This window comes from Malus domestica, chromosome 03 (genome assembly GCF_042453785.1).
Source record: "Malus domestica chromosome 03, GDT2T_hap1".
In the NCBI taxonomy this organism is placed as follows: domain Eukaryota; kingdom Viridiplantae; phylum Streptophyta; class Magnoliopsida; order Rosales; family Rosaceae; genus Malus; species Malus domestica.
In genome coordinates, this window is record NC_091663.1 from 10442892 (window position 1) to 10507407 (window position 64516).

At 37.6% G+C, this 64516-nt stretch overlaps 3 protein-coding genes and 1 long non-coding RNA gene across 5 annotated transcripts in view; 2 read left to right on the top strand and 2 right to left on the bottom strand.

Moving 5' to 3' along the window:
- The window catches only part of LOC139194062 (uncharacterized), a 1588-nt gene extending 1444 nt beyond the window's left edge, over positions 1-144 (bottom strand). Inside the window, exon 1 of the long non-coding RNA XR_011578778.1 lies at positions 1-144. This exon is cut by the window's left edge and continues 31 nt beyond it. This is a non-coding gene — a long non-coding RNA (uncharacterized lncRNA).
- A 25731-nt stretch (positions 145-25875) lies between these two features.
- Positions 25876-26665, bottom strand: LOC103418850 (large ribosomal subunit protein uL11). Its single transcript, XM_008356961.4, has one exon. It carries the CDS (start codon positions 26510-26512, stop codon positions 26012-26014), a length of 501 nt encoding a protein of 166 aa, XP_008355183.1. The 5' UTR covers positions 26513-26665; the 3' UTR covers positions 25876-26011.
- Positions 26666-40896: 14231 nt separating this feature from the next.
- LOC103422971 (protein S40-4) lies at positions 40897-41772 on the top strand. Its single transcript, XM_008361041.4, has one exon. It carries the CDS (start codon positions 41046-41048, stop codon positions 41541-41543), a length of 498 nt encoding a protein of 165 aa, XP_008359263.1. The 5' UTR covers positions 40897-41045; the 3' UTR covers positions 41544-41772.
- A 6810-nt stretch (positions 41773-48582) lies between these two features.
- On the top strand, positions 48583-56520 carry LOC103418851 (vacuolar fusion protein MON1 homolog). 2 transcript variants are annotated; one of them, XM_070818314.1, is made up of 15 exons: positions 48586-49302; positions 50986-51065; positions 51209-51280; positions 51415-51454; positions 51988-52089; positions 52263-52384; positions 52968-53100; positions 53231-53322; positions 53613-53694; positions 53818-53882; positions 54021-54323; positions 54445-54536; positions 54982-55046; positions 56202-56313; positions 56432-56520. In XM_070818314.1, exons 1-14 carry the CDS (start codon positions 48814-48816, stop codon positions 56295-56297), a joined length of 1833 nt encoding a protein of 610 aa, XP_070674415.1. In that variant the 5' UTR covers positions 48586-48813; the 3' UTR covers positions 56298-56313; positions 56432-56520. The 2 variants fall into 2 exon arrangements, with proteins under 2 accessions (XP_008355184.3, XP_070674415.1); XM_008356962.4 differs by having other exon boundaries at positions 48583-49302; positions 56202-56520.
- The last annotated feature ends 7996 nt before the right edge of the window (positions 56521-64516 follow it).

The window sequence follows — 64516 nt, forward strand, 5'->3', positions numbered from 1 at the left end:
GAACTCAGTGATCCCGACGTCCAAAACCTTCAAACGAAGCACTCCGAGCTTCCTTGGGACCTCACTAAGCTCCCTCTAAGTTTAGAATTCCCTGAAAATCAACGATTCACACATGCATGAACAGTACTCAAAACGGACCTCGAGTTTTCAACGTGATATCGAGGGTTCTAAGTTCTAAAAATTGCACCATTCAAATCAGGAGGTTGAAAGGATGAAGAACCCCACCTTTTTTACGTCGATCCGTGAAGATTGGAGGGTTTTGTGCTTTGGTCCGTACGGTTAGAGAGAGAGAGAGAGAAACTGAGAGGGAAGAGAAAGAGGGAAATCACGGGGAAGAGAGGGAAGTGGTGTCCCGTGTGTGAATGTGTGGTCCATCCCAAAACAAATCCAACTTTCATTCCCTAACCACACAAAGTGCAAATAACTTTTAATCCATTTTAAATTTTCCAAACTTAGGGAAGTATATATTATTCACTAACAAGTCGCACACATACCTTAGTAACCGTCAAGGGTACTTTCGTCATTTCACAACCTCGATAAATAGAATCACGGGACGAGCTGTGACAATTTAGATGAAGAACAATATTTGGAAAAATATAAGACATATGATCTAGGACTACATAAAATTTCAGACGAAGAAATGAAAATTTTAATCTTAGAAATAGGAGTAGAACACATTTTAGGATCAAAAGAATATAATAATTTATTAGAATTGAAAACAAAATGTAATCCAGTAGAAGAAAATAGTACATCAAGAGTAGAAAATCCATGACACGCAAATAGAACTGATCAACCATTTTTGAGACCAACAAATGAACAATATAATGAAAAAGCAAAAGTAGACTATATGGAAGAAAGTATGATAAAACCTAAAAAAATAGGATTCCATATTTAAGAGGGTTAGAACAAATTAATTTAGCTGGTAATATATTAAATTTAGATAATGTAGATCCACAAGATTGGGAAAGAACGATTGAGAGATGAGAAAAAGGTTGCGTACATGCAGCATTAATGTTAGATTTTAGTAATTCACAAAATATGTTAGATTACTTTGAGCATACATTGGGTGGTTTAGTTTTTTATTATTTCCATTCATGGAAAGTTCAAAATCCAGAACACTATCAGGCAGCTAAAACACATTTTAATATTGATGGTTTTGTTACTTTGATTAAACAAGAGTTTTTAGATCATAATAGGTTAGATGGCAGAAGTGAACAAGAACAAATAAGAGCAATCAGAAATTTAGAACAATTACAAATTTGTGATCTACAGTATATATCTAAGTATACCACATATTTCTTTAAATATTTAGGAAGAACAGATAGAATTAGTGATATTAATTTATTAGATACTTATATGACAAAAATAAAAGGACCAATAGATGAAAAGATTTGGAATGAATGGCAAAAGCATCCGAAGAAAAATGATATTGCTATAGGACCTAGAATTCAACATGTATATGATATACTCAGACAATAATGTAGTCAAATAAAAGCTAAAAGACAAATTAGGAAACAATTTTACATGTGTTGTAAAAATATAGATTTACCACAACAGTATGGTTGCCATAAGAAAAAGCATAAGAAAATATATAAAAAGAAATATAAGTCATATAAACCCTACAAACAGCATAAGAATTTCAGCATAAGACATTCAAGAACATATAGGAAAAGAAAATATATTCCAAAACAATTTAGAAAAAGAAGTGGCAAACCTTGGATTAGAAAATATAAAGCACCAAAAGATAAGAGTAATTGTAAATGTTATTCATGTGGAGAAGCTGAACATATTATACCTAAATGTCCAAAATTAGATGAACAGTCAAAAGAAAAAGTACATTTGATGGAGTTGTTTAAGTTAGAAGAAGATGAGGATATTCAGTCAATATACAGTTTAGATAATTTAAGTGATAATGAGAGTATTTATAGTATAGAAAGTATTAACATGATAGATTCAGACTCAGAAGATTCAAGTAGCACAAATAGTGATCTAGAAGAGTATATGTGTGCATTTATAGAAGAACAGTATGAAGAAAAATATAAATACAACAATTTAGGCTGGCCAGAAAAATGTCATAAGTGTAGTAAATAGTTGAAAATAAATACTATAATACATATTCAATATTATGTGAAAAATGTTATAATAATAGGTTATTAGAAATTAATTCAACAGAATCACAAGAAAATAATGAAATATTAGGAAATATTGTTCATAGTATAGAAAAACCAAGAAATAGTTCTTTAATTACCAAAAATTACGAAATAGAATTAGCAAAAGAACATAAAATACAAACAATAGCTATGTTATATACAAGGAGTACAAAGAGTGTCATAAGAGAAGAGTTAGTACCAGAAAAATATAGACAAAAATTAGCAAAACCAGTAAGAATAACACAATTTGATGAGATACCAGTTTACTTAACACATTGTATAAATAATGAGTTTATTAAAGTAGAAAAACAACAATTTAATTTATCATTAACATTTGTTTCACCAGTAGGATCATATCCATTTATTTTAGGTTTAAACTTTTTAAAAAGTTTGCAAGGTTTTTTATTTATGAACCCTAACATAACATTTTTCAAAAGAAACATTACAATAACTGACCAAAGTAATACTGTAGAAGCATACAAAAACATAAGTATAGAAGAGCCTAGTGGCCAAGATAGTTATCATTTAGAAAACTCAAAAGAAAATGATGAGCATAATAATGTAGATGAGTTCGATGAAGACATATTTGAACATGAATACCCGATTTTAGAAGAAGGAACCTGTATAGAAATATTACAGTTAGATAAACCAAAGAGTTCAGAAGAATTGTTACAATTAGTAGAACAAACTAGGATTATAGGAGAAGACCCACAGTTACATTGGAGTAAAAATAAAATACTAGCAAAATTAGATATAATTAACCCAGATTTAACCATTAAGACGGCTGATATGCCTTGTAGTCTAATAGATAAACAAGAGTTTGAGCAGCAAATAAAAGAGTTGTTCAATTTAAAAGTATTTAGACCCTTTAAGTCTAGACATAGATCAGCAGCATTTATTGTAAGAAAACATTCAGAACTAAAGAGAGGTAAGGCTGGGATAGTTTATAATTACAAGAGAATAAATGATAATACATACGAAGATAGTTATAAATTACCAAATAAGGATGAGCTTATAAATAAAATTCAAGAGAGTAAATATTTTAACAAATTTGATTGTAAATCAGGTTTTTGGCAAATAAGGTTAGCAGAAGAATCAATTGAGTGGACAACTTTTACTTGTCCATAATGACATTTTGAGTGGCTTGTTATGCCATTTGGGCACTTAAAATGCTCCATCTATCTTTCAAAGAAAGATGAACCAAATTTTCAAGAAATATGATAATTTTTGTAGTGTTTATGTAGATGATATTTTAGTACATAGTAAAAATAAAAATGAACATAGGAAGCATTTAGAGATAGTATTACAAGAATTTATCAATAATGGAATTGTGATTAACAAAAATAAAATAGCATTAGAAAAGCAAGATATAGAATTTTTAGGAATGTATATCAAGTCAGGTACAATACAATTACAAGATCATATAGCTAAAAATGTGTTAGAATTTCCAGACAAATTAGAAGATAAGAAACAGTTACAAGCATTTTTAGGATTGCTAAATTATGTAAAAAAATTTATCCCTGATTTAGGAAGAAAAATAGCAGTATTACATAGTAAAACTAGCAAAACAGGACAAAAATATTTTAATAGTGAAGATATTAAATTAGTTCAAAAAATAAAAGAAGAAATCACTAAACTTAAGCCATTAACATTACCATTAGATAATAGTTACAAGATAGTTAAAACAAATGCTTCCTCATTAGGATGGGCAGGTATATTATACCAGAAAAAGCATAGGGAGTCTCCAAATTCTGACGAACAAGTTTGTAGATATTCCTCAGGAAAGTTTAGTGATGTACAGTCAATATTACCATCAACAGATTTAGAAATTTTAGAGATAATTAATTCACTTAAAGCATTTTCTTTATTTTTACATAATGAAGTATTTACGATTAGAACAGATTGTCAAAATATAGTTTCTCATTATAACAAAAATACATGCTAATAAACAGGCAGCCCGAAGATGGGTTAATTTTGTTGATTCAATTACAGGAAATGGTTTTAAACTAATTTTTGAACATATAAAAGGTAATGACAATACATTAGCTAATATCTTATCAAGATTAATTTGTTGAACATGTATGGAATATCGTGGACCATCATCAGCAAATAGCATAAGGCTGCAAGGCAGAAGAGTTTCTTTCAATGGCATGATGATGCACCATCAACCTCCACCATTCAGTAGATTTCAAAATAGCATGAGCAGACCAGCATCACCACCAGTACCTACGTTCAACTTTAATGGCAATATTGTTGAAGGAATCAGAAATCCAACTTTGAGATATAGGTCAAGGGTACCAGGACTTTCTGATAGGCAGCATGTTCTCTTAGATAATTTTTGGAATATCCAAATTAAACAGCCAAGCATGAGGTTAGGTCATGAAAATTTAATTAGAGCCTTGGAACAAGAGTTTCATAGCTTTAATTTTAATTTCCACCAAAATCAGCAGCATATTCATTCTCTTGAGCACAACCTTCAAGTCATCTCAAGGGACCATGAGTCATTACTTGGTAAGTTTACTAAAATAAACCAAGAACTCCAATCTCTTAAAATGCAACAAAAGGCAAGTGACACCTTGAAAAGAGAATTAAAAATAGGTTTAGAAATTGATCAGCATAAGAATAAAGGAAAAGAGGTTATTGAACCCATAGAACAAGAGGCTAATGAGCCCATAGAAGAAATTAAGATTGAACTCGTAGAAGAAGACGTTGAAATGGAGTAACATCAAACTAATGAGTAGCATCAGGTTCTGAGTGACAAAGAAAAACAAGAAAAATATGAAAGTTTTCTTAGGAATATATCTTCAGACTTAATATTAGATGATGTTTTATTAGAAGAAATTTCAAAGGCAAAACAAAGAATAATGCCAACAGATATGCAAAATGAGATCCTGAGCAGAGCATCACAGTCCATGAAAGAGTTACAATTACAATTACAATGCGCTTTGTATCAATCCATCTTTGATCCAAAACCAGGGATGAATATTATTACAAAGATGTATCATCCATGTCTTTGTGATAGTACAGAGAATTGTATTTGTAAACCAGAGGTTAGCTTAGCTGTGGCCAGGATTAACATGAGAGATTTTAAATCATGGCATTTTAGTTATGAGCATCAGAAAAGTCATAATGTGGTAGAAGTTACCCCTGCCTTACTATTAGAGTTTGGTTATCTAGATAAAATATTTATTAACCGTATTTCGCAACTAGAATCATTTCCTGAAAAGCTTCTAGAAAGGTGGAAAGAAATTTGCATAAGTTTTTGTAGACATTAAAATTTCGGTGAAATAAATATTGCCAATTGTATTAAAATTACAACCCCCATTCATTTCACCTACAACACACACTCATTTCACCTAACAAACTCCACCCAATTCACCTACAACCTCTACTCAATCCACCTACAACATCCACCAAAACATATGGATGGTGGTGACTCATTCTCAAAGCCTATAAATAGGCTTCTCCATCAAGCAATCAAAGGAGGATTTTACATACATTTTCTCTACTCCCAAATTGGAAGAGAATTCACCTCACACCAAAACCTTGAACCTTTGAAACTCAAAAGCTCCCAAGCAAATCCCGAATGATCAAGAAAGCTTTCTTCGTTCTTCGTGAAATCCTCCTTCAAGATCAAGCTCCAACGGCCCTTGAAGAACTTCCACCAATTCAAGATCAAGCCCCGACGGCCCTTTGGATCAACGACGTCAACAAATCCGCACAACTATTTATCTTAAGATCAAGCCTCGACAGCCCTTGGATCAACAGCCCAATCCATAAATCTACACATTACAAAGATCGAATCAAAGGCTAAATTTGTAAAAGAGATTGTAACCCCTAAATCATTAATACAAATATTATTTTGTACACGTGTTCTTGTCTCGTTCATCGCATGAATTTCCGTGTTTACAAATTTGGCACGCCCGGTAGGATCTTTCTCTACCTCTCATATTTATCTTTAAATCCGCAAAAACCACAAATGGCATCAAAGAAGGCTCAAGTTGTTCTCGCAACCAATGCAAGGAACAAAAGCGTCATCATCGCAGGTGGTATCACTTCGGGCATCACAACTCGAAGCAAGGCAAGAGCTCTTTCTGCCGCCTCTTCTACCCATGCATCAACTCCATCGAAGGAACAAGAGCACCCGAGGCACGAACCTGTGATCACCCTGGCCTCGCTAAAGGCGCCAATGGAGGAAAGCCCAATGAAGTACTCTGGTTCCATGCTTTCAGATGCCGACTCAAGCAGCAGCTCAGCCATGCAAGTCATGACCACTGGAGCGACTTCAATCGATGAGCAGTTGGCTTATATGAATGAAGCGATCGTAAGGCTAACAGTGATTGTGGAAGAAAAAGACATGCAAATCGCCGCACTCGTCAACCAACTAAATGTGAAGCTCGACGTGAAAGTCGAGTAATGGAATGATTCAGTAAAGAGGGAAAACGACGAGGATGGGAGCCTCATGTTGAGAAAGTCAAAGATAAGCTAAAGCTAGACCAATCAGCGGCAGTCATGGGATCTCTCTCTATCCAGCAGCTGCAGGAGATGATCGCCAGCACCATCAAGGCACAGTACGAAGGAAGCTCACATGACTCCGTATTATACTCAAAACCCTACTCCAAGAAAATTGACGCTTTGAAGATGCCGAGGGGTATCAGCTACCAAAGTTTATGCAGTTCGATGGAAAGGGAAACCCGAAGTAACATGTCGCCCATTTCATTGAAACCTACAACAATGCTGGAACAAAGGAAGACTACCTCGTCAAGCAGTTCGTGCGCTCGTTGAAAGGCAACGTCTTTGACTAGTATACTGACCTCGAGCCTGAATCTGTCAACAATTAGGATCAGTTAGAAAGGGAGTTCCTCAGCCGCTTCTACAGCACCCTCCGCACTGTAAGCATGCTGGAACTGACCAGTACGAAACAGTGGAATGATGAACCTGTCGTCGACTACATCAATAGATGGCATTCGTTAAGTCTGGATTGCAAAGATCGGCTTTCTGAAACCTCCACCATTGAGATATGCATTCAAGGCATGCACTGGGGGTTACATTACATCCTTCAAGGCATAAAACCAAGAACGTTCGAGGAGCTGGCAACTCGTTCCCACGACATGGAGCTAAGTATTGCCAATCACGGAAAGAAAGAGCCGATCACCTATTTCAAGAAAGATAAGGTGTTTTCCCCAAATGTAGACAAAACTGGGAAGAAACCCCCTAAAGAAGCGTTCACCGTCAACACTGCGCCCATCAAGACCTCTTTCGCGCCTATCAAAATCTCCTCTAAAATCAAAGCAAGGGAGATAAAGAAAGGTGAGCCTCTTCGCACCCAAGATAGGTACAAAAACACCTTGAGGGAATTGAAGTAAAAGGTGTACCTGACTCAGACATGGATGCAATGTTAGACAACTTGCTATAGATGAATCGCGCTATCCGAATGCAAGCGGCCTGAGGAGATGAATCACGTAAACGATCTTAAATACTGCAGGTACCATCGAATCGTGAGCCATTATGTTAGTAAGTGCTTCATCCTCAAAGAACTTATCAAGAAGCTAGCACAACAAGGGCATATCGAGCTTGACCTCGAAGACGTAGTCGCAACATATACTACTACAATTACGTTTGGATCCTTCAATCCCGTACCTCTCCAAGCGACACTTGACCATTCCCGCTAATGCTCAAGCTGCACGGCACCTTCAGCACAACCATCACCGGGGGCAAGAGACCAAGATGCACATACCGATGATAAAGAAGGATGGACATTGGTGACCTACAAAAAAAAAATAAGGAAACCAAAACCACAAACCACAATACCAAAGGTGGAACAAATGAGAAAGCACCGTCGCCGAAACAGTAGGAAGCCCAAAAGAAACGTAAAAGCTACTAAGCCAACGTATGTTGAGGAACCTATGGAACAAGAGCCACGCATTCTTGTTTCCTTGCACGAATACTTCCCGAATGACTTCTTCCAACAGTGCAATATCGCTGCATGTCACATGGTTGAAGTAGAAATAGAAGAACCTTCAAAAGGCAAAGCCATCGCCATCGAGGGAGAAATTGCCCTCACATCCAAAGAAGACCTGCCAATACACTTTAGCATCGATGAAGCACCACGATTGCTAAAGAAGATGCGAAGAGCACTAGCAGCAGTCTTGGCGAGTCCCAATGACCACGAAGTGCAAGAAAGCAAGGACAAAGGCTTGAAACTTCCACCATATGAGTATGCGACATGTTGTGCCGCCGAGGACACAATCCACTTCACCAACAAAGAATTGCTGCTAGGATCCAAGCCTCACAACCGTTCTCTCTTCGTCTCTGGGTACGTAAGTGAGCACAAAGTCAACCACATGCTTGTGGATGGTGGATCAGCCATAAACATCATGCCAAAGTCAACAATGACTACAATCGGTATCAAGGCGGATGAACTGTCCCTAAGTCGTCTACTAATCCAAGGTTTTAATCATGGAGGACAAAAAGCGATGGGCATGATCCGAATGGAGATGACTATTGGTGAACTCAAGTCAAGCACGATATTCCACGTGATTGATGCAAGAACTTCTTACGGCTTGCTCTTAGAAAAGCCTTGGATCCATGTGAATGGAGTAGTACCGTCCACCATTCACCAATGCTTAAAATTCTATCGAGAATGAGTGAAGGTGATCTATAGCGACACTAAACCATTCACCGAAGCCGAATCACATTTCGCAGACGCCAAGTTCTACATGGATGAACACATGGTGCCCGAAGCTCTTCCAAAAGAGATCAAATCCACGGGCAAAGCAACACCTAAAAAACAGGAATGGCAAGCCATGCCCAAGAAGCAAGAAGAAGAAGCTATGTCGTCTTCAAGTAAGAACGATGATGAGCTTGCTAAACCTGCAACAACCTAAGGGAGTAGGACACCCTCAAATGGACCAAACACACCCGTCTTCCGATACATCCCGATATCAAGAAGAAAGAATAGTCAATCTCCGTTCGAAACTGGAGCAAGCAAAGCCGATGCACAGCGGCACAGGGATAATGTAAAGTTGCTCAAGACGAATGCAATTTTGCCTATGACATAGCTAAGCGACGTTAAGGTTGCAAAACTACCACAATGCTTCATAAAAGCTCTACCAAAGGGGGTGGAACCAAGCTTTCTCCCAACCAAGAGGATCGAAGAAGGTTTTGATCCAAACGCCTACAAACTCATGTCGCTGGGTACGACTTCGCTTCTTCTTTGAATCCTGGAAAGAAGGTTTCAAACACCGTCAACAATAAAGAATGTGACCTCACCGAGACTCAAAAAAAGTTAAAGAGGCATGGTTACGGAGTTGACAACAACAAAGCTGGACTTGGCTTCACACAAAATGCACCCGTGAAGATTTCAAGCAAAGCAAAAAATGCTAGCACTCAACACATTAGCGTGAGCATTGAACAAGATCAAGAGGAGCCTAAATCCGCCCCTCGGATGTCAGTCTTTGATATGATGAATCATTCAAAACCCAGAATGTCAGCACTTAATCGCATTGGTGGTTAAGACCGAACCTCCGTCTTCAAGAGGCTTAACATGCCAACATCCCAAAGCTCTATTTTTGAAAGGTTGTCAAAACCTAAGAAGCAAAGCAACATGGCCAGCTCTCCTCCTCATCAGTCAGCTTTGGAAAGACTTGAAGACAACAATAAGCTTTCTAGAAATAGGGAGACAACGTCAAACGAAGAAAAGCTCGATGGGTTAGCAGAAAAATGCGATATTTAAAGCTCGATTCCTTCAAGGATGAAATGCCAAGCAATCTTGGAGGTTGACACAAATGGACCACTGAAAGTAAGAAGACGCACCATCATCCACACTGGACAATCTTCATGCCAACAAGCCCAAAAGGACAACACTGAAGAGGAGGTCCAAGACATCTTCCCCGGCACGATCTAAAAGGACAAAGGAGATGAAATCCCTAAGGAAGACGTCACTTCTGGCTCTTTCAACTCAAAGTCGTCGCCTCGACCACTGGAGGCATGCTCCAAGTCAAGCGAAGTTGAAGGATGGACTCATGTCACTCCGAAGAAACTGCACGAGAAGCATACGTCTTCTCCATAAGTGCACCAATCGGAAATGGGGCAAAACAGCTTTCGTCAACCTCCAAAGCAATGTGAAAGTGTTGAAGATAAGGAAATTTAGGCACAAAGATCGTTCATGGGCGATCTCTTCTTCCTCGAAGACTTATTTAAATACTCGACCAAGGCTCATTGCTATGAAGATTGCGAGAAACGCCTCTCCAAGATCGCTTCAAAGAAATTGGACAAGCAGCAACCATCTCATTGACAAGTTCATCAGTCGGAAATGGGGCAAAACAGTTCTTGTCAACCTCCAGAACAATGTGAAAGTGTTGGAGATAATGAAATTTCTACACAAAGATCGTCCATCCCCATCACAATGCGTGATTTCTTTCCAGAAGACTTCTTCAATTACTCAGTCAAGGCTTCTTGCTATGAGGATTGTGAGGAACGCCTCTACCAAGTCGCTTGACAAATCCACAACAATCAAACTCCTTGTTTGCACAAGCCTAAACTGCATGAACCAACGCTCCTGACCCGCAAGAGCATAAACTGTGTACGGCAAAATCATCATCAAAATCACTGTTAAATTCGTCGCTCATTTGAACTACATCATGACTTGATCCCTCCTCAACCAAGGATATGTAGGCAACTTGAAACTTCAAAACTTCAAGTACAGTAACATCACCAACAAAAAAAAAATCCAAAAAAAAAATGTATTTGAACTACGTTATGACTTGATCTTTTTTTTGGAAGGGTACGTAGGCAGCTTGAACATTCAACTTCGAGTTCAGTCACATCAAAGTTGTAGTAAAAGTGACTAATGAAAGTCAATATTATTACATTCTTTGTACAAAAAATTACATATTGTTTGTTAAAAAAAAAAGGTGTATATATATATATATGTGTGTGTTTTCCCAAATCAACAAAGAAAAAGAAAAGAAAAAAAACGGTCCAACCTAAAATTTTTCCAAAATTAGCAAACCCATCATTTAAAGTCCAAACCCAGCGGCGGAGTCAGCCTGATCATTCAGAGCCTTCCAAGATTTCTCAAGTATAAACTGAAGATACTTGCTCTGTGTTTCAATTCGAAGTGGTATACGACGCTGCACCTCCAGCTGCTTATATAGCCTCCGTTGGACTTCCATTTGTACTCGCAAAGCCTCAGTAACCTAGTAGCCATCATTCAAATCTTGTGCAATCACTCTTGATGAGACCACTGAGGATGAACCAGTGTCCCGGCTTTCAACAATACAAGAGTCTGAATCCCATCCTTGGAGTTTTCAGCTGAATCTTTGCACGATAACTTCCCCAGTCGATATTTCTGAAGATGAGATTTCAAGTGATAAAAGTCTCAACAAACGGCGGGGCTCCACTGATGGTCCTAATCGTCGCCTGCAGCGGAATGCTGGGCAGCTCCCTAGCTCAGCGACCCGTCGAAATTAGAGTCTATGATGTCTTTTTCGTTCCTGGCGACTTCAACTTAACACTTCTCGACCACAATTGCCGAGCTCAGCCTCAACCTTGATTGGAAAATGCACCGAAGTTCGTCGAAAAATTGAACAAGTTGAAGAGTAAGTTGGAAGCAAGAAAGGCAAAGACTTTTTACATATTCGACTGAAAAATTGAAGCTTTATAAAAACAAAGCTTTCTGCAAATTTATCAAATTTCTTCACCATATTCTCTGATCTGAAAAGCAGAGATAAATGGTAGTGAAAGTTGCTTCAACCCGCTTGCAATAGGCGCACCCAATCGTTCCTCGCCCGACGCCGCCACCTCAAATTCCCAGCTCTCCCGCATCTCTTCCACAATAGGATACACAACATCATCATCTTCCACATTGTCACCAAGTGGTATACCACAAAGCCTCCGTACATCAGCTACGGTCATTGTTCCGCTCCACCTCCCACTTCGTCACCCAGGGATTCAGTGGACAACGAGAGTGCAACACCTACTGAGTTCAAAGCTGATTCAACAGCTTCTCAGGCAGCAATGATAGGCAGACTAACGGGACCGCCAGCTCGACCTCTCTCCTTGCCGTGACGTCCAGGCAGCGCCGCCAAAGTCGCCTAAATGCACCTCATGACGCCACCAGCTTCCATGCCTCCGCTCAATTCGAGGGTCTTGGGTTCGAAGGTTGGTGTGCTTTTGCTGCTTTGTTGCTGCCTTTGAATGTGATTAACAAAACCAAAGTTTGTCAACTCACACTCAAAGCTCCAGTCCTTCTTTGCCTCATTGCTGTGCCGTGGGACTTGGATTCCATCCCTCTCCTCCTCGACGCTATGTACTACCTCAAGCTTGTCATTTTGGCCACCATGATCAAAATCAGCGAAGAATTTTAATGACCGCCGTCAAACGACTAGCTAGTCATGAAGCTCGACGCCTTACATTCTGCCTCAAGCTCCAGCTGCTTCTGCACCTCCGCCATGGCTGCTGCTGCTTGTGAATGTGATTAACAAAACCAAAGTTTGTCAACTCACATCTGCTTACCTCTACTGCTGCTTGTGAATGTGATTAACAAAACCAAAGTTTGTCAACTCACACCTACTTGTCTCCCTGCTCCGTGACTAGCCTTCTACTGCTCCAAGCTCATCTGCATTTCTCCCTACACCCTGTGGGGATATATAGAACAGAAAGGGAAGGTGTTGGCCAACAAAAACAAAAAACAAAAAACAAAATATATATATATATATATATATATATATATATATATATATAATATGAAGATTTCAGGAATAGTGCATGGCACCATGTGAAGGGTTGTAGGTGGGATTAAGCTGCAAGACAAAGGTACATGTTCAAAAGTGACCCATCAACACATTTGACATGAGTGAACTCATGTCAATTCAAAGGTGGAGCTCACATTTTTTCTAAAGAGGAATGATATCCTATGCAAATTCAAGCACCTACCAAGGGATCCATCAGTGTCAATGTACCATACTCATCATCATAACATGTACACACACACACAAAAAGAAGGTGCAAGCTACTGTTAGCAAGTCAAGAAATGAAAAGGAAAAAGGTGGTGGCGACAACATAATTGAGAAGTAGAAAAGAGGGGGAGGATGGTGCATCAGACACCATTGCATTAAAAAAATAAAAAAAAAAGAAGTAACACACCTTAGTGAGATATACGTTTTATTTGTGTTTAGCACAACATACTGAATAAAATAAAGCATGTCCATTGATATCTCTAAGAAATTACAAGTGCGTCAAAAATAAAATGAGAAGAAAAGCAAAAGAAAAAAAGAAGGAGCCTTCACAAATGTCACTTATGTGAAGCCTCAGTACTTGAAGCCTTAATACTCGGTGGAACCCTAGAACAGGGAGGCACTGAAGATAGATGATTCGGAGCCTCAATACTTGGTCGAACTCCAAATGACGAAGGCAAAAAGTGCCTCTGGAATACATTCACAAACTTCTGATGGTCACTTTGAATCCGACCTTCGGAGTCCAGCAGCTGATCAAGCTTCCTCTTCATGCCCGTCGAATAACTATTTGCAAGCACATGCAACTCTCTATTCTCGCACTTGAGCTGTCTGATCTCTTGACTAAGAGCTGCCACCTCGGCTGTCAATGATTCAACTTGGCGAGTTCAAATAAGTAAGCGTTGGCCCATGTTGGAAACAGAGTTCGCACACTGGACACTGAGAGCCTAGGAATCTTGAACAGCTAATTCATCGAACCGTCATGAAAGTATCCTATTATCTCTAGGAGTGATGAGGTTCCTAGCTACAACCGTAGCCGTTGTTGCATCCCTCATCACAGAGTCTTCAACTGTAAGAGGGCCATTAGAAAATAAAAAGGACGGGCACCATATATTACCCTGACGCGGTGCACCTGTGTCACTGCTGAGACTCAAATCTAAGCAAATGTTAGACGGGTTAGCCATTTTCAAAAATGTTAAAAGAAAAAGGTTGGATAGAGTAAAAGCTCAGAAATATACCGGAAACGATTTTCACGAGCAGGCAATCTTCAAAATGTGCATGTTGAATACAATTGACACCTCTTTAAAAGAAGAGGCAACACAACCACTTGTTCAAAAACTTGAAAAGACACCACTCTTCGAATTTCAAAACCTGGATTTTCTTGCATAAAGTCCGTCAACACTTTTCAAACGCAATCTCAGCTTTCGGCTATCACGTGCAACTTTGTCAAAGATCACTGACAAAGTTGAAAATGTGCGAAGTCCATTATTCCAACTACCACACTTTTGGCTGACAAGCGTGGGTGACAATGCTGCATCCGCACTACCACTTGCTATTGGGAAATCACCCTTCCAATTTGGAATCAACCTTCCAATTTGGAACCGACTGCCTAGAACCCCTTCCCTGATTGCTCACCTAGCACTACTCTCGAAGTACCCATTGTTTCAACATCTTATGCTTCCAAAAAAGATACCACATCTGCCTAGAAAACAGAAGAGGCAAGTGAAAATGGTGCATCGAAGCATGTGGAGACAAGTGCAACAAATACATGTTCTGATCATCCGCTACTTCTTCAAAAGCAAAAGTATCTCATATCATCAGGGTCGAAAGCAAAGGTATCTCATATCATGCTTTTCCCCTATCATTTCCTTTGCCCTTGCTCTTGCCTGCAGAATAAGGAGGAATGAAGAAATCAGTCAGAACCTGAAATTAAATGTCCGATCAGAAACTGATTGCCCGGAACCTTTGCTTGGTTTCTTACCTAGCATTTCTCTCGAGTGCTCATCTTCAACTGTTGACAGGTCTCGAATTTCCTCAGCAAATACTTCAAAACAGTTGATATGGTGTTGGCTCTTTACACTGAAGCTGCCAAGCATGGATGAGTGGCTAAAAAGTGATGTTCTTAAGGACCATTTAAAGGCAAAGTGTGGAGCCAAAAATATTCACAAGGCGACATGTGGATTTTTGACAAAAGAAGACAAAACTACCATTGGGGCATACCGAGATTCCTACGCGCAAGCAGCGGGCAATTATCCCTCAACCAAGTCAAAAGTGCCCAAAATAGGTATCAACTTAAAACCTAATTTATTCATATACACTGATTCCAACACTTTGGCAAAAAAATCCCAAAATTCTCTAAACACTCTTTCTCTCTAAATTCTAACTTTGGCATCGAAGGTTCTTCGGCCAAAGCCCCCTCATTCATCGTGGGTGCGTGAGGCTCTTGGCCTTAACTTAAGGTGTTAATTGTTTTGTAGGTGCAAAATTGTCCAAGATCAAGGAGGAAGAAATTTGCATCCACAAATTGGTTCTTTCATTGAGAGTTGAAATCCATACTCGTAGAAGACTCTCGCATAAAAAGGTTTTTTCTTTATTTTCTAGTCCATTTGAATATTTTTCATACGTTCTTATTATTAGAATTTTTTACTTGCAAAGGTTCTTTGATAAAACGTATAAGCAAAATATAATGGCTAGAAATTTAGAAAATTCCACAAGTAAAAATTCTAATGTTCAAGAAATGGGATTGCGGAGATTCATGAGGCTAAATGCGACAATAAGTGGAGCAGCACCACCACCACGAGTTTCCACCATGGGAACCACCACGGTGGCTACCTCGGTAGCCACCCATGGCGAGGTCCATGGTGCCTTCACCACGGCTCGAGCCGTGCCATCCAAGGCTCACGGCACCAAGGCCACGGCCCAAGTCGTGCCATCCAAGTTTGCACGGGCCCGGGCCCAAGCCTCGCATTCGCTTGCATCACATACTAAGCAGCCTGCTCCCGCCAAGCAACCTGCTCTCGCGGCCCAGCCTGCTCCTGCCAAGCAACCTGCTCTCGTGACCCAGCCTGCTCCCGACGAGCAGCTCACTCCTGTGGCCCAGCGTGCTCCCGTCGAGCAGCCCACTCTCACGGCCCAACCTGCTCCTGCCGAGCAGCTTACTCCCGTGGCCCAGCCAGCTCCAGTCGAGCAGCCCACTCTCACGACCCAGCCTGCTCTCGTGGCTTTCCAAGCAGCCCAAGTCGGCCCAAGACTATCTCAACCATCCGGACCTACCATCGAGCTGGGGGCATTCTCACCACATTTTTTCACGGATTTGACATTTCCCAACTCAAATCTCGCGCCCGGAATCTACCACCCTTCCACTGCCCAAGGAGGCGTATTCCTTCTAAGCTCTTCCAATCCAAATGGCGAACAACACTTGTCTCGACAAGTCATAGAGTTGACGAGCGCCCTTGCACAACAGACAACCTTAGTGAATCAACTTTTGCAACGCATCGGAATCCAACGTACCCCAGACGAGGTATCCCGAAGTAGGATAAGGGCAGACGGACCTTTCCAGCAGCCACTCGACCAGCCACGAGCTGAACGTTTGGGCAGTGTACATTCCCATCTTAGCGCGCGGATGAGCATGCACTCTCGACTAAGCCCACGGATGAGCATACATTCACAGTTGGGGTCATACTCCGATAGTCAACATGAACAACCTTCCGGGCAAAATGTTCATGCTAAGCCCACAATGAGCATCATCCACCTCACATCAGAATAGGCAGCACAACGGACAGAGAGAAGCAGTCACTCAATCCAGCTCAAGTTCAACCAGCAGCCTGCGAAGAACTCGCTCGCCTGCTAGGAACGCACCACATGCACTGCATCCGCGGCATAGACGAGCCAAACACATGGAAGAGCAGCCTAGACCAGCAAGTCATGGCTGGGAGCAGCTGAGAGCTCCGCTACCCCAACAAAGGAAAATTCAAGAAGAAGTAGAGAGACTCTTGACCAAGCGATTGCATGATTTCCAACGCAACGAGGTCACCGACGAGGCACTACGACGGAACATGACCAACATAAGCAGGTCACCCTTCACGGATGAGATCGAGCAGGCAGAGCCTCCACACGAGTTCAGCATGCCACATTTCACATCTTTCAAAGGGGATGAAGACCCGGAGAGACACTTAAAGCGCTACCGAAGAGCAATGATCCTTTATCGAAACAACAATGATCTCATGTGCAAGATATTCGCCACCACTCTACAGAGCGAGGCGCAAGATTAGTTCTACACCCTGCCGCCACAATCCATTCAGAATTTCTACGAACTTTCTTTGATTTTCACCAAAGAATATTCATCATATCACTCGATCAAAAAGAAGTCTGACCATTTGTTCGACGTCAAGAAGAACCCAAAGGAGTCGCTTCGCGACTATGTGAGGAGGTTCAAAGTAGAGAAGGCAAAAATAGTCGGATGCAACGACTCGATAGCTAGAGCAACCTTCCAAAAAGGACTTCCAGCAGACCACCCGCTATTCAGAAAATTCATCATGAAAGAAGATCTAACTCTGGCAGACTCTTTTGCTTTGGCAGAGAAGCATGCACTTTAGGATGAGGCTCGCCAATGCACATTCAAGGACTTGATGAAGTACCCAACATCATCTCCCTAGAAACAGCGGAGGACTTATTCGCATGTTTGACGGTATCTAAAGTAGCAATAAGCTCTACCATCATGCGAGAAGAGCTGGGGGCCCGACTACCTGTATTCTACAGTTCAAAAGCTCTTCTCGATGCTATTAAAAATTCAAAAGCTAACTTTGGCGATAATTGTTGTAACCCAAAAGCTTAAGTTTTACCTTCAAACGCAAGCAGTCATCATCGTGACGCACTATTCCGCTGAATCCAAACCGACGATGATAAAGGCGTAGACCCTGGCAGATGCAAAGTTTTCTGACTAACGCAACAACTCGGCCCAACGATGCCCCGAAGGCAGCCGAGCACACTTTAGCCACACCTGCTTCCTCAGTGGAGATTTCTGGCGTTTGCATGTCGACGGCACATCCAACTACGAAGGCTCATGAGCAACCGTGGTTCTTACCACCCCAGACGTTTCAAAGCTCAAGCAGGCGATCACTCTAAGCTTCAAAGCATCTAACAACGAAGCAGAGTACGAAGCCCCACTAGCAGGCTTTCGAATGACAAAAGACTTGGGGGTGAAAAGGCTTTCAATTCATTCCGAAGTCCTAGCTAATCACCAGCAAGACTACTAGGGGCAAAGGCATGATGATCGTAGCAACCGACTACTTCACCAATAAGAAAAAAAAATGGCCAGACGAACTCCAAGGATGTCTATGGGCATATCGCACAACCAAAAGACGAGCAACCGAAAGGATATGGCCACAAACTTAGATCTGGCAGAAAAGAGGTGCAAACAGACTATTACTCGCATCGCAACCTACCAGCATCAGCTCATCTCCAGCTACAACAAAAGGGCCAAGATCCGACAATTCTAGCCTGGAGAACTGGTCATAAGAAAAACCTTCATCACTGCCAGCAGAAAAGGCTCCAAAAATATGGATCCCATCTGGGAAAGTCCATACAAGATCAGCAGAGTAGGTGGCAAGAACAATTACACCCTCGCCACTATAAAACGAAAAAAAGATCAAAAAACAGTGGAACGCCTACAATCTGAGGAAGTACCATGTGTGACCTCTCGCTACATCAAGGCCCGAAGACTCAAGCAACTCGACGGGCACTACCTCACCAGCCGAGGATTATCCGGTTGTTATGCAATTCTTACCTTACATCTAAGTTCTCGTTCGTTTAACTCGTTTTTCAATAAGGAATTCAGAAGTAATCACGACTTGGCTTGGCTGCATGCTTACAACAACTGATCACTCATGCACTTCAAAAGAAGACCGCGCCCTTCTTAGGGACTTACCGCAGGAATTGCGCCCCCCGAGGGACCAACCATGCTCTTCAATGCGAGAAGGTAAACTAATTGCTCTCCAACGCGAGAGGGTAAACCAATTCCCCGACACCCACATGGGTCAGCTCTCCAAGAACGGGAGGATAAACTCTACACTCCGAATATCCAGACGTGGATGAGCTGGGCTGCCCTAGTATAACTAGATGCACGATGGCTTACGCTGGGATTCCTAGAAGTAGCCACAATGGTCTTTTTCAAGGCTTAGCTAACTGAAGGATTTTGAGTCTCTTGGCCTAATCCGTAGGGAACCGGGCCCTAGAGACGGAGAGGGCACATTACGCAGTACATCCGATAGACGGCTGCCTTGGAATCCTAAAGCTGCTACCAAGTGCACTAAGGTAGCCTACGGATTCTGAAAGACTGCCTACGGCTTGCCCTTCGAGCAGTAAAGCCGTACTAGACTTTTACAACCGCATATTCTTGTGAAAGGTTAAACAAGCTAGCACGCATATACGAAGTTTTATCCACTGCCGACATGCTAGGTAGTCGATAAGCTTCACCTCTGCCAAGCGCGGAACAACCTACACCAAGTCCTAAAGTGTTGTGATACTTGCTACGCAACCTACGGAATTGGAGAAACTCAAAGTTAACAGCCTAGTGGTTACGCGAACTTGTCTGCTTCTGTAAGTAAGGCATCCGGCTGCTAACCCAATGGCTAACAACTTTGCAAAGTTCTATACCAACACCTACGGCTACATAGGCTATGTGAGCTTGTTTGCTTATAAAAAAGTAGCATGCTTGCCACTGGTCTATCAAGTCTAAAGGTTAGGGTATGAACAAAAGAAGCAAAAATGAAGAAAAGCTAAGGAAAACATGTTTATAAACAACTAGCAAAGGTCGAAGGAGTTCAAGCAAAATAAGAGCTACAAGGAAAAACAAAGAAAATCTTAAAGGCTACCTAGATGACTACACTTTAGCAGCCTAGACATCCCACGACTATTCGGTCGCCACAACTTCAGCAGCTGCGAAGCTCTTAGCAACGGCATCACCCTCGACTGCTCCAGCCTGGGCACCAACTTCTCCAACTACTTCACCAATACCAACATGGACGCGTTGCAGCTCATCCACTTCTTTCTTCAAACTTTCGTTGATCTTCAGTACACCTTGAAGTTCCAACATTTGGGGTTCAAGCCTATCGACGATTCTCTTGAAGTGGATCACTTGATTATAAGCAGCAATCAACTTTTCATCCTTTGCATAAGCAGCGAAAGAAGTCTCTAGTTTTTTCGCAGTCGGCATCTCTTGAGCTGGCAGGGAAGATCCCTTTTTCCACCTTCACTTACAGCAGGATCCACAACGGTGATTGGACGAGCCAATGCATCCACCTTGATCCTATTCACCTCTTATTTTGGGAGCAGCCCACGTTTCTCCTGACGAAGAGAGTTAAAGTAGCCAACGCCATTCGTGGTACCCAGCAGAGGAGTTCAACCCAACATTCCAGCAGCTCATGAGGTCCGCAACCTCTTCATTTCTCTCAATCACCTACCTAGCTCGCGTCATGTCCAAAAGCCCAAAAAGACATGAGCCATGTGACTCGCCTAGCACTGCACCACAGCGCCCGTGGCCCCAGCCATATAAGCTGCCCTTGGTTCTAGCCAAGTCGAGCAGCTTAAAGCAGTGGTCCCTGCCGCAATACCTCATCGGCCCATGCCGAGCCGACTCCTGGCCCATACCAGCCGACGTGTCGTACCACCCCTACGGCTGCCCCGAGGTAGCACCATCCAAGAAGAAGAGAAGGAAAATTAATTTTTTCTTACCTCAGTGCGGCACGAAAAAGACGAAGAAAGCAACAAAAGACGGTCATTTGCACGGGCAAGATGTAGAAAATTGCTAGAGTAGGGGAAACAAATATCCTCTAAGCTATCTCTCTTTTGTAGGGTAGAATAAATCGATATCCAAAGTTGATTTAATAACCCACTTAAGGTGGACTTAAATAGGCTTTGAGAGAAATTTATTTCCCTTTCCTAGAAGGATCTAATTTCCTATTAAAGAGAGAATCTACATCAAAATAGGAAGCAGTCCTAAGTTTCCTAAAGCAAGAAGATCTCTACACCTGCTGCCCTTTTCTACGAGCAGCCCAACAGATGTGGGGGCATTTGTGGAGCCAAAAATATTCACAAGGCGACATGTGGATTTTTGACAAAAGAAGACAAAACTACCCTTGGGGCATACCGGGATTCCTACGCGCAAGCAGCGGGCAATTATCCATCAACCAAGTCAAAAGTGCCCAAAATAAGTATCAACTTAAAACCTAATTTATTCATATATTTCCTATTTCATTATTTAGCTAATCAATTAGCTAAATACTACACTGATTCCAACACTTTGGCAAAAATCCCAAAATTCTCTAAACATTATTTCTCTCTAAATTCTAACTTTGGCATCGGAGGTTCTTCGGCCAAAGCCCCCTCATTCATCGTGGGTGCGTGAGGCTTTTGGCCTTAACCTAAGGTGTTAATTGTTTTGTAGGTGCAAAATTGTCCAAGATCAAGGAGGAAGAAATTTGCATCCACACAAAGGGTTGCGCACCACTTCGGCTAGGCGAAAGAAACAAGCAGAGAAGAATGCAGCACGATGAGCTGGAACAAATCATTATGGAAGGACACCCTTCTTGGCAAAACTGCATAATCCAGACGGAGGAGTCTAAGTCAAATCCAAGCCCGCCGTCGTTGCTATAATCAAAGAGCTCGAGAAGCTTCAACAGCCTTTCGTTGGTACTGTTGCCGAATAGCAAAGTCTCGACAACCCTTGAAGATCATACCGTTAACCAAACTACTCAGGGTTCATATGAAAATGTTGTGAACTTCCTTGATCTTTCAAAGCAAATTCTTTGCAGCATCTGACCTTATCCCCTGACCTTCTTCAATATGAATGGGAAAGATTGAACAAAGAAACAGGCCATCACCTCCGCCTCGTGCCTGCCTACCAGGTGTTCAAACCCTGAAAACTACTCAAGATCAAGCCCCAATAGCCCTTGAAGAAATCACAAGTCCGATTCAAGATCAAGTGTCCACCACCCTTAAATCAAATCCAGTTCAAGATTAAGTCTGTGGAAAGTCCTTTTGAGGAAACCAGAAAAACCCTCCAACCTAATTCAAGATCAAAGTTGTGGAACGTCAACAAGCACAACAAAATACGTGTTGATTCATCCATTACCAAAGCCAAAGATCATCTACCACATGAAGCTCCTTCTGATCCAAATTTCATCCAAGATCAAGCCTCAACGGCCCTTGAAGAAATTTCAAACAAAATTCAAGAACAAGCCTTAACAGCACTTGAAGAAACTCCCAGCCCAATTCAAGATTAAGCCTCAATGGCCCTTGGATCGACATCTACATTAAGGGACTTCAAAACGCATCTTCTACATGTGACAAGCACATGTATACAACGCATCTTGAAGTGGGGGCATTTGTAAACATTGAAATTTCAGTGAAATAAATATTGACAATTGTATTAAAATTACAACCCTCATTCATTTCACCTACAACACACACTCATTTCACCTAACAAACTCCACCCAATTCACCTACAACACACTCACCTCACCTACAACACACTCATTTCACCTAACAAACTCCACCCAATTCACCTACAACCTCCACTTAATCCACCTATAAGATCCACCAAAACAAATGGATGGTGGTGACTCATTCTCAAAGCCTATAAATAGGCTTCTCCATCAAGCAATCAAATGAGGATTTTACATACATTTTCTCTACTCCCAAATTGGAAGAGAATTCACCTCACACCAAAACCTTGAACCTTTGAAACTCAAAAGCTCCCAAGCAAATCCCGAAGGATCAAGAAAGCTCACTTCGTTCTTCGTGAAATCCTCCTTCAAGATCAAGCCCTAACGGCCCTTGAAGAACTTCCACCAATTCAAGATCAAGCCCCGACGGCCCTTCAAGAAAGTGCTCATCATTCATCATCCGTTCATCCCTAGATCCAGCCCCAACGGCCTTTTGGATCAATGACGTCAACAAATCCGCACAACTGTTTATCTTAAGATCAAGCCCCGACGGCCCTTGGATCAACAGCCCAATCCACAAATCTACACATTACAAAGATTGAATCAGAGGCTAAATGTGTAGAAGAGATTGTAACCCCTAAATCATTAATACAAATATTATTTTGTACACGTGTTCTTGTCTCGTTCATCGTAGGAATTTCCGTGTTTACAGTTTTATTAGTAGTCCTCCAGATTGGTATGTATATATGCATAAGGAGAAAGCCAGGCATATAGTCATGATCAATGAAGAGTCCTTTAGACTAACTCTTATCTCCTCACATAGGTGGACTCCTTCATACAAAGATATTTTAAAATTTAGAGGGATCCAAATGTTTGCCTTAGATGAGTTTGAAGATTTTAGGTATGACATGGTACTAGTAACAGAAGAAGAAGAGATGTATATTTACAGCAAGACAAGGATCAGTCATCAGCCTTATTGGAAGCCCCAAAATTTCAAAGAAGAAACAGTAGAAATATACTACAAGGTGAAAGAAGATAGAGAAAGAGATGCGGAGTTAGTAGAAGGCGATGAACAGTACTGGAATAATTTGACAAAAGAAGAGCTGCATAACATCGACAACATGATGGAAGCCTGAAAAGCTAGCTATAAATTAGCATAAGTTTAATGGCATAATGTAAAATAATGTATTCCCAAACAGAAATGTCAACATCATTGTGAACCCCGCTGTAATGGCATAAGAGTAAATAAAGAAAAGAACATGATTCATTATTGGCTTTTCATACACAAAATGTCCTTTTGATTAAGAATGAATAGTTCCAAGCCCTTTTCGTTAGAACTCCCTATATTTAATACATTTTGGATGACTAAACAATATCCGATTCGAATGATTTTTTGTAAAGATGATCACTATCTAAAGATTAAGAAATGTTCATGATGTAGATAAATTATTTGCAAGTGGAAAAATGGAAATTGAGAACTTGTTTGCTCACTGTTTCATTTTTCTTTTTCTTTTTCTTTTTAAACTAAAATCAAAATTTAAAGCTATTTTTGTGGTTCTTAAAAAATTAGCGGGATTTTAAAATGATTTTTCACTTTTTGAAAACTAATAACTAAAAGAGTTACCAACCGAGTTTTCAAAATAAAATTGAAAAGCGAAAATAAAATCGTAATCAAATAGCCCTAAGTTATACAATCCAAAATTCAAAGGAAAACCAACTCCGTTTTTTGGGTATGTACACCTTCAATTGTTTCTAAACTAAGAATTTGATTAAATGAAAAATAAAAAATAAATCAACAAATAAAATAACTACCTTGACATAGAGGAGAGACTAAATTATAGAATACTTGGATTACATTGATGCGTAAGTGATTAAAATATATTCACAAATGTACATAAAAAATACATATACCAATTATCCAAGAGCGGCTGACAATTGTAAGCCATCATCTCAAATAATTGTCATCTCTCATTCAAATTCCTGAACGAGGACGCTTTCTCCATTCTCCAGCACAAACTTCCCCTTCAAAACAAAGGGAAAGTATTCCTCAAACCAAAACCAAGAACACTAATCGTCGTCGTCGTCATCATTATACTCGTCCACTCGCTCCTCGAGAATCGTCTCCAATTTCGGAGGGCTAGAACCCTTCCATGGAAAATCAAGAAGGGGCGGAGCAACCTCAATCCAAGGTTTCCTCGTATGCACGAGCTCCTTGGGCATTGCGAGTTTGTAATTTACCATCTTCATAGTTTGTAAAATTTGAAACGGAAACGTAGGTTTTGATGTCGAAATCTGTATGTTTTTGTGATGTGGAGAAGATTTTAGGTAAACGGATGCCTCTCTTTCTCCTTTTGGTTTTTAAGGTTGAGAAAGAGAGAGAGGAGGATGGGAAAGGATAACAAGGGATTTGAGAAATGGGGTTTTGAGTGGATTTAGATTTGAGGGGTTTGAGGGTTTATATAGGTTTTGTGTTTTGGCAAAAGCCCAACTTAGGGGAGGCTAAACAAGCAAATTTAGCCACAGAATTCTAATTGAGTATCCATTTTATCTACCTATTATTGGGGTAATGACTATAAAAAAGCCTTTGGCGAAATTTATGCCTAATTTCTACAAGGTTGGAGCAAAAAAGTGTGAACTTATCTAGAATGTTGTGTTATTTTTTGGTCAATCTCCACAAGGGATGTTTTAGGTTGGGAAATGACTTCAAAACACAATTTGGCACCCTAAACAACCCGTTCATCGATTCTTCTTAAGATTTATTCAATCTAAAGACCATAAAATGGAGTAGAAATGAGTGCAAAAATCAGTTTACTTTGGATTGCATATTGTAATTAACTTTGATGTATTGAATTTCTAATACATATACGTAAAGATTGGTTTAACATGCACCTGGATGCCAAAGATCCACACAACAAAATCTACATACTATTTTCAGAGGTAGGACTTGATTTTGCATATCGGATACGAATCCAAGCAAACCCGTATTGTATCGGGATCCAATACTCAAAAGTCTACTCACCCTGGATACATATCTGGAACCAAAGGGAGAAACAACCTTATCTCGACAGCATTCCAAACATGCTACCAGGAAAAACAAAACCACAATCCAATTTGAGATGGAAGTCCTAAGTGGGGCAGTCTAAACTAATTTTGAACTTAGAACCGATAGTCCTATCAAGGATTCTAAATGCAAAATGCATGCCGCCCGCAGTAGTAGTATTCTACAACAGAAAAAGTACAAAGAAACAATGCTTAAGGAGGCGCGCATTGCGATGTCGGGTGAGAGACAAGGCTTTCAGAAGCGAAGCTCAAAACATACAGTAAGCATGTTGCAAAAAGACAGAAGAATTGGTAGGGGAAATGACAAGATACACTTGAACTAATAGTTCAATCGGCGGTGTGTTTGGTAGTTCAAGATACAATTAGGGGTGCAAACAAGGGGTTTCTGAAAACACAGAAAGAAAATTCAACACAAATGCTTGAACCAAAACAGGTGAAGCAAACAACGGCACGAAATAGGACTCGAAATCCTGCAACTCATCTAAATTACCATGAAAAAGTGTGATTAATGATCTTAACAACGTGCTCAAAATTAATCCCAAATTATCCGAAATTGCATACACTTCAAAACAAAAATTTAATTCTGCTAAAGGAAAAGAGAGTGCCTCACTGAAGCAGCAGCTCAGTCGAGAGGGATCTCGACGTCACCGTCGGCGATCTCCTGTTGCAAATCCTTGGGGTCCTTGCCGTCGACCGTGCAGCCCACCGAGACGCAGGTTCCGAGAATCTCCTTCACCGTGCCGGCGAGCTCCTTGGCCATGGATCTGTTCCTCATAACCTTGGCTATCTCGATGACGTCATCAAGGGAGATGTTGCCGCTGTGCTTGATGTTCTTGGTCTTCTTGCGATCGCGCTCGGGCTCCTTCAAGGCCTTGATGACCAGGGCGGCCGCCGACGGCACCACCGAGACCTTAGCCTGCCTGTTCTGGACCGTGAGCTTGACGGTGACGCGGAGGCCCTTCCAGTCCTTGGCGGTCTCCTTGGCGATGTCTTCTCCGATCTTCTTTGGGGAGAGACCCAGGGGACCGATCTTTGGGGCGAGGGAACTGGCGGCGCCGACCTCCCCGCCGGTGACGCGGACGTATACGTCGACGACCTGTGAGGGATCGAACTTTGGCGGCATTGTTGCAGATAGTGGCGAAGGACAAAGAGTGAAAAGCTAGGGTTTCTAACAAAGGCGACACACGGAGAGTAGGAAATGCTGTGAATTATATGCTAGGGTTTTGCAGGGATTGATATTGCAAAATGTCGGAATTGGCCCTGGTGTTTGCTGAGAGTTTTACAGAGTTGTTTGTGGAAATTTGGGCTTTTTGTAGGGCTCTTCCTTAAATTGGGTTTGGGCCTGGTAAAACCACTACTTAGACTTGACCTACTGTCATTGGGCTTTTTTGTATTTGCCTAATTGCCTTTCATACTTTGCCGTTGTTACTCTCCGTCCCGCCATTTTGTGATCAACTTCTTCAAATTAAGGGTAACTCTCTTTATCTCGCATATCGGAGTTTAAGAGTTTTCATCAGCAATCTTGTTGACTTTAGAAATTGCAATGCATGCGCATGAGGCCGAGCAATTATGAGCTAACTACATCATTTTTATGAATGCGGGTGTGTCAATTCGCAACCAAGCTCAGCTAAGCGAGTAGAATAGATGTAGGGGTGGTAATGTCGAATGCGACTTCTGTACTCGAACAATTACAGCCGAGGAATGAACACTTCTCGGCCTTGGAATTATAACCTGAAGGCAAGGTTGGCTAGATCAGTGCAAAGTTCTAGCCAACAAGAGGTTCAGCAACCTTGACTATATTCATAAAAATATAGGTGTGCCGAATCGGTATCAGGCTGTATTCAAAGAAGATAAGCATTTTTATAATCAATGTGTTTCATCCATGTGAACGTCGAATTGGGAAGTTTTGTGTCTTAGGGAACATAGCTCTGTCACAACCAATCTAATTCGGTATTTTCTAATTGTTTGAAGTATTTTGCTGCATTAGAATGTTTTGATATTTCAGTCGTGCACTCCTCATTCGTGTCAAAATTAAATTTTAACTTTCGGTCTTGTTAACGAAGCTCACCTTAGTTGAAAGTTTTCTTGGTTGTGTTTGAGTTAATATTTGAACATTGAGCTTAAATGAAGGATAGCCCAAGGATGCCAATTAAAATGGGACTTGCCCGAAGGCCACCATCGAGCCATGAGGCAAATTGAAGCCTTCTCAGTCAAGATACAAGCCACGTGCTTACCATTGAGATGACAAGTGATGGAGACTAACCTACTACCAGCAAAAGAACATTTTCCAGTGGCATTACAAGTAAAAAGCTGATGACTCACTACCCTCCAAGTGCTTTTGGGCAAAAGAAAAAGTTACTGCATTTGGGCTGATTTGTCTATAAAAGGAAAAATATGCCCTAGAGACAAGGACAATTAACCAATCAAACAAACAAACATACAAACTCTGCTCTCACGCCAAATTTGCATCTAAAAGCTGAAATCAACCTAGATTCAGTCCTTTTTAGTGATAGTTCTCTGAAAAAGTTATCTCTTGTCTAGTATAAAAGCTCTGCTATCTCCCTCAGTGGTGTAGTATCGATTCCCCTGTGTAAACTTGTTTACCATCCATCCTTTTTTAGCATACAAACCTTGTAAATACAAAGAAAGGTGACTATAAGAAGTTCAACCTTACCAGACAAGGTGAAATCTTGCCCGAAGCTCTTTGTGTATTTTCTAAATTAGTAGATCTATTACTTAATGCATTCTCCAGCATGTATTCAAGTTATTTCCACCTGTTTCTCTATTTTAAGAGTTCCATTTGCATATGGATCTGGTTAGTTTGATGGATATGTTTTCATTAAAATAACTTGGAACCAGATAAACGACTTAAGAGGCTCTAGACTCCCTTCATTCGAACATACAAGACCATGAACTAAAAGTCTTTGTTTATAAGGCAAGAAAAAGAATTTAATGTGGACTTAACTCATCCATGACAATCCTTTGATAACAAGAAGTTTGAGTAACTTGGGCCGCAAATAATCGACTTAAAACATACTTGTTCTACATCTGCTATATTGAGATAGCAGTGGCACGCTTAGCGCTTAGTTAGTTTTGATTGCGAGCCTCAAGGTCTACACCTAAGGCCCCACAAAGGCACCTTTTAGAACTAACTGTGTTCTCTTCTTGTAGCACATCAACAAGCAAGAGCCCGACCACACATCCAAAGTGACAATCCCTTGGGAAGCTGTGCTGAGGTCCAAGGAACCTTCTCCAAAGAAATCTTTGCCCGAACAGGTTGATTTGATGTCATACCATACACTGCAGGACTCTCTTGTATTTTTGTCGATCAAAAAGTGATGCTATCACTCTCACAAAACCCATGCACAAGAGTCCACACTCACCTCTGTATCAGAAACTTGGTGCTACTGCTGAGCTCTAGTAGTAAAACTACAGCCGTTAGCCTGTTTACACAAAGATCCTCATGTCGAGATTCAACTGTCTCGGCTCTGCAATTGTCACGACTATCTTTGTTTTGCAACTGTTATCGCAACCTGTCTCGGTCTACCTCGAGTATCTTTACTTAAATTGGGTTATCATGTAAAGGAGTTTATATCTCAAGTGATTAAGCATGTTAGAGCTTACATCCGTACTTCTCACCTTAGAGCTTACATCTGTATTTCTCTGTTTAATTCGTTATTCTCCGTTACTACTTGTATCAAAAGGGAAAAGGCATGTCTATCATTGTTCTTTCAACTCCCGAACGAATTATTTAACTGAATTATCAAGAGAAAAGATCGGCTTTATTTGACTAAAAAGGAGTAATTTTTTAGTGTGGGACACTAGGATTTGATCGTATTGGGGTCATTTCACTTGCCAAAAACAAATAATGGTGGGGAGAGAGTTTGGAAGTTACAGTTAGGGTTTCATTTTTAGTTTAGGATTTCTCACGGTGAAATGATTGAAATAACTTGACATAAAAACCACACTAATATCACAAATTCTAGAACGACCATCACTATCTTTCCTTACTATTCGGGAATGTTAGCAATTTTTTCATTCGAATATTCTCATTTTTCGGCTCTCTTTTTTATCTTATAGTGTTTGATGGTCGAAACCGTTTAATTTCTATGTCATTCTATAAAGATCAATTATGTAAAAAAAATAATAAATAAAATTAGACCGATTAATTAATGGTTTTATTAACGTTGTCAACCTTACAAATATTCAAGTGAGAAGCATTGTTCGTCTCTTTAACGGGTAATTGTTTGATAAGTAAGCCATTTTAGATTTTGTAAACATTGCAGAGATTGTCTTTAAATGATGATTTAGAAAATAGACAATTTAGACTATTACGCAACATTAAAGAAAAAGCCAAAATGGTAAATTGAAAAGACCCATATGAGAAGGTTGCTAGCTACTCTTACAAATATCACGACTATTTAAACTTTGTAATCATTACCACTACTTTAATATCTTAATTATCTCGGTGTTTTAGCTTAAATTGAGTTACCTTGGCAAATGACTCATGTTGATGCACAAAACCGGAGGTCTTGGAACAACGTAAATCCGACCGTGAATCTGCATGAAATGTAAATAACACAAGATGTATTGTGGTTCACCCCAAGGTTTGGGCTACGTCCACACTAATTGTATTGTATTTCTCTGAGAAGTGAGGGAGAGAGAGAGAGCTCTGAGAGTGAGAGCGTTGAGAGGGTGAGGAGCCTTAGGAATTGGCCTCTCATAATTATGAGGGTGGGGGGTCCTTTTATAGAATAAGGACTCCTCACTTATTATATATTTACCCCTTTCTTTATCACATAATTACATTTAAGTCCCCTGAGTATTTATACGAGGTCTAAATACGAGGCCCTAAATATGGTATAAACAGTAGTCCCCCAAGTCTTCAGTCAAGAAAGTCTTTTGGCTGGAGACTTGAAATTCAATCCATGTGTGGGCCAAAGTAACTGGATGATGTCTTGAACTAATGCTCGATATGAGGCAGTGCTCAATCTGAAATGATGCTCAACTAGAAGTAGCGCACGCTGCTCGGCTGCTCGGCTCGTGGCTTATGTTGCCTTGGTTGGCTCGGTTTTGTGGCGTTTGAAAGTGAGGGAGTCCCTTTTATAGAATAAGGGCTCGCTCCTCAATACATGAATGATGGGCTAGAGTTGATGCTCGCGGCGAGGCGGTCGCTCAGTAGGCGGCGATGCTCTCTAATGGTGATGAGGGGATCCCTTTTATAGAATAAGGGTTCGTTCCTCAATACATAAGTGATGGGTTATGAGTGATGCTCGCGGCGAGACGGTTGCTCAGCTGGCGGAGTTGCTATCTAACAAAGGTGAGGAAGTCCCTTTTATAAAATAAGGGCTCGCTCCTCAATACATAAGTGATGGGTTAAGTCCCCCAAGTATTTTTCATGAGTGCTCTATAATGAAAGTGAGGGAGTCTCTTTTATAGAATAAGGGTTCGCTTCTCAGTATATAGATAATGGGCTAAAGTTGATGTTGCTTTAATGATGGTGAGGGAGTCCCTTTTATAGAATAAGGGCTCGTTCTTCAGCACATAGATAATGGGCTAAGTCCCCCAAGTATTTTCATGAGGCCCAGTTGAGGCCCAATATATGGTACATAATGTAGTCCCCCAAGTCTTCGGTCAATAGAGTCTGTTGGTTGGAAACTTCAAATTGAATCCATGTATGGGCCGAAGTGGCGGTTGTTCGGAGGCGGTATTTGTATACCCTGCACTGAAGCTTGTAGGTGAAGCTTTGCAAGTGAAGCTTTGAAACTAGAGCTCTGTAAATGATGCTTTTGAAGCTAGAGCTCTGTAAATGAAACTTTTGAAGCTGATTGACATGTGTGATGCTCATGAATGTTTATGTTGATTGACATGAGTGATGCTCATGGATGTTGTCATGAGTGATGCTCATGAATGTTAACATGAGTAATGCTCATGAATGTTGACATGAATGATGGTCATGAATGTTTATGTATGATTGTCATGAGTAATGCTCATGAATGTTTATGTATGAATAACATGAGTAATGCTCATGTATAATTTGGAGTACTGGGTGTACTTTTGATCACCTGGTTAGTGGTATGAAGGAGAGTACGGGTTATACATTTCATCACCTGGTTGGTGGCATGAATGGCTAGTTGCCAAATGATATTAGAGTACGAGTTGTACATTTCATCACCTGGTTGGTGGCATAAATGGCTAGTTGCCAAATGATTTTAGAGTACGGGTTGTACATTTCATCACCTGGTTGGTGGTAATAGCGGCAGGTTACCGAATAATTGTGGAGTATTGGGCGTACTTTTGATCACCTGGTTGGTGGTAATAGCGGCAATTTGCCGAATAATTTTGGAGTACAGGGCGTACTTTTGATCACCTGGTTGGTGCTATTTTAGGCTTATGGGCCTTTGCCCTCCACAACATGCCAGCCCATTTATTTTGGGCTTTGCTGTTTTTTTTATAATTATTATTACCCTCTGATGGGGTTTATACAGATGTTTTCGAAAGATAAGAAAAATAAATCACATCATACAAAAAAATAAAGCAGTCGTTGGTGCGTTGCTTTTGCTTTTATTTTCTGCTTTGCTTTTGCTTTCTTCTTTTCTTTTTACCGAACCAAGGATGTTTTGCAAGCCTGTGGAACAGCAGAAGCAGACAGCATTATCAGTCTGCAGCGTCACCAGCATCTTTCTTTCAAAAGACATGCCCACATGAACTAAGGGCCACGAGCAACAGCGTGTTGGTCAAAGTAACCTTACAGCTCAGACAGATAAGTGTCTTACAGCTCGGACAGATAAGTGTCTTATCCTGAGACCCATGTAGCCTTTCAGAATCCTTGAAACGGGTCCCCTTTTGACACTTAAAGCCTGATATGTTTTTCGGTGTTTTCTATCCTTTTGCACTTTGAAATCTCCCTGAAGTTTGCCACGACTACCACTAAAGCTCATCTGGGTATCAATATCTTTCTCTCAAGCCTTCAAATCCTCAACAATTTTGGTAACCATGGCGGGAATTGGAGACGCGGTGCCCCAACCCTGCCATTCCGTGTCAAGAGGTAAGCAGAGTGTGGCAACAGTAATTCCAGCTGCAGCGCCAGCAACGAACCTCTCAAAATTTGTGGTCTCCTTATTTTTGGAGAAGCAGAGCAATTGTTTTCTGTAAGTATCATAAGCATAGAAATTGATTGCTTTAAATTGAGCTGTACGAAGAATATTGACTAGGTTGCCCTTCTAAAAGCCCTTCATCCCTTGAATAGCCGCAATTGTCTTAACGAGCTCAAATAGATGCCTCTGTTCACCGCGCATTATACTCCAGCTTTAGTCTCTCAAGAGGTGCAACAAAAGTTCTGGAAACCATGGCGGCTATAGCACCAGCCCACAAATGCTTAGTGGAATTCATGGCCCTACCACTCCTAACCCCAACTTTCTTTCTCTTCCTCTTTGTAACCACCGCCGTCGTTGTCTCCTCCGAACTATCATCTCCGCTCTGCACCAAACACCCCTTAGACTCCCGAACAACCTCATCGCTATTCAAGCTCATGGACAAGAAAATGGCGCTAATCTGGTTGCCGCACTGGCCTCCCAGTCTGTTCACTAGCCGGTCGTATGTAAAGCCCCTGACAAGACTGGATAATCCAGTTGCAGACGACGTCATAATCTAAACATTTGACCAAGTAGCCGAGCGGTGCTGCATGACGTATGTACTCTGGGCTCGTGCCTGTGGAGTCTCCGTATGTACTCCGCCTCCATCGAATCACCATCCCTGCTGCTCATTTTTCAATATGGAGAGGTGATAAAAAAACCCAAATCGCAGATTTTAACATCCGAGGGTGAGAGGGTGGATTTGGGAGGTGGGTTTGCGAGCAGGGCGGTGATGGCGAGATGGGTTGCCGTGTCGAGGTGGTTCAAGAGGCAGAGGAGCGGAAGTAGGAGGTTGATCTTTGTGAAATCTTCTTGGGTTAGGCCATCAAGTTGGGGTTGCTTGGTTGGTTTTAGTGCAGTGATTGGCTCAGAAGCAGAAGAGGAGATGGAAAAATGAGAGTGGTGTGGTTGTGAATTTTGAGGCACAGGACAGGATTTGCAATGGTTTCTGAACTGATTTCATTGTCTTTTTTGAAACCACTGTGTGTGTGGAGGAGAGAGAGTGAGGAGAGAGAGCAGCGAGATGGATCTGGGTATCTTTTCTGTTTCTGGGTTTTTGTGATTTTGCAGATTCACAGTGGATGTGAAAAAAAATGAAAGAGAATCGACCCAACTTTTCATATCGATTCCCACAAATGGCGCCAAATGTTGATGCACAAAACCAGAGGTCTTGGAACAACGTAAATCCGACCGTGAATCTACATGAAATGTAAATAACACAAGATGTATCGTGGTTCACCCCAAGGTTTGGGCTACGTCCACACTGATTGTATTGTATTTCTCTGAGAAGTGAGGGAGAGAGAGAGCTCTGAGATTGAAAGCGTTGAGAGGGTGAGGAGCCTTAGGAATTGGCCTCACCCAATTGTAAGGGTGAGGGGTCCTTTTATAGAATAAGGACTCATCACTTATTACATATTTGCCCATTCATTTATCACATAATTACATTTAAGTCCCCTGAGTATTTATACGAGGTCTAAATACGAGGCCCTAAATATGGTATAAACAACTCATAACTCAAGTAATTAAGTAACATTCCCTCTTATATTGAGGATCATGTGTTTATCTTTCCCCTTCATCCAATATCACTAATAGAGAAAGAAAAAAAACAAGTTTATTAATCAATTAAACTCCAAAACGAATCATTCTATAAAATTCTATAAAATGAGTCATTTTTAGACGAGAGTGCATTATGCAGTATAATTTTTGTTTCTGCACATTTCTGTTTATTTCAGCCTTAGCATCAAATAAATTTAAAAAAAATATATGAGACTTAAATAAACAAATATTTCCATAAAGAAAAAATGAATAAATGTGCAGAAATTATTTCGTTTCAACAGACCAAAACCATCACATTCAAAGGAAAACAATGGTGCATAAGGCCATCTCCAACCGAAGGGTCCAGAGGGCCGAAAATAGCCCTAAAACCGTCTCCAACCGAAGGCTAGGCCAGAGGGCTCGGGAATCTGGGAGGGCCCCACGGGATCGGAGAGGGCTGGAGGGCTGGAGGGCTGGCTGCTTTCGGCCAGCCAGCCCCGGGCTGGCTATTTTTTTTTTTAATGTTTCTCATTTCTGTTGGTTATAACCGACAGAAATAACAATTTGAATTTAAACTTCCAACGGCTAGCGCCACTAGCCGTTGTAAACCTTTTTTTTTTATGAATTTAAACCTTTTTTTTTTCATTTTTTTTTCTATAACTTCCTATAACTTCTATTTTACAAAATTTGTTTCAATTTTTTTAATTCTATTTTTTTCCTATAACTTATATTTTACAAAATTTGGTTCATATTTTTTTCATATAACTTCTATTTTACAAAATTTGTTTCATATTTTTTTTTAAATTCCATTTTTTTCCTATAACTTCTATTTCACAAAATTTGTTTCATATTTTTTTTAAATTCTATTTTTTTCCTATAACTTCCTAAGCCATTATACAACATTAAATTAAATTAAGTAACATGAAACAACATTAAACAATATGAAACAACATTAAATAACATTAACCAACATAAAAATTATACAACACTAACCAACATGATTTTTAAATAAAATTAAGTTGTAGTTTTTAAATAATAAATTATGTTTGGCCCTATGGCCCTTTGGCCCTCGGTTGGAGACGGTTTTTTGTGACAGGGCTAAAACGAGCCCTCTGGCCCTCTGGCCCTCGGTTGGAGACGGAGGCAAATATGACCATGTAGTGTTCATTAAAATATTAATATCTTATAGAATCTTGGAGGGCCAGAGGGCTAAAACGAGCCATCTGGCCAGCCATCGGTTGGAGATGGCCTAAAGGAGCTTCAAAGTTGCAAGTAACAACCCCCCTTTGGGTAACGAAATCACCCTCTCCTATCCAATCACTCTCAAAATATGTCATTATCCAAACAACCTCAGCTAAGCTAGACTCTACTAAAATGCTCCAATAGCATTACGTGTCAATCCAACGGCCCACAACTCACATCAACTTTATGCCATGAAAGTGAAACCCTAGCTGTAAGGCCTTCTCACCATCTCCTCCTCCATGCCTTTTAATTGACAGAGACTCTCACTCGTCTTATTAACCAATAATACAGCATCACCATCTCACAAGTAATAATCCAAGTTGAAGGGTGATTATAATGGAATTTTCTTATTATGAAAATCAACGTATTTAGAGTTTGTTTGGAAGGGTGGAGCCAGGATTTTTTTCTTGGGTGGGCTAACTGAAATTAGTATCATACTTGCAAGTGAGATGTCTTAGGTTCGATTCGAACCACATTATTGCTAGCTCATTGTGAGGCTAAATCCACTCATTTCCCTTAGTATAGATAATATCGTTTGTTAAAAAAATATATATAGTAATCAATATAAAAGAACAACAATAGAATAAATTATTCTCAAAATCATAACCTAACCAATAAATTCAAGGACCATATAAATAATTAACCTACTAATTAAATCAAGAATAAGTAAATAAAGAGATTAAGAACGTACCAAAGGTGATTTCATTAGAAAATCACAACGGAAAGTAAGAAATTGCAGAGATAGGGATTTACTTGTGGATTCAAAACAAATATTTTTATTTTCTTGAGTAAGAAGCACAAAGACTAAATCACATAAGATGAATGGTCTTTTTCTTTTACAAATAGGATAAAAGGGGACGGGAGATAGAAATAATTTATAATTTTTAGCATAAAACTTATTATTTATTACCTATCCTCTACTAAATACATATTAAATAATAACTTGTGTTGAAATTGAGTGGGCTATAAGCATGAGTTTACAAAAGAATAGTGTCGATCACCTCATTTTTACCTCCAACACATACTTATTAATTTTTTGCCATTGACCATCTGCAATTTATTCTATTCGACGTCCGAAAATTGAGAAAAGTGTGTAAGAAGTAAAAATGAGTGCATGAATAGCACTACCTTTACAGAAAACATCTTTGGGCTACAACCCACCTTAGCCTTGTAGGTGGCTCCACCATTGTTGTAACTGTCTTTAAAATATCTAAAAACATTTTTTGTGAAAAATATTTCTAAAACCAATCTTTAGTAAAAATACAAGTGAAATCTGGAAAAACATAAGAAGTGCGTCTTACAAGAAGCACATTGGAACTCAAAAACGTTTTTTTTATTTTAATGAAAGCGCTTTCAATCATTTTAAAAACAAATCTAAACATATTCTTATTAAAGGAAAAATGGTAGAGATACCATATTTTATAAACCACATGAGGTGGCCGTTGATGATGGGACGCTTCTTAAATGATTTAAACAAAAAATCCAACTACTAACTATCACAGTATACAAAATATAATTTAAGTAGATAATCAACATTACATTAAACATTTGTACAAGACTGGAAAATCAATAAAGCGAAAAAGCAAAACTAAAGCAGATAAAAACTGCGTAAACAACTGAAAAGCTCACGTCACAAGCCGCACAACCAACAAAACATATACCGCTACTATCCAGATTTGGCTGGAACTTTGAATTTCAAAGAAGTGATGCCTTTTAGCTGTTGATGGGATCATATATTGTGGAATTATAATTGTTTTCAAAGATCCAATTTTGATGCCATTTTAGTCCTCGATAAGGTAATCCAATACCCACTACCCAAAAGATCACATTATTGTTGTCCCTCATGATTTTAATATCCACCACTTATGACCATCTGGCTTTCAACAATTCTTTGCAAAAACAAATTAAAACATAGATTTTATTTATTTATTTTTTGTCGAAAAACATAGACTTAATTAATTGAAAATAAATATTTAAGGATAAGTCTAAGACGGTGTTTGGTTAACTATTGCCCCATTTGGTCCCCTTACATGCATATCTATCTTTCTCCTTAAATTTTTTTTAAGGATTGGTTCAAAGTTGTTTAAATTTTTTTAAAAGCAACTTCTTAAAAAAGTTGGGGGTCTTAACTGTGTTTGGTAAATAAATAAAAAAAATCAAATTCTTGGGTCTAAAATAGCAAAAAGCAAAAGTAACTCTACACTTGCTTCTCAAAAATACATTTTTTCAATAGAGTGACGTAGACAATGCCAATTAATGAAACTTTCATTTGACAATCCTACCCCTATCTCTTTTTTTTTTTTTTTTACTAAAAGCACTTTTAGCACTATATAGTTTACTAACACTTACCTGCTTTTTACATAACAATTTCTTTTCATAACATAGTATAAGCAGTTTTGAAAAGAAAAAAAAAACCACAACTCCAAACTAACCCTAAATGTGTATGTGGCACTCGTATTTCTTTGTAACTTAAATGCGAAACAATATTCTTTTTTTCTTTTGGAACAAATGTGGAACAATATTCTAACCAAAAGGAAAAGGCATAGCACAAGTACTTCAACGAAAAGTGCTTCACTTTATGAAATTGCACTTACTTTTTTCCATAGAAAAAGTTTATGGCAAGTGGCTTAAGTCTTAAGATGCTTGAATTAATTTGTTATTGGCTTTTTGCTAAGTGATCTTTAATTAGTGCATGAAATGATTTCCACTTTAAAAAAAAAAAAAAATCGTACCTATTACTGTATAATATGACTTGATCATCATCAGATCGTAGCCTAAATAAACAAGCCTTGAATTAAGGTCATCATTATTGGAGTGTAATTATTTTTTAATGAAAGTAGTATATAATACTCTAATTATTATATTATGGTTGAATATAATATATAATAAACGAAACATCGCATAATTAAGACAAGACGTCATCACCGAATTGATTAATCAAGTTATTATTGGATGACACGCAACCCCTATATTATAAACAAAATATAACAAATATTATCAGTCAATAATTTGGAGTCACCCTCCTCAAATTGAATATGTTCATGCCTATTCTGTGAACACGAATAAAGTAAAAATAAAACCAATTCTAGTGTTAATTGGATGATTTAGACCACATTTTAGCCATCAAAATATAATATTCTCCTGGAAGCCAGCCAAAAGGACGTAATATTCCCATGGGTTATTGTGAACTCATTTGCTCGAATCAAAACTTATGCTTCCGTTGCTGTCCAAATGAATTTGGTAGCTAAACAAGTTAGATACAGATAATGTGGATTAGATCAGTTGACTTAATTAAATTCAACTTTATCAAAATGAATTTGGTAGCTAATTAAGTTAGGTACAAGTATATCAAATTTATATAAGTTAATGAGGATAACACCTTAGTTTAGCTTAAGCTCAAGTTTAAAATCAATCAAAGTTGTTTTGTATTTAATTAAATAAAAGACCAATTAGAAATGATTTTTGCAGATCATTTATCTTCTACCATATAATACGTTTGTTTTCTTCTATTAATTATTATGTGCTTTATTCGACCCAAAAGTTGAAAATAAACAATGCGTGCATGAAAAGAAAAAAGACGGGCCTAAAAATCATCTTACGAAATCAATAATTACAGGTTTAATAATCTACAAAAGTAAAGAAAGACCGATTGACCGGACCGACTTGGGCATTCACATTTTCCTTCTTTCTATTTTCTACACAGCGCGAATCCTATCGCTTTCATAAGCAAAGCGTGAAGTTTGCTTTGCCGTTCAACGTTCAACTAATTTCACAAACTACAGTGGTCCCCCCCCCCCTTCCCACTCACGATACCAATCCAATAAAACGCGATACGCGCGCGGCGATTTTTCGCACTTGGTTGTCGCGTTTAAGAGGACAACGGGCCAGCTGGTATGAGTCCCGCTAGATCCGAGCAGTGGGGCCAACTTCACGTGCCAGCAAGATGTGCAGTTGCGTGAAACCAAACTCCGCCACGTGGCAAGGACACGGTAGCGGGACACGTGTCCAAGGCCTTGAACGTCTAAACAGGACCACTTTTGGCCTCTTTTCTAGAACCGAGAACCTTCTCGTCTACAAAAGATTTTTTAATGTGACTGTCACATGATGTGGTATATAATTTATTTTTATATAAATTGTAATATATATGTGTTAAAATGTTAATAATTTAAAAATTAAAATTTTTCATCACTTACATAAAAACACGTAGTGTACCATGTGTGTTCCCGTCACAAGACTCACAACTAAAAATTTCTCCTCATCCACGTCGCGACAAAACTTGTGACTCTCAGTGCGATATGCATTGTACTTTTGTTTTGTTCTCGTCTTATGACAAAACCCGCATTTCCCATACTGCCCCTCAGTCTCTTACCCTATTTGTCCGCTCCCCCGCAATCTCTCTACGTTACGCTTTTAATTCCCTCGCCCTACGTGGCGGTCATCGACGCCTTGGAAACCAACGGCGCCGAAATATTTGGCGAGTTACGAAATTTATTATTATTTTTTGTTTTAATAAAACGGAAAATAAAAAGTAGTATTCTTCACATTTTTCATCTTTTCCTTCACATTTTTCATCAAATCCACCATTTTTTTTTAAATGTTAGTTATATTGTTTGTAGTGGTGAGATTCATGTGAAACTCAAGCATCTAAAATAACTCATGTTTCCTAACGGGCAATGCTTTTTTTATGTGGTTTGAAGAAACAAATCAGTTGTAAACATGAATAACGTTTTCACATAAATTACAAGAAAAAAAAACTTTATATGATACAAGTATCACTAAAGTATGTATCATGACATCCTCTATGATCAGTGGTGTATATAATTATTTGGGCCGCCAAAAAAAGAGAAAAAAAATAGCGCTTCATGAGTTGAACACAAAAGCTTTTGTCCAAGTCCACATATCTCATATTTCTTACGCATATGGTGTAAGGATGCGTCTTTTACATTACAATATGAAAATCGGTGGGCTTGGTCGTTTGTGTAATAATCGCTACCGCCACCAAGATTTATTTCTACCTCTTGGCGAGTTGCAGTATCTAGCGTGATAAGGAACAAGAAGGTTTTGCGCTGAATCTACACCGACAGGCACAATTTACCTGATTTACATATGACTTTTAGGCAAGGCATATTAATTTGGAAAGTGAAATAAAATCTTATTTCAAAATGCATGTAAATCCCATTTCTTTTTTGTTAAAAAAAAACCAAATAATTCAATCCCTTTTCTTTTTTGCTTAAAAAAAACAAATAATTCAAAACAAAAATATCATCAGTGTCTCTTTTCTAGTTTACAGTTACATAAGATCTATTACGTTATTTGGGCTAAACAAAAAGGATCAAACACCAAGCTTACGACTCCATACGAACTGTCTATTGCCACCCACTACTATCCAGCCACGTAGCGAGTGCAACTCCATAATTCCGAGTGGGTCCAATAAAAACCTTCCCCAGCAGAACTGTGCGATGCAATATAATCCCGGGCCCCACCCCCGAGATATTGAACCTAACCCCGAGTGGATAAATCGAAAATCCTACGTGTCAATTCCCATAATATTAGAAGGGCCAGTTACGTAATTTTACCATAATTGAACTCGAAGAGAGAGGGCAGTCTTATCCACTTGTGCCCAACCGGAGAGCCGACCTGTATAAAAGGCAATCGAAACACCCTCATTTCGCAGAACCAAGAACCCATAAAGCAGAAGAAAATACCCAAGCTTGGAACCAAAACTCAGCGTTTTGAGCCTCCCGAATGGCGACTACTAAGAGCTACTACGCTAGGCCGAACTACCGGTATCTCACCAGCGACCACCAGCACCAAACCCTATCGTCCGATTTCGAGCTCGACGAGTCGGACATATACAAGTCCAGCTCGCCGGAGTTCCGCAAACCGGTTCCGAACTCCCGCGGCATCTCGTCGTCGAAGAACCGGCGGGGAGATGCCGGAGACCGGTCGGACCGGACCTGCGGCACGCCGTCTTCGTTGCCGGTCGGCATTCCGGACTGGTCTAAGATCTTGAGAGATGAGTACAGGGAGAAACGGAGGAGCGAGGACGACGATGAGGCGGACGGCGAGGACGACGTGGAGGGAGGCGTGCGGATCCCGCCGCACGAGTTGTTGGCGAGGCAGATGGCGAGAACGAGAATCGCGTCGTTCTCGGTGCACGAAGGCGTCGGGAGGACATTGAAAGGGAGGGATCTCAGTCGGGTCAGAAATGCAATTTGGGAAAAAACTGGGTTCGAAGATTAATATTTATTTTTCAGAAGCAGGAAATACAGAGAGGGTATGGGGTGTAGGGAAATTATTGGTTAGATTTTTTTTTTCTTTCCTTTTTTTAATTTTTGATGAATTTTCTGCTCGTTTTTCTTCTAGTTTGTGGGATCAAGATGATCGTTTTTACGAATGTAACCCCGAATTAGAGAATTGTCCTGAAATTCTCGTAGGTTTAAATATAAATTAACATAATCTGTTCTTTAAATTCCAATTTTTTAAATTTAATTAAGTTAATCGGGTTGTTATTTCGGATGATATGAAAGTGGTTCATTTTTGGGTTTGAGGCTTGAAAATTGTAAGGGGGAAATGGTGGTGGTGGCGGCGGAGGCGGCGGTGGCTGTGGCGGGGCCAAGTTGGTAAATAGAAATGGAAAGTAAATGATTGGCGAGTGTGTTTTTTAATTGTTTGATTGTTGGTGGGGTTGGTAGGAAATTGAAAAAGCAGAGGTTAGAAACTGGTGAGAAGGACCGCAATTGAAAAATAATGCACTATCTGCTTCTCCCGTGTAACCTGAAAAAAATAATAATAATAATGCACATAATACAAAGGTGTCAAATCTAGCTAGCCCTTTTTCTTTGCCCTTCAAGTTTTGTCGTCGTCCCTGAAATTTTCATCAATCTTTTTTTAGACACTGTTATTCATATACATATTTTACTAATTTTTGGTCGTTTGAGACGAAGATCGGTAGCTAAATGGTTGAAAAATGTTTGTGTGTTGCAATTTGGGTCGATTGGGATTTGCAAATGCATCGGTGATACAGCCGTTCTTTTTTTTTTTTTTTTTTTTAACAAAAAATATTATTTACACTATGAGAGGGGATAAGATTAACCTCGTAATGGGCTAGTAATAATGTAGTTCAAATTTGCATTTGACGATAATCAAATCTAAGATCTCTCACTTTCAAGTGAAGAAAAATACTACTAGACGATAATATTAAGTGGCTCCATCAGCATTTAATAATTACTTATATTCTCATATGACGACTAATACAAGAAATTTTTCAATGCAATTGCTATGAGGTTTTTTAAAGCATCTCTAATGGGGACTTTAAATGAAGTCTCTACAACTTTACCATCCCTAAAATAATGATAAAAGGTTTTCAATGGGTCGGAATAGTAGTTCTCAAAGTATCTCAATATAAAACGACTCACTCGATACCTTAAAGAAATCCTCAACTGTGATGACTGTTTATAGAGACTCAAAGAGTGGGTTTACTGTTTATTTTGAGTGGGAAACAATCTCACCGATGTGTGCCTTCTCTTTTTAGGAATGCTGCACAACTGCTTCTCTTTTTGGTTTTTTTCTTTGATTTTTCTTTTTCAACGCTAGAGAAAACTTTTTTATTTTTATCAACGGTCACAATACTTCAAGGAAATGAATAATAATTTTTTAATATTTTAATCCCTACATTTAGGGATTATACTCATGTGGATTGTAGAGGAATCAATTTTAATTTGAAGGCAGCCTATTTATTCTGAAGACATAATATTTAAATTATTAAATTTAGATATAATTAATATTTTAAATTGCTCTAATCTACTGGAGTTAAAAATCTAAACTACATCACGATATTCTAAACTAGTCTGAAATACTTTAACTTGCAGCCAACCTTAATTAATTTTGAAATATTCTTATGGTGAGATGTCAATTTTTTTTAATCAATTGAGTAATATGTAGACTACCACCATTACATATATAGTTTTTGTTTTCCTACAAATCTTATGCCTTTTTTATAAGGCTCTAGTTGCTTCTTCGATAAGGTTATTTAGTGTTCAGTTCTTTAATTAATAGTTACTTATATTTTTAATTCAATCGGACAGTCAGGATAACAATCTAAACATCAGATCTTGAATTTTAAAAAAAAAAACACACAATTTGCCTATTTTGCATGATCTATTGGGATTAATAATCCAATCTGATCACACTTGAAATTTTAAAGAGAAATTTTATTTGAACTCATATAACCTCTTTTTACACCTAGCTTAAACTTTAAATGTTAATTGTCTTTTTTACCCTGTTGTATAATTACCATTAAGTCTCAAGATGAAATTAACAATGAAACAACATTTTTTATCAATAATCCCACACCCAATAATTAATCTATACCATTCATTACTTGTTTATCCTACGTTCATTTCATCTAAAATCCTAAGAGCTCTTATAGAGAAAAACAAGCTCTTTTTTATCGATGGATAATAATTTTGAAGTTTTGAATCCTCAAACTAAGGTATGAAGAGATTTATGCAAATTTTGTTTTCATTTGATTTCAATTTTTTTTAGAGTTTAGAAGATAGGTTTTTGGTTCATGGTAACGTCAGTGGATTCGGTTCATATTAGCATAAGGTTTTGGTAGTCTAATCTCATATATGTTTATGAGAGAAGACATAATGTAATATGACATATCTTTTGCTGCAAAAGTGAATTTTCTTTGAAAATTTATGGGAACAAGTCTCTCGATCTCTTTCTTATGCAGACCCATTTTCTTTTAAAACACAACCTTTGAAGTATCTTATGCTGCTCAAGCAATTCCATTAATTCTTACACGCCATTGTGTTGTACTATATCAACTATGGGCGTATTGTTGTACTACATTAACGAAAGCACTAATGCAAATAAAATCACGGGGACAAGGATATTCAAGAAAACAAGAAATTGAACAGTTAAGCATATGGAAGATTCGTAAACAAGTAGAAACTTTACTAAATTATTCAACTTGTCCACAGAAGTCGAATTCCAAAAAACTTTCATTCCCATAAACAATAGAAACTTCACCAAATTATTTAATTTGAGATTTATTTTATATACAATTGTAAAGATAAATTTACATTTTGAATTGGGTTTGGGATGATAGTTTAGGTAGCAAATTTGGGTTTAAAGAGATACTAATTTTTTAATTAAAAATAATATGGGTGTAGAGAGTAAATTAGTTGTAGAAAGAGGTTATATGAATTCAAATAAAATTTCTCAATCTTAAACCCTTCACGTGAAATTCGAGAAAACAAAACTCCAAATTATTTTCTACAGCTGCAAACTCTAAGAAGAAAGCTTTGCCATAGGCCACCCAAATTAGACCATGGTGAGAAATAAACATACCGACATGAATTTCAAGTTCGAGTTGGAGGCATTAATGGTTTGAGTAGATGCAACGACATGTTCGTGCTTGTGTCATAATCATGTAGTGCTCAATTTTTTTTTTCTTTCAGAAGACACACAAGCACGATGTGTTATATTCGTGCTTGTTCTAAAATAATGTGATGGCTTAATTTGGCTTGTATTGAGTTTTCAAGGTAGCATTAGTTGTTTTCTTTGTAGGTTTTTTTTTATAATTTTTTTTTTCATTTTTGTTCTTGTAATTTTGTTCTGTTTTCTCTGTATTCAATTGATCACGAAGTTGAATGTTTCATCAATTCCGTATGTACATCTTCTTATAGGAAAAAAAAAACAAACAAACCCAACTTACATGAACTAATGGTGTTGACGAAATGAAATTAGACGAACGAAAATGCAATAAACAACACTCTTGCTTATAAACTTGACTAGATCTAAATTACGGAGTTGAGTTTTTCATTATACATGAACTGTTAGTGCAATTTAGTTTCACATTCACAGATATTTCAATCTTGCCTCTTCCACTTTAAATTTTTGCACAAACGAAAAATTTAAACGAATAAAAAGATTATTTAAAAAAAAAAAAAAAAAGCGAAGAAACTGTCAACCATGTTCTGAGATGGGTAGTTCTGTCATATTCCAATTATGCTTTTGAATGAAAACGACTCATTGACAAATAAGGACACCAAGCGTTAAATACTTGGTGAATAAAGCAAGGACCACTTCGTCATTATGCGACCCTCAGCAACGAGAGACATTCGACCTTGTCTTGGCAAAAATGAATGGATGCCCATAAAGCTTCAGCAACGGCTTTCCTTTCCGAAACGGAAGTTTGGAAGGATCCTAACCGTTGATTTTATTTGTGTGGGACCACAGGTTTGGGAGTTATTCCATACCAGTCCCTCACCCGTTTTATTTAAGTTCCCCCGTCCTCCTCGCCCTCTTGTCTCTTTCGTTTGGGGAAGAAATGTAGAGTCTTTTTCTTTATGTTCCAAGCTGGAATCATTTGGTTAGAAAAAATAATGTGTCTTTCACTCTTAATGTGGACAAAGATCAGTATGACACGAGTATACCACACGTAATGTCTTGTGTTAATAATATAAAGAAATGTGGATAGATTTTTTTTTTCATATATCCTCTAGTTATTGGCATGGAAATCATTGTAACGATGAATCTGTACCACACAAATTATCATCCTTAATGCGAGGTGATTACGCGAAATAAACCGTTATGCTTGTGTCATATACTGGTTCAGGATAAACCTACTATTTAATCTATTTTATTATTCAATCAGATGATCACATGTGGATTAGGAGATGCCTCTTGAACGAAAATTCTCTTGAATCGTGTAATTTTCTAAAGGTAATGTTAGGGAGATTAAATTTGTAAAAAAAATTTGAAAACTAAAGAACATAGAAGTTAATGATTGGTTTATTACTTAAGTACTAATAAACGTATTTATTCTTATTGGTGACACATCATTTAGTTTGCAAAATTTTGTTTCCAAATTTAATCTCCCTAACATTAAGAACTTAGGTCCTAAATAAAGATACTTGATAGATCACAACATATTATGCTTTGGTAAATGTGGTGAGTTCGACACAATCTGCTTAACCGTGGCCACGGGTAAGGTGAAATTCCTCATATCCACTCTAGGCCCAAAATGAGTGGATAATCGTGGTTTGCCACCAGTTGTCCCATTATTAAAGAAGAAAAAATACAATAAATCAATGGTAAATAAACTCGAATCTTATAATTAAAGTTATCCTGCCCCTATAAACTTTATTGGCAAACAGTCTAACATGCTAAACGACAATTTGCTGTGAGTTGTTGTGAGACAATTTGTTTTTATTTTAAGGGAGACTTTGGATGCAGTCTAACATGCTAAAAGACAATTTAGCTATGAATATTATTTGACTGAAATGACACACCCCGATTCTAGGATCGCCCGATCCTAGAATCAAGATGTGCTGGCCGTCACGTCCTAAAAACCAAGTAGTGGTCTCAACCCATCTACTAGCAGGAAGATTTCCTTGACTCTAGAATCGGGGTGTGTCATGAAACCTTGTTGATTTTTAATTTTTGATCGAGGTCCCTTAAATTAATATGATAATTTATTTCTATGTACGTTACTATATGTTTTAAATTAACAATTAGAAATTTTAGTTGTTTATATAAATGAGATTTTAAATAAAAAAATCATAATTTGTGGGATTAAAAATATTAAAATATAAATATACTATTGTGTGTGTGTGTATATATAAACATGGGTACATTCATCAAAATTAACCAAAAAAATTATTGTATCAAAACATGGGTACATTCGTCAAAATCACAAAAAAAGAAGAAGAAGATATTAGGCTTAATAACATTAGTAAATTTATTCGATTAAACTTGACATGGATACATTTTAAAATCAAAGAAAAAAGAATGTACCCATATAAGTTTAAAAATGGATTGGAAAAAAATTGAATATATTTTATATAAAAAAAGGTACATTTTGCATATAACAAATTGGTATATTTAAGAATGAGTACATTTTAAGATTAAAAAGTTTTACTTGAATGGGTACATATAATTAGCATGGGTACATTTAGCAAAATAAAAAGTACAAATAAAAAAAATATATGGGTACAAATACAAATAAACTTTAAAAAATATGGGCACAAAATGAAATTAATATATGGGTACAAATTAAAATTGAAAATAAAATTGGTAAAAATTAAAAAAAAATTACAAATTAAAATGGGTACAAACTAAAACTAAAAATATATGATAAAAAATTTAGCCATAAATATAAATATACTAACTGTAACATTTTTAACATTAAATAAATATATTTAGAAATAAAAAAATATTTTAGATTAAAATAATTAATGATGGTATTAATACCCAATGACCTTAATAAAAAATTGAAAAAGAATAGGATTTTAATCAATGAAGTAGCAAAAAGAACGATGAAAACCTAATTTCTCCTTATTTTAATTTTATTTTTTGGACTGTCAATTGAACCACATAAGGTGATATCTGGTCAAAATGTATGAACATCCAAATAGATAATCTGGCAATATAAAATTCCAGATATACGATGAGAAATTATTTCCATGTATAGAAACGGTTTAGTTGAGATGTTCATAAGTCAAGAGTTATGCTTTTATTAGCCAGTTTTGACATGTTATTTTATAAAGTTAAAATATTAATTAAATAAATATATGTTTGAGTGTCCAACTAGATATTGATAAAATTCAATAGCCTTACCAAAAGTTAACCTGTAAGATTTTTAGGTATGATAAAGAGACTGTGTTAAAACTAAAAAATAATAAGAATAATACTTGCGTTTCCCCTATAGTTAAATTTAAAAAATAATAAGAATAATCTTGCGTTCCCCTATGGGTGAATACATATATCTTATTTTTTTCAAATAACGAATTTTCATGATGTAAATTTTATAATCAGAACAATTTAGTTTCTTAATCCTCATTTGAAGGTCATTTCTACAGACATTGTTTGAAGCGAAGATCGTTTAGTAATTCAAATGTACGAAACAAATCAACGGTGTGATTACCAAAAAACATATTATTGATGAACCGTGCATATATTTCATACATTTGGATGACTAAACGATTTTCGATTCAAATAATTTTTTTGTAAAGATGATATTCAAATGAAGATTAAGAAACTAAACGTTTTGATTATGAAGTTTATACGATAAAGATACGTTATTTGCAAAAGATTGAGCTCATTTTCTAATAAATTCTGTGCAGAAATTGAGATTTGTTGTGTAATCATATTGTGAGGACAAGCCCGGTCAACCTACAATTTTCAGAAGCTATGGGCTTGGCCCAAAAGTTCCTTTGACCCGCCCCAACCCAAAAGTATAAAATCCGAACTTTACAAACCGGCCCATATCGTAGTCGCCCGGCTCAGGTCGGATTTCGGAGCCACCCACCTACTGGTCAGACCGCGTTGCGAATGGAGTAATTTGCAGCGGAGCACACGACAGAACCAACGACTGGTAGACGAGCCCCTTTCTCTGTAGTCTCGACCCCTCTCTCTCTCTCCAAGCACACTCGATTGGAGCCCTAATTTCTCACTTTCACCAAAGCTCAACGCGATTCCCTAACCTTTCTGGTTCTCCATGTCCTCCGAATCGGGAGCTTCGACCTCCGGCGACGAAGGCTCCGAGCCAAACCCTAACCCTGACCATACTCCCAAACCCCCCGAAGACCAATTGGCCACCCTCGCATTGTCGGAGGTCGATAGCCACGGGAATGGCGTCGCACATGGATCGGCCGCGGAGAACAATCGCCAGGAGATCGAGAACGACGAGGAGGAAGTCCAGGCCAATTCGGTTGCTCCTGGTTTAGCTGAGGTGGGGGAGGCGAGCGAGGGTTCGCCACGTGGCGGAGTCGGCGGTGGTGTTGTGTGGGCGAGGACCAATTCGGAGCTGGAGATTGATGGGCCGTCGAGCCCTAGCAGCAGTGGGTATGCTGGTGAAAGAGGTAGTAGTGCCAGTAGTGGTGGCTCTGGAATTGATGAGATTTCGGAAGTGAGGAACGATGAGATTGTCGATGGGTTTCCAGATTCGCAAACCCCGTGGGTGCCCGGTAAACGGCATGTCGATGAGGTATTGCGTTCTGACAACTCCTTGGTTGTGTAATTTGTATGAAAATTTGATTGCATTGGTTGAATTGCTTGGTCATTGTATTGGTCAGTCAAATGAGGTGTTCGTTTTAGAGCTTAATTGTTGCGAGGATTTAGCATTGTCCTAGAAACTTCAACATTATTGGACATCGAATTTGAAGTGAGAGTTTTAATTGTGATCTAGTATTGCAAAATAAACAGTAGTGATTGAGGGAGAAATTGTGAAGAGAGTTAGGTAATTTTCCTACGAACTTCTTCCGGAAATGGTATTGAAAATAGCTCAAGTAGTCGATTCATTTGTATGTTTGTGTATTTCACGAAATTCAAAATGTCAAAAGATTTTCGTTTGGAATGTGATCAATATTTAGTTGCCTTAGACAAATATAAATGGAAATAAAAATTAAGATTAAACACTTTGCATTATTGTTGTTTGAAAGTAAACAGAAATGTCCCTTAAAGTCTGAGAATACTTGCTACTACTATAAAATAGACCAAAGTCTACTGCTAATGTTACAATGAATATTTTGAAATTGAGACAGACAAGTATGTCAGTGTTTTTCTTTTTGACATGTATTTATACCTTCTTTTGATGAAGCCAGCGTTGCACCTTTTTAGACGAATTCACAGAATGGAGTTACACTTAATTGTTGGGGCTAAAATTGCCAAATTTTCGACCTTTAGACTGCCCTTAACTGCTGAATGATTTGGTGCTTACTCAAACAATCTTGTTGAATTTTCACAATGCCTTAACCATATCAATGTAACTGCCAAAATTCACACCCTTGTTTAATGATGAAACGGTTCCAACGGTAGAAATGAAGGTGTAATAACAAATTAATAATGTGTTTCTTGGACTTGAATAGTTTCATTTTATTGGGAATTCAACCAATACATGAGAAATAGCTTTCATTTCTTTCATTTCAACAGTCGATCCAATGTCTAGGATGTTAATTTTGTGTTTGCAGTAAAAAATGCTTCAATTAAAGACAAATGAGACAATAATTAAGATTCTAAGACAAAACAAAATATCCAAGGGATATAGGCTTACTTATAGGGGTGCTATGCATCGAACATTGTTGTACTGCTGGTGCTCTTGTTGACTGGAATAAGTGTAAGTAGACTGTCTGATGTTCAAATTTAAGATATTTGCATGTACTCGTGCACTTGAATACATACAAATATTGAATGATAACTGTTTATTGTTCTCAGGTTTTGTAACTCTTTGGGTTTATATGGTCATATAAATTCGGATTGACGAGAAATCTTGGTTGAGTTACAGACCTAAAAGCCTTAAAGTTTTGATAAAGAAAAAAAAGGATGCCTTTCCAATTTTTGTTCCCTAGCATGGTTAGTGACATAAAATAGCATATAGCATGTTCTGCAATAACTAATAATACATCATAATAGGTATTGAATGCAGGATGGATCATATATTGCGCGTTATAGTGGCATTTTAGTCCTTAAACCTTGATCTTCAATCAATAATAGAGAACTTGATTCAAAGGCAAGGAATCCATTCAGTGAAAACAATATGCTGTTCCCTGTCTTTTTTATTCATAAACAGTTCATGTCATGCACATAGCTTTACTTTCAGTGCTATGTTGAATGAAAAAGTGATTTTCAAGGATAACTGCAATGTTCTGTTTGATTTATAATTGAAGTGCAGGATGATGCTTCCATATCATGGAGAAAGAGGAAGAAACACTTTTTCATACTAAGTCACTCTGGCAAACCAATATATTCCAGGTTTGTCTCAGGTGCCTCAACTGTCTTTTTAAATAAGTGCAAAATTTACTTTAATCTCTACTGAAAATAGAGGGAAAACAGTTTATCTATATTCTGCAGTCGTGATATATTTGTCTTCTATTGAATTAGTTGTTTTATTGCAGATATGGAGATGAACACAAGCTAGCGGGATTCTCAGCAACATTACAAGCCATAATTTCCTTCGTGGAGAATGGGTACACACCTCAACCTTTCTGAGTTGATTCTCTTCTCCAATTTCTTAATTATTAATTCTTTGTCCACTCTTACAGATTTACTTTAATGAAATGTAAAAAACTTCCTGTGATTTGGTTCCGTAATTGTTTTACAGTGGGGATGATGTCAAATTGGTTAGGGCTGGGAAGCATCAGGTCTGCTTTGTTCCTTTATGCGTTTGGAACTTTTGTTTTTCAAGTTATCTCTTCTGTAAATAATCGATGATTGCTAGGATGATCAAAAGAACTACTTTCTCATTTTCCTGGTTGTATAATCTTTACATGACCTCGCTTGAATTCTATTGACCATCGCCTCGAACAGAAAACAACTATAATTTTGAACTAGTTGTTGTAGCTGTGCTCTCCATCCTGACACCGTCTTCGGCAGAGTTTGAAGTCATGGTGATATTTGCATATTATTCTACAAAAAAAATATATGACAAGGGACCTTAGGCTTGTACTTTTTGAATTTAATTATATAACGTGAAATGAGTTAATTTTTATTCATACTTATGTATCTTAAGGATTTAAAAATAATGTTCATCACCTTCAAAATATCTAGTTGTTATTGTTATATGGAGGTCTAGAATGACATTATTTTACTGTGTACAATCACAACTCACAGTTGTAAGTCTTTATCTTTCTGGAATCAGTTAAATTAAATTGGCATGAAATATTTGTATGCTCAGGTGATTTTTCTTGTCAAGGGACCAATTTACTTAGTATGCATCAGCTGTACAGAAGAGCCTTACGAGTCTTTGAGGGTGCAATTGGAACTTATTTATGGTCAGGTAGCATTGGGTTCTTCCCTTCCTCAAAATTCTTTATGCATTAATATGTTACTGTTAGGTCATATTTTGTTAGTGATTTGTTGAATAACCAAAATATTCTTCATTTACTTTCCTTTTTATGGAATAAAAGTAACTGCACTTCATTTAATCTTTTTATTTTTATGTGGATGCAGATGCTACTTATTCTTACTAAGTCAGTAAATAGATGTTTTGAGAAGAATCCGAAGTTTGATATGACACCTTTGCTAGGAGGAACAGATATTGTCTTCTCATCTCTCATCCATTCATTCAGTTGGTTTGTTTCTCTGCTCCCTTTGGCATGCCTAATTTGGAAAATGGATTTTTTATTTCTTTTTTTGTTTTGAAAAACCATCCAGTATACTCTTGTGGTTGTCTTTATATTTAGGTGTTTAACACAAGTAGTACATTACAGATATTGTTATATTGGTGATGAAATGTTGTAGTACAAACAGTACTAGATCATCCAATGTAATGAAGTGGCTGCTTCCCTGATTGAATATTATTATCATATCAAACCTGATCTGTTTTAAATTGATTGTTCCCTTTCAAAATTACATGTATGGAGATTAAAAGTTTCAAATTAAATTTTCTTTTTTAAAGTTTAGAACATATTTGATAAAACTATATGCTTTTCAATATGAAGTTTACATAAGCAAAGTCATTTTTATTTTCAAATGTATATATATTGGATGGTGTGCTACTTTCTCATTTACTTTCCGTGTTACTACTATTTATATTCTAATTTTTCTTGTCATTATACGCTGCCAATGTGATTTTCATTGCCCTGGCCAAAAAATAAATAAAAAAAATATAAAGCAGATGATGCTTATATTATTTACTTCTTTCTGTATTTTCAGGAATCCTGCCACTTTTCTTCATGCGTACACTTGTCTTCCCCTTGCTTATGCGACAAGGCAAGCAGCAGGTGCCATATTGCAAGATGTTGCCGATTCTGGTGTTCTGTTTGCAATACTAATGTGCAAACACAAGGTTCTGTCAGCCACCTTATGTTTATAATTGGGAAAACCTTTTCTTTAAGGACATTTAAAAAAATGATATTTCGTGGCACAGTTTATGAACCTTTTGCAGTTTCAATCCAACAACTTGAAATTGATTGCAGGTTATCTGTCTTGTTGGTGCTCAAAAGGCCTCTCTTCATCCTGATGACATGCTGCTACTTTCCAACTTCGTCATGGCATCAGAATCATTTAGGCAAGTAGATTAATTGAATAGGTCTCGTGTCATCTTTTCAGTGATTTACATGAGAATGGGAATCGAACTAGTACGATATGATACGGTAAATACTAAGTAATAGTTTCAATTTCCAATCCCATGTACTTGTTTCAGTTTCCAATCACGAGATGTTCAGTTTTTAAGCACAATTGTACACTAAAACGCCATATGGTACTTTCTTCCTGCTAACATGGTTTTTGTGGGTGATAATTATTTATGGACACTTTCAGGTGCAATAGTCTTAAAATTCTCCTTTTCTCTTTATGCAGGACATCTGAATCTTTCTCTCCAATTTGCTTGCCTAGATATAATCCCATGGCATTTTTGTATGCTTATGTCCGTTATCTTGATGTGAGTGACACTTAGGTTCATGACATTTCTTGAGTAAATTTACATGCACATATAGTATACTTTGCTTCATGTCAGCCTTTTCTACTTAAAATATCATGACACGATAATACTTTCTTGTGGCAGGTTGATACATACTTGATGTTGCTTACTACTAGTTCAGATGCCTTTTATCATCTCAAGGATTGCAGGTATGCTATAGAATCATAGATATAATTTAAGGATATTTGTGCTGTAGGAGGGCTTCATGTGGCAATTCCTTATCCTATTACAGAGCAATTCATTAACTAGTTTTTTCTTCCCTGTATAATTTTCCTGTGATCTTATAGGATTCGTATTGAATCGGTTCTTTTGAAGTCAAATGTGCTAAGCGAGATTCAGAGATCCATGCTAGATGGTGGGATGCGTGTTGAGGATTTGCCTCTCGATCCTTTGCCACGTTCTGGATCTTTTTCTCCTCATTTGGTTCAACATACAGTTCCAACAGATTCTCCTGACAGGTTCAAGGAACCATATATTGGTGTAGGCGGTCCCGCTGGACTTTGGCATTTTATATATAGGAGTATATTTTTGGATCAGTATGTATCATCCGAGTTCTCACCACCAATAAGTAGTCCTCGTCAGCAGAAAAGGTTACAGCTGAATCTAACAGTACATTTAAGCATAAAATCGAATGGCTCCCACAATGAAGTCGTATGTCACTTTTTTTTTTTTTTTTTTTTTTTTGTAGTAGATAATTGCTTCTTCTTGCAGATTGTACAGAGCTTACCAGAAGCTTTATGCTTCCATGCATAACAAAGGAATTGGGCCGCACAAAACCCAGTTTAGAAGAGATGAAAACTACGGTACTTTTGAATTTATACTGCTTCATACATATGCGGAAAGGAAAAGTTGAAACACTGAAATTTTTTTATTTCCTTGATGCACTCTCATTGCTACTTCGTCCAAATCTTGGTGTTTTAACCGTGATTGTATCATTTCAAACGCGAATTTTAATGTTGGCTTTTCAAACGACTGGCATTTAATAGGCCAGTACTCAAGGTATTTTGAAGTCATAGTTTCTCAACTAGCCATTTGTTTGTTGATCCCTTGACGTTTATGACTGTAATTGATAAAAACTCTGTGGTAATCAAACTTGATCGTTACTCTGTGTGTGTCATTTTTACTGTTTCACATCACATTTTTATATAGGATACCACGGTTGACATTTACTTTGATCACATCATACTTGTGTTGACATGCATGATGATACATTCCTGATGAAGTTATATGATCATATTGTTTTGTCAGTTTTACTATGCTGGGCCACCCAGGACTTTGAGCTTTATGCGGCTTTTGATCCACTTGCAGACAAGGTATGATTATTCTTAAGGTTTTATTGTTTCCTACCCTTTTGCACTGTGCATACTTGTACCACTTTTAGATCTGCCAAAGGGAATAAAAGGGAAAGGGTTGATGCTTTTTACTTCCACTGGCCTTGTTTGGTTTTATTAGACAAAAGGGAGGGCAAGAATATAAAAAAGTAAAAAGTTGTGGGTCCCAGCTCGTTAAGTAATATAATCCTCCCCCCTCCCGCGTATTTTTTGGCTGCCTCATTTCTCCTACAAACGGTGAATTGCAAATTGTGGGCCCAGTGAAGGGTTATATATGCAAATCCTTGCCGTTCCATCCAAATTTTTCGTTTTTCCATATCTCTAGACTGAACATAGATTTAGGGATGAGTTGACAAGAAGGGGGTTTTCTGAATTGAGGCATGATCGCTTATCCAAAGAGCATTATAGTGTTCATCTCGTGGGATAGGGTTTGAAATGTGTTTCTGGTTAAGCAGCAGAATAAATGGGCTATGCTAGAGGTTGTCACTAGCGTAATCAACTCATAGGTTATCAGCGTTTTGTATGCCCTGCTTATATTATCACTTGTCTAACACAATCTCAAACCAAGCTAGTGGGACCGGAGATGCTCATAGACAAAAGGAGAAATCACAGAAGTGAAACAGAACACCTTAGAAGATAAGAACTTGTAGGAAAGTATGAGGTAACTGCTATAATGTGAAATGAAAGTGAAAGAATTTGAAGAAAATGAATGGCAGGTCTACCTTGAGCACTGAAAGACTGATAGTAAACAGGCCCAACAATGTACATGAAACTCAAAACCCTGTGATTCATGTGTCATTGCACTTCGACATTTCATTATAATCACTTAGGGTAAGGTAGATTCAGCTGGTTACATCCACTTATTAGCATGTGACAAACAGAAATCTGCCCTTCACAAGGTGCATTTTCTTTAATGTCATGGCATTGAGGAAAATCAACTTCTCGTCAAGCCAGTGGGAGAAATGGGCTTAGGACTTTTTTCCTTGACAAAAGATTTTAAGCTTATATTATTTTTGTTTTGGCTATAATTAATATTTCTTGGAGAAACAAGTTGTAGCTGATTTGGATTTTTTATATGTAGATGCATTTTTTTCTTCTTTAAATGCCTTGTCAACGTAAATTCGTACTGGTTTTCAGGCATTGGCAATAAAGACTTGCAACCGGGTTTGTCAGTGGGTGAAAGATGTGGAAAACGAGATTTTTTTGCTAGGAGCAAGCCCCTTTTCATGGTGATATCCCATTATATTCTGTAATACTTCCTGTACCATAGTTCTGTTTATTTATCAAAGTTCCAAGTTATCATTTTTGTCATACGCATTTGAAATAGCAGGCGATGTTGATCTTAACTTACCACTTTGTTGCTTCAGCTTCAAAAGTTTTGCATTTGGCACAGATGTAAACGCAGTCCCAAAAACAATCCTTTTAACACATGGTTATAAGTTTTTTCACACGCAAACTTTTGTGGAAGAAATGGCTCCATTCTGTCTGTCGATGTTTCTTTTTTCCGGATTCAGGTCTGCTGGATGTTAGCGAAGACATTTTAGGATCATTTTAAGCCTTGTTTTCGTTGACGGGTGTAGGGTTTAACTTATTGAATTGCCATGAACAATGCCCTAATCAGCACCATTCGTCACTGCACATCATGTACTTGTTTCGTTGTGTGTTTTTGTTTCTTCTATTTGCTCTTTTGGTACAGTATTGGCATTCTTTTTAGAGTATCCAGGCTCATGATCCCTGATTGCCATTCATTTCCAAAGCTATAGAGTTTATGTGTTTAGGGTCTGCTTTGTACCCCTTTCTAGAAGGGCTAAAAGCGTTTTTAGATAAGCCAAAATGCTTTTAGCAGGTGCTTTTTTACGAAGCATGTTCAATTGCTTTTCCGCAAAGCATTTGGTTTTTACTATATATGATTTTGTGATGCTTCTTATAAAAGGGCAGAACCAGAAATGCTTTCTACGTAAGCATATCCCAAAGCCCCTTAATCAATGTAAATGCCGATTAGATATTTTCTTGTTGGAGTAATGTTAATAAACTCACGTTGTGGCAGGTGGAGTTCATTTGTAAAAACAATTATCGCCTATCGCATTGGGTTACGCAACACGAATATTTTTATATTTGAGTCTATAAATGACGGTGAGTTCGTGTTTTTTATTTTCTCCGAGGGTTGTCTCCGGATCTTCTTTGTGAAGATTTTGGAGATTTCAGAAATCGTGGTAATTTTTATTATTTAAAATTTAATATAAACAGTAGTTAACAAAAAACTGATTGCATGATGTATGATAAACGGATACGATTGAAGTATCCCTGGAATCCCCATAAAGTGGATCCGTAGAGGATCCTCAATCGATGTATATACCTAAATGTTAGAGCTTTGACGCTTTAACATTGAGTCTGTGTATCGGAGATAGTAGGTGTCAAAATTCAAACATGTTTTTCTTGTTAGAATGACTTCTTTCTGTGTTGGCGTGAACTCGACGTTAGACTTGAATATGCAAACCCCAAATATAAGATTAATATGAGTCAATTTTTTGAATACAGGTTTTAAGGTGAGGTCCAAACTTTTGTGTGCATCGGAGACGGCCTAAGAAGAACCGTTACGGTCGAAAAAATAGATCCTTCTTCCTCTTTGAAGATGCTACAGAATCATGCATCTTGAATCCAACCTCAAAACCCTATTCAATGTTGTGCTCTATACGTAACATAACTCTCTCTCTCTCTCTCTCTCTCTCTCTGTATAATCATGAAATTAAGACAATATCCAGCGGGTGAATCTTAAATCATATCTCCATCATTATTCCTCCAATTTGCGGGGCATCGTCCTCTCCTCCTCTCCTCCTCTCCTCCTCTCCTCCTCCGCACTGACATTTGACTCCACCACCGCACATGGTTTTTGCAGCGTTTCTACTTTTAAAAGGTCCCATTTTTCTTTCTTTCTTTCTTCTTCTGCAACAGTAATTTCGAAGGGCCTGTTTTTAGATTTTATTTTATTTTTTTCCTGTCATAAGTAAGTAGCAGAGGGAAACAGTGGAGTAAATTCATAAATTAATTAATTAATTCAAAATAAATAAATAAAAAGGCAGTATTAATGGAGGAATGGTCGTTCTGTGAAATCAGATTAATGAAACTTGAAGGCTCTCATCAAGTAAAGAGGTCCCGCTTGACTTCAATAGTTGCATCCTACCCAATCTCTCTCTCTCTCTCTCTCTTAATTGAGTGGGAGGGAGTAATGTATATTTTGTAATCAAGTGGTTGAGGCCTTAGAGGCATATGTTTATGTTCACATCATTGATTAGGGTTTTGTTAATTAAACATTTGCAACTAATCTTCACGAGAATACTGTTAATTAACATGTTGGACCTGGATCCAACAATTGCGGGACAAAAATTGATCGACCTGCGATACTTAGCGAGAAGATCGTCTCTCTCTCTCTCTCTCTCTCTCTCTCATGCAGTGATAGGATCCCGTGAGTAAAGCTCTCTACTTAGTACAACTTTCGTGTGTTAAAACTGAAAGCTATCATTTTAGTTTCAACGGAAAATTTTAGCAATGGTGCCTTCATTATGCTTTGTGTTTTTTATGCCCATGAAAAAATAGTTACCTTTTCACTCGTTTAGTTTTAACACTTTAACATAAAGTTTAACGAAATTGGTAGTACATGACACAATGGAAATTTAAAAAGTGTAAAAGGTGTGACAATTCCAACTGGTTAGTAAGAGTAAAGTATAACCCGAATTACAATTCAAATGGGCATTACTAAATTTTTATTTTTAAGGTGAAACGATAGATGTTTCTTTAAAACATTAAGAAAATTTAAAACCTTCAAAGACGGCATTCTGGATTAAATCTAGTAGCTATCATATATGTTGATATGTGAGCATGACATGCATGAGAAGCTACAAACGAAATCAACCATCACTCCAAAAGTCAAAGGAGCTTTGATCTTGATAATTAGAAATTCAATAACTTCATAACCTACTACATAAAAGATTATGCGCGCGAAACTGCCAACAAAACTAGTAAGAAAACACTCTCTATATTAGTACGACAACATAGTATGATCATTTAAATATCATTCCAAGTGACAAATGATATTAGTACTATAACATTGTATGATCATTTTCAAGTTTTTCTTTTCTTGCATGCCTATAAACAAGCTCCATTGACTTTGATCAATGATCAAACTCGTCTCGCCTTTCACATGATGCAACAAAATAATGTGTGTGTGTGTGTATCCTCATTTTTTTTCAAAAAATGGGGATTAGGTGTGTGGTCTATTTCACGTCGAACTTCAACGATCCGAACGTTTATTTTGTAAGTCTCGTTTCATAGATCATCCTTACAAAAATTCAATTCAATCCGAAACCATTTGCCTATTTAATTATCAAGATAAAATTTCATTGTTTCTTATATAACAAAATATTCGTTAATTTCTCTGAACTCAATTAGATGTCTTAAACATTTTCGATTTGGCTAAAACTTTGCAAGGATGATTAATGAGGTGCAACTTGAAAAATAGACGGTTTGGATCGTTAAAGTTTGATGTGGTGTGGACTCTACAACTAATCCCCATTTTTATAAAAAAATAAGGATCCCTTCCCTTAAAGGTTTGATATATATAGTGAAGTGCCGATTTAGTCATGGAATTATCATCTCAGTGAAAATTAGATCCCTGAATTATTTTTTCTGTAAAATAAGTCTTTAAATTCATAAAAATTGCTAATTTTATCCCTACTATTTTATTCAAAACTATTTTATCCAATTTTTCGTCAACTTAAGTCAATTGACACACTTTAGAATGTAATACCATCATTTTCACCTATAAGCCCTTAATATTTCATATAGGTTGCGAATCTAATGTCTAATTTATCATTCAAAGTCAATTCCATATACTAATTCTTTATGAAAATTTACCAATCTACCCTTCAATGTGTATCACATGCAAGTAATATGATTTAAATTGACGAAAAATTGAATATAGTAGGTTTGAATCTAATATTATGGATGTAATTAGCAGATTTTTATAATTCAAGGATTGATTTTTCTAAAAAAAAAAAAATAGTTTAAAGACCTAATTTTCACTCAAGTGATAATCTATAAATCAAGACTTACAAAATAAACGAGTCGGATATTTGAAGTAAAATGTGAAATGGGTCCCATAATTAATCATTTCCCTTGTTATTTGTAAGATTAATTATTTTATAAATTTGGAAGATGATGCCCACCTTGCTAGGCTACGCACATCATTAAATGCCTAATTGAATTCCATCATCATCGGCAACAACAACAAGAAGATTTAAAAGTTAGTGGGAATGCTTTTTCAAACTTTTCATTTACTCGTCCATCTTCTTTGTGGACTAACTTGGCATTCTGGAATTTGGAATTGGAACCCGGGGGCGCCATCCCCAAAAACGTCTTCCAATTTCCTTCCTCAAAAGTATAATGACATTTCAACCAAAAAAAAAAAAAAGTATAATGACATTTTCTTGATGAAGACTTTTTTTTGGATAAAAAAAAAATTTTGAAATTTAGATTAAAGTTAAAATTTATAAATTGATATACATAAATTCTCTTATTTGGATTCATAAATATAGAAATTTAGAATTTTTACGTAAAAAAAACTTGGAATTGGGACCTCTAATTCTCAAGTTTAAATTTCATGTAAATATGTGTCATTTTCTAATTTCTATAATTGAGAGTTTAAAAATAAAAAAAATTCATATTCAATTCTATTGTTTAAGGTTAATCAAATAAGAAAATTTACAACTTTTAAAAAATAAAATCTTGTCATTTCAATTTCTATTATTTTAAAATTTCTTAGTAATCTTAAATTTCTTCATCCAAACATTGTGTTAGTGCTACGGTCTAGTAATATTTCTCTTTACTTGTGAGGTCTTAGGTTCGATTCTCGCCAAAGACGAATTTGAACCACATTATTATCGCTGGCACATTGTGAGGCTTGACCTACTCTCTCATTCCCTTAATATAGATAATATCACTTTTTTAATGTAGATAATATCGTTTGTTTAAAAAAAAAAAGTATATGGTATTTTCGGTATTTCATATTATAGTCAAACATCATCAATTTCGGAGGTTAAAAAAGTTTTTGTTCCCCACTTTTACTTGTCTGTGTACCATGACCATAACACCCTTGGACAAACGACTTAACTTTATGAAAATTTGGGGGCAATTTGATCATTTGACGACATCGGTGTGGAGATTCCATGCTCCTCTGACTTGGGAAATATTATAGGACTTGGATTGTCTTCCCTCTAATTGTGGTGCCCTTTCTGTGCCCTTCTGTTTTTGTGGTCACGGTTAAGCCACGTCAACATTTTATATTACTATTTTTTTTTGTTTTATTATTTTTATAAAAAATAATATAAAATATTAACGTGGCTTAACCGTGACCACACAAAACAGGAGGGCACGGGGAGGGCACCGAAATGGAAGGGCAGACAATCCAAGTCCAATATTATAATGTGCATGAAAGAGTGCACTATTGACTGGCCGATGTCGACAGTGGAGGTTTGGTTTTATGGTGTTGAAACGAAACAATTGCGAGTAACATTATATGTAACATATTTTTGGTTTTAAAACAAAGGGATTTTTCCTTCTTTAGTTGTACTTTGTTTAAAAGTTTGAAAGTAAATTGTAGCAATTGTCTTTTAACTTTAATTCAATTAAAGTAATGATTCATCAACTAAAAATTTATTATCATTGATCCCTCAACTCATCAAAACGTGTAGCTATAGTTCCTCAACTAAAAATCAATTACCATTGGTCTTTTAACTTTAATCCAACTGTATAAATGGTTCCTCAACTTTAACTCAATTAGAGCAATGGTCCCTCAAATTTTAACTCAATTGTAACAATGGTTTTTCCAACATAACTCATTTTGACAAAATTTTGACGAAAATGACCATAGCTAAAAGTTTTGATTAGTTGAGGGACCCCAATTGTAGCAATGGTTCTTCCAACATAACTTATTTTGACAAAATTCTGACAAAGTTGATGAAAAGGATCATAGGTACACATTTTGATGAGTTGAGGGACCAATGATAATAGATTTTTAGTTGAAGAACTATTACTAAAATTTGCTCAAAGTTTGAAGGGAGATGGTGCATCTGTTGTTAATAAGAGCATCTCTACCAGTTTATGGAGGGTGATGGTAATTAGAGGGTAAGGATTAATAAAACTCTTACTTTTCACTTTAAACAAGTGAACTTTAACAAAAAGCTCATCGTACTATTTATTTTAACGAAAAACCATATTTTTACACTAAAAAGTTAATCCTGGTACTATTCACTTTACCCTTTATTTTGTCCTTATCGTTAAAACTTAAAGTTTTCGAACCATTTTCATTAGTTTTCCTTTTAAACAACAAGTATCTTTGTGCAAGTTCACCAATTTGGAAGGAGAAAGGGCACATGCAGTTACTATTCACATAAAAATATTTTGACATCTTTTTTCATCTTATACCTACATATCATCGCCGTAGATTTTTGGGTAATTTTAAACGTTTAATTTGCAAGTGTGTTGAATTTTGTAAGATTTTTAAAGTGGGAACATTTTATTTTGGACAAGGATTGTCTGCCCTCCTAGTTGTGGTGCCCTTCCATGCCCTCCTATTTTGTGCGATCACGGTTAAGCCACGTCAATATTTTATATTTTAATTATTTTTTGTTTTATTATCTCATTAAAAAATTAATATAAAATATTAACGTGGCTTAACCGTGACTGCACAAAATAAGAAGGCATGGAAGGGCACCATAACTAGAAGGCAGACAATCCAAGTCCTTTTATTTTCCCTGCGTTCCTGACAACAAGTTATTGTCCCGATAAAGTCTTCCGGTTGCATACTATGGCTTAAAAAGACTAATATCATAAAATGTGGGCAGTAGTTACGATCATAAAATATGATTAGTCTAACATTACAACTCATAAGAAGATGAAACCAAAAGGTACAATGTTAGTGGTGTCACAAAAGAAATGAGTAGTAGAAAGAGTATCACCATTGCCAAGAAATTTGGGCATTAAAGTTGCCTGAGTAGTAGAATCTCTTCTCTTGGATATGCTTTTGACTGATGCAGCAGCTGCATGAGGTTTAAATGCATAGGTTTAATGCTTTGTACTCACAATTAAATACACAAAGAAAATCCCATTGATATTTTTACAAATCAAAAGAAATTTAATATTTTTTTTAAACACGAACTTAGGAAAAAAATCAAAACGAAAAACTTGATTAGCGAAGTTGATTAAAACAATGTACATTATATGTGAGTCTTACCTTCATTAAACTCGCAGTGGAAAACAAGATTCAAAATTCTTTTATGTAGAAAGGGAATTTAATATTGACCAAAAAAAGAAAGAAAGGGAATTTAATAACTTTGAAATGATAATTAAATACATTTGATCCAAAATGGTTTTTGAAAATTGGAATAACTCATCATTTTGGTTCATGAGATTTGAAATCGATAGAAGTAGTCTTTGAATTTGTCTACCATCAATCATTTTGATCCGTCATTCAATGAAAAATCTCTGTTAAATAAGGACTTAATAACAAAAAAGCCAGAGTTTATGTATTATTGATTAGATGGTGGTATTTATTATCTGTAAAAGGGTATGGCCCCAAACCAATCTCTAAAATTGTTCACCAGTGAAGGGAAGGGACCAATTTGGATTGGTTCATATTCTACATGGCAAAAGGCTTTTCATCCCCTAACACAATTAGCGGGTTTATTTTAATGACATATTATTTGGCTTACAAAATTGAATTTAAAATTTTGGTTTACCTGTATTACCCTTATATTTATTTTTTATTTTTTGAACAAACAATATTAACAGTACTAAAAGAAAGGGGGTGGGCTTAGCCTCACAATGAACTAACCCCTTATATTTTTATTTAAGATTGCATCACCTTATCACCTTGTCATGCAAATGCAATATACTCATGGAGCACAAAATTATGCAAGAAAAAGGAAGGGAAGGGTCACATATGGATGACTACTTTTTGGTCCCTTTAAAAGTCTCTTATACTCATCACCTCTATACAAAAAGATCCATGTCCTTTGACCACAATGCCATTGACAAAATACATTGTGTTCATAACAAACTTGACATTCGTTAAACTTGTTCATATTCCCCTCTACCGAGAAAAAGTATTATTAATTTTGATTATATCTTTTACAAGATGGAAATCGTTTGAGATGAATTTTTTTTTGTGGACAAGAGCGGTTGTTTCTTAAACAATGGAAGCGTCGAGAACATATTGCTTATGCTTAATTTTATTGAACTCTGATATCATCCATTAACAGAATTGATTATATAGGGAGTATAACGACTGTTTAGAGTAAAATATTTCGTTGGCAAGTGGTGGATTGTCTTGATTATTAGGGTATTTCTCTTTAACATACTGCGTGTGTCTTATTTAGAGATTAACATATGCCTTATTT

Bases quoted from the DNA above. Each gene is read 5' to 3' on its own strand.
- LOC103418850 (XM_008356961.4), bottom strand. From the start codon at position 26,512: ATGCCGCCAAAGTTCGATCCCTCACAGGTCGTCGACGTATACGTCCGC.
- LOC103422971 (XM_008361041.4), top strand. From the start codon at position 41,046: ATGGCGACTACTAAGAGCTACTACGCTAGGCCGAACTACCGGTATCTC.
- LOC103418851 (XM_008356962.4), top strand. From the start codon at position 48,814: ATGTCCTCCGAATCGGGAGCTTCGACCTCCGGCGACGAAGGCTCCGAG. The intron at 51,281-51,414 runs GTACACACCTCA...ATTGTTTTACAG, and splicing joins ATTTCCTTCGTGGAGAATGG to TGGGGATGATGTCAAATTGG. The intron at 55,047-56,201 runs GTATGATTATTC...ACTGGTTTTCAG, and splicing joins TTGATCCACTTGCAGACAAG to GCATTGGCAATAAAGACTTG.